Source organism: Aedes albopictus, chromosome 1 (assembly GCF_035046485.1).
Source record: "Aedes albopictus strain Foshan chromosome 1, AalbF5, whole genome shotgun sequence".
NCBI lineage: Eukaryota > Metazoa > Arthropoda > Insecta > Diptera > Culicidae > Aedes > Aedes albopictus.
Genome location: NC_085136.1, coordinates 217,604,314 through 217,664,337, shown reverse-complemented (window position 1 = coordinate 217,664,337; position 60,024 = coordinate 217,604,314). Strand labels below are relative to the sequence as shown.

Here is a 60,024-nt window from a genome sequence, read left to right as displayed (position 1 = left end):
TTTTACAAGGAATCCGAATATGAACAAATATTTTGCGGTTTTCGCTCGTTTTCATGAGTTATAGAGGAAAATCTGACTACGAACGCGTCAAAACGTTGTAACGTCACGGTAGAATGTGTCAATACCACAAAATAAAAAGTCTGAAAACGTTAATCGGTAGTTTTTCACTTAAATTTGCTAGGAAAAATGTATAAAACATTGTTTATTTAAGTTTTTGCTAATAAATCACTTGCACCAACTATAGGTACACGGTTCCTATTATGGAGGTAAAATTTAACATTGGTTCCTATAGTGGCGCATCCCATTGGATTCTTATGGGATCCACCACTATAGGAACACTACCACCACTATACTGCCGTGTGCAGCATAGTTGTCCCATGTTCTATAGGAATCCCTATTAACATGGGACAACTATGCTGCACACGGCAGTATAGGTGCAAAGGAGCAAAAAATTTAAGGAAAATAATTGTTTAAAATAGGTTTTTCGGCAAATCCTGAACACAAAACTGAATAAATGTTATTAATTAGTTATGATGCATCTATTAAAAATGTCATTTGCAAGCTTTTTGTTCGAAATAGTGCTAAATTGGCATTACCACCACTATTGGTACTACCTCCACTAAGGGAGCTTTTACCCTATGAGTTGACTCATGATTTCACTCATTCCTTTATTTCTTGGTGTTCTCAATGTTTACATCGAAGTTTTTGGGATTGTATGATAGAACAGAAGCAAATCTAGCGTACAACAACATTGAATGCCGTTCAAATTGATTTGGATTCGTTTTACAAGCGAACGAGTATGAAATTTGCATGAAATTCTCGCGCGTGAGAAAACGATTCAGAATCGCGTGCGAGTTTGCTCACGCAGGAGCAGTTCATGAGTGTGCTTTGAGTGTGAGTTCACCTAGGAGCTTACCAACACTGCTGATTACACTCATTCGAAAAAAAAAAATGCATCGCCGTTGAAGATCTATCAAACAGTTTCAATGTTGGATTACCAATACAGGTCGGACTCGATTATCCGGAGTTGGGTTTTGAAGCTTCCCAAACATAATATCTAGAGAACGGAAAGCTGTAAAAATCTAAAATTTTGACTTTATCAAGCCAGCCTTGATTAGTAATCAGTTAACATTTCAGCTTTTTAGAGCGTTCCGTTCCTCACATATATTTTTTGGAAAGCTTCAAAACCTTACTCCGGATAATCGAGTGCGACCTGTAATTAATTAGGTATTCACGAGTTGAAAAGTACGCAACAAATTCAGCTTCCGTTATGTCTGCGACAAAAATGTTCGAGATCATGTCATTAGGGACCGTCCATATACCACGTGGACAGAAAATTCATGTTTTTTGACCCCCTTCCCCCTCCCCGTGGACAAGCGTGGACTTTTCATTGACCCCTACCCCCCTCCCTCAATGTCCACGTGGACATCCGAGTTTTTCTTATATATCTAAAATATGTGAAAAAAAATGATCATGTTACTTAATTCTTATGTCAATGTTGTCCACGTGGACATTTGAGGAACCCCCACCCCCCTCTCTGTGGACAATCGTGGACTTTTTGCGAACCCCCTCCCCCCTCCAAACTGTCCACGTGGTATATGGACGGCCCCTTATCTGTTACCAGTTGGGATCTGAAACGAGACCAGTCAATAGGTAGCTCGATATGGGGCCAAAACGGACCAGCTGCTGATTGGTTGATTTCATGCTATTAGAAAAAAGCAAAAACCATCCGACCGTTCCCGACCGCGTGTGGACAGTATTGTCAAAAGCGATTGAAAGTACGGTCCGCATACATTTTCATTATGGTAAAAGCACCGACGAACCGACGTGACAGCTAGAACAAATAAATTCAAATTTGTTGTCCCCGACGCCATGATGAAAAATAGCCGAACACTACCGCCTCCTCTATAACGGTTCGCGTTGTTTTGATAGCTTGACTCCAAACCCCCGTGTAGTTATATAGGAAAAGGTTTGCACCCGCGCTGATTTGACAGAAGCGTTCGCTCGCTACGCTGGCCGACCGTTAAATTTAAGGGGGACGGTTTTGAAACACCACTGTCACGTCGGTTCGTCGGTGGTAAAAGTGCAGTATAATAATGAAAGAGAATTATTTTTTTCATTCGTAATTATTAATTAAATGTATTGAAAAAAAAAATTTAACATTAAAAAACTGTTATTGTTTCAACTGCTCGGGGGTTGCTTTATCAATTCAATCCTACTCAAAATGAAAGATTGAGGTGCGGTTTGTTTTATTCACTATTTTTTTTTTGTATTTTTGTTAGAAATGAGCACTTATAATAACACCAAATGAAGGCAATGAATCGGTGCCTTCTCGCTTCTTTTTGATGATGAATTTGGGAGTGGTCCTATTTTGAACAATTTGACCTTGTTTGTTTTGTAGCTGATGCTACAAAAAAAAATTTAGCTTAAATCAAAACCGAAGACGTTTCTTCTCGTCAAAATGTAAGCCTAATCTTTCACCAGGAAGCAGAGTTACAGCATCTCAACGGTGGCTATTTTGTAGGAAAATCGTGATACGTGATCAATTTTGAAGAAAATCTAGCTTAGCGTTAAGGTTTTTCCAAAGAAATATGTTTACAAATATCATTTAATTTAATCCTTCATTAGTTTTGATTTACGAACACGCTATGGATAATCAATTATGGAAGTTTCATCCATTTGCCCGTCCCCCTAAACTCATGACAAAATTTATGGGCACTTCTCATTCATGTTACATCCGTAAAAAAACTTGAATCTTGAAGCAAAATAAAATGTTTGGCAACACTAGCCCAAACGACGATCGTTGCGAATCGTAAATAAACAACATACATTTTGGAAGGAAAGAAGATCAATAAGAAGCCAGTTGTCCGGTCTCGTCTCAGGTTGGGATAAAGAGTAATCGCCGCGCCTTCCTTGTTGCTTGTTTTGTGCCTCTTTTGTCTGAGAATTCGCTCTACTGATCAGAAACTTATTTCTGTGAATGTAAAAGGATAATGGGCCGCAAAACTCCTCAGATAGGCGGCCCGCATATTTTAGTATAATGTTTATTACAATGCTTGAAAATTGTCATTTTCTGTGGTTTTGTAGTATCTATTAATGTGTGAAGAATTAGCCTAGGTTAAAATTCATGAATAAAAACAAATTAAAAAAAAGTAGGGAAATGGAACCATCTCGGCAGGGGTCCTATTTTGGGCACTTATCTGATATAACTCAGTCAATTCTGAACCAACTGACGCAATTTTTGGAACGCGATGAGATACGTACAGTGTCGGACAAAATAATAAGACCACCACCCGTTTTTCATACAAAATGGCCAAGTTTGACGATGTGATACTCGGTTTCTAGTGAACCGATTTGGCTGAAATTTTGACAGTCGCCATGGAATTGCGTGAATTTTGATTTGTATTTAATTGATTGAGTTCTGTTCACTACATCAAAAGATATGGATATACGAAACGACAAAATAATAGGACCACTTTCAGATTGCTATTACCAAAGGATATATGTGAGTATCTGATACTTGATGATTGATATACAAGTACTAAAATTAAGGATGCCATTTAAACTTGGGGACATTTTTATTTAATTAACCACAAATAACCATCATAAAAATTTGGTGTTAGAATTTTGTCGCACCGTATATCTGTAACTTTGAAAGTAGTGAACAGAACTCAATCAATTTAATACAAATCAAAATTCCCGTAATTTCATGTCGGCTGTCAAAATTTCAGCCAAATCGGTTTACTAGAAACCGAGTACCATATCGTCAAACTTGGTCATTTTGTATGAAATAGGACCGGTGGTCTTATTATTTTGTCCGACACTGTATATTATCTAGCCGTGTACAAACTTTTAAGTCAATTGGTGTGGAATTGACTGATGTCGTTTTCGTTTTTGCGGTGCAGCTACACCGGTGCAGCACTTTTGCACCGAAAACGTTCGTTTTTGATTTTCGTGCTACACCGGTGTAGCACTTTTTCTGCACCGCTCATGATAGTGCAGCACTCACAAAATCGGGAGTGTAGCAGGTGTACACCGCATCCACCAATCAGCGTTTGCAAAGTTGTCAATATTTTGGTTTGTATACACGCACACCAATGCAACTACACCAAAAACGTTCGTTTTTTCAGCGAAAAGTGTAGCACGAAACGGTGTAGCACCGTCGCAAAAACGAAAACGACATGAGTTATAGCGAAGAGTGCACAAAATACCGGCCGCTGCCCAAGTGGTTCGCTACCTTATCTCTAAACATCAATAGGTAACAGTTTTGAGGCTGCTTTGATTAGTTTTGAATGGCTACATAGGCCTTACCACAGGTGGCCATCTTGCCCCGAATGATTACCATACTTATATTATTTTTTTGTATGACATCATTAATTGAAAACATAGAAATTTGATTGTCGAGGTTTAACAACAGTCACATATGGACACCATTAAAAAATTAAGACGATGTTATTTCATTACTAATCCTTAAAATTAGATGACCTAACACTATTTTAAAGAAGATTTTTCAAACTAAAAGCGCAGACTAATAGTAACTTTTCCGCACATTATAAACGTGTTGCATTGTTTATAACAACAACCTAAGCAGACAATATTTTTGTGTCTTGAATTAATGCTTATAACACAGGGTGGCCATCTTGCCCCACAACCCCCTATGGGGTTGCTCTCTTCAACCACTCAGTAGCCTCGATCTTTATCCTTGCACATTTTAAACATATACCTAATCGAACTTGTAGATAAGGTTGTTGAATAAGTTGTTGAACGGTTATACGAGCGTTCAGAGAAAGTGATTTGGTACTAGAGTAACAGGTAGTTTCCGGAGGTCCAAAATAACAAAGTAGATATAAAAATGACAGAGAAATGATAAACTGGACGGACCAGGGAATGAACCCAGCACCTTCTGTATATGAATGAGAACCAGTAGCCATTAATCCACAAAGCCCGTCTACTCATCTGGATTACGTTTCGGATAAATAACCTGACAAATGTTTCATAGACCTGTGTAGTTTTATATCTAAAAATTCTGGAGTTTCTTTATTGATTGGTAGATAACATAATGCCTGATTCTGCCCACAAATCTGATCTGTTTCGCAGCCCCTTCGTAAGCCCGTTGAAGATTATGTGGCGGTAAAGTTTCTTTCGCTATGTCTTTTTTCATCAATGGTATTTGGAAGTAGGTTAACTAAATGCCAACTATTCGTTACTGGGGAGACAGAACACAAAACATATTGCGTCCAATATACAAAACACTATAGAGTACCACGAGTTGAAAAACATAAAAATAAAAAAATGGACAATCAAACATACAAACAGTAAAAAGGCTCTGCAGTGGATTTGCGTTAGGGTTTACTTAGATTATGTTCCAATCAATCACGAGAATTTTCCGACAAAGTAAAACTCATCTGACCGTCCCGTTTACTGTCTGATGCTATGCACTTCTTGTGTTTTGTCTGTCTGTCTGTGTATGTGTGTGTGTGTGTGTTTTTTTAATGGTTGACGTAAGGTGTGAAACATTAGTTGTTCATGCTCAATTTGTTTCCACTATTTTCTTTTTTTTATTAAATATCACGCGTCCCTAAATACTTCTTAGACCCATTGCCCGGAAAACTTCCACGTTTATCCTAAATTCTGTTGCAACAAAGAAGATTGCGACAGTGTTTTCTCATGCGCCATATATAGTATGTATGTGTGTGTCTGTTGTGTAGTTTATCGCCAATCGTTGGTTGGTTGCTGTTACCGCTCTGCTGCTATTGTTCCTAGTTTGTCAATTGTTTTACATCTCTAGCGCGCGCCAAAACAGCTCTCTTCTATTAGTCGATGTACTGAGCGAGCCAGCGGAAACCCTCTCCGTAGCCCTGCCGTTTCAGCACTGAACACATGAACAGCTCCAGGGGACGTCCGGGAAGTTCGTTACGTGCTACTTTGCCCTAGGTTATCAATGAAAAATAAGAAACAGATGTATGTCCCATGATTGATAAAGTGATGCAAAAGTGTAATAATAGTATTGCGATAGTATGTTGTAATTTCTAAATAACGAAGAGTTCCCCAGTTGGGCAAGGTTTCTACTCTCTGGATCTACGCAGTTGCGTTGTTGGTATTGTTTTACGATAGATGAAGATGGTTTATATTCTAGGGGCAAGACACTGTGCAAACGAGAGCAACTCTGAAAAAATCTGAGTAACCCTTTTTATCGGTGATCTACAAAATTTGTTGAAAGACATCTATTACAAGTTCTATTTCGATTGCCAACATTCAGGCCATTTCGGGCCGTGATAAAGTACTAGAGATGTAAACCTTTCCCTGGCACAGACTTCAAGTTATAGAACTCTAGTGATAAAACCCAAATTGGGATGCCCCCTTAGGATTAGAAAATCCTAGACAAAACTCAAGCTATGAAAGCAATAGATGCTGCTAACGAAAGGCAACCTGTCAGACAAAATACGATTACAGGATTGACTGATGGACCAACAACATTTATGAAACCTCGTCATCCTGTTATCGGAAATTGTTATCCACTAGGGTAACAGGGCAAAATATCTGTTCTGTGTTGTTTGTTCAAGTGTGATGTCCAATTTTATTACGCATTTGCAATGTTCCACTATAATGTCATATTTTCATGTGCATTTGTAGTGCTTCAGTATTTTTCGTAATACATCCCCAAAACTGCAATTTTCATCCAGCACACGCAACACTTGGCAGTTCGACATTGGTGCCAGATCATACTTTGGTATATAGCGCATTTAGTTCACCACTGGACTATCGCACTAGTTTTCACGAGTGCGAAAACGCAAATAGAAGTGCGCGATTGCATCCAATCAACTTGGTGTCTTCAGGGCACTTATTCAGCATACATCGAAGAAATAGTGCGCCGAAGACATCAATTTGATTTGAGGAAATCGCGCAGTTTTATTTACGTTTTCGCACTTATGAAGACTCAGTGCGCAGTCCAGTGGTGAACTAAATGCGGTATACAGGCGTACCTCGATAGTACGTACCCTCTATAGTACGTACCCTCGATAATACGTACCCTCGATAGTACGTACACTTTTGCCTCGATAGTACGTACATCAAAAATTGGTTATATTTCAATCTTCAAAAAAGTATTCGGATTATTAGTAGACGCAAAGTAGAAACTTCTATACTATGAATAAGTGTTATACAGACTCTTATGACACTGTTTAATACAATTATTAATATTTAGATAAATTGAAGGCTTGTTCAAATATCTCACGTACATGAAAATATTAAATTATTTTTGTGTTCTCCTAACAAAGGCAGTTTTCACATAGGTCTGCCAGTAAAAAGTAATATTTATTAGCTATCATAACATCTTCTTGGCATTACATCCCAACTGGGATAGCCTGCTTCTCAGCTTAGTGTTTTAAAAGCACTTTCACTGTTCTCAACTAAACACTTCCTTCGCCAATAAATCTTTCTTCTAAAACGAAATAAGGATAATGGCTCTTTTTGTGTGGTAATAAAAATGAAGCTTCTCCGCGCAAAATGCTCTCTAGAACATGAACTAAAAGCAAAAAGTTGCTTATCCAAACCATTGATTTTGAATTTTAGATGCTATAAAAGTGATTCTCTACACTATTCGCTACTGGTGTAATCTGGTAGCACTCTGCAATGCCAATGTAAGCAGAAAATGTAATTTTAAACAGCATTTTATCTGTTACAGATACAATATGCAAGCGACCAAAATATAAAATCCTAAACAAAATAATCTTTGGCAGTTTTTTTTACCATTCTTTATTTGTAACATTCGAACGAAATGTTTTTACTCAAAACACAATTTGTTGCGCTAGTGACGACGCTTAGTATTCAGTGGCATAAACGGCATCCCACAAATTGTGTTCTTAAGTCACAGGGATATGGTAGCGAATTAAACGCCTCATAATAAATTAAAAAGTTTCCATAAATAATTAGAAAATTGCCCATAAATAAATAGGCGTGAAAGCAATAATAAATTATAATAGTTCCATAAACAAATCAAGAAGCGTATAAATCAAAATTTCCCATAAATAATTGAGTTTTGAGCAATAAAAATGTCAGAATTTCCACGAATAAATCAACAATTGCAATAAAAAACTATATTTTTTCCAACAAAACAAATCTGGTTATCGGCTAAAATTTTAACGACACATAAGAAAGTGGTAATTCTCTATAAATAATTCCAAAAGTCGCAGTGAAGAAACAGGGGTGTGAGCAGTAATAAATAACAAAAGTTCCGTAAACAAATAAAAAAATGCATAAATAAATCAAAAGTTTCCATAATTAATTGATTTTTGAGCAATTAAAAACGTCAAAAATGCAATGAATAAATCAACTGTTGCAATAAAAAAGCCATTTTTTCCACCAAAAAACTTCGAATTTTCCATAAATAAATCCGATTTTTCCATAATAAATTAGAAAATTCACAATGAAAAAATATCTAAAAAGCAATAAATAATTCGAAAAGTGCAATAAACGAAAATCTAAATTATCAATAAATGTCAAAAAACGAGCAATAAACGTAAATGCATTTTGAGCCAAAAAAATATGTAGGCCATGCGGCGAAGCCGCATGAGTTTCCGATATCCGATGTACCGCAACTGCATCGTTTCGGTTCTAGGCAAACCACAGATCCAAGAATTTGCCCGGTATAATGCAAACATAGATGTTACCCCTTTTTTAGGTCCGACGAGCGATAGCGAGTTCTGACAGCAAGCATTGCTCGGTAAATTGCAATCATAGTTGCGCAGGCTTTTCAGTCGTTACAGTCATATAAGTGTGATTCAGCATTTCACTACCTCATACTTTCCAGCATTTGTTTTTCATGGGTAATTTAGTAATTTTTTATTGCATTTTTTGAATTATCGAATTATCTTTATCGATATTTTTTTATTGTAAATTTTCTAATTTGTTATAGAAAAATCGGATTTATTTAAGGAAAATTCGAAGTTTTTGAAAAAATGGCTGTTTTATTGCAACAGTTGATTTATTCATTGCACTTTTGACGTTCTTAATTGCTCAAACATCAAATATTTATGGAAACTTTTGATTTATTTATGCATTTTTCTATTTATTTATGGAACTTTTGTTATTTATTACTGCTCACACCCCTGTTTCTTTACTGGAACTTTTGGAATTATTTATGGGAAATTTTGTATTTATTATGGAACGTTTAATTGTCTGCCGCTGGTTATCAAAGTTGTGTTTAATTGTTCACAATAAAAATTCCGCTGAAAATTAATGATTCAAACACAATAACACAGGAAATTATCACTTTTAGGCATTTCGGCACCCCCCGTGACCCCAGTACAATCCGGAATATCTCCAGAATGGTTCCCGATATTGCATGGCCACTTGGGTGTAATAAACTTGCACCAAATTATGATCGATTGAGGGCGACTTCAAAAAAATTGAATTGAAATTGATGAAATGCCAGCATTTTGAAAATTATATGCTGGGGATCAGGTACGTGAAGGTTAAGGTGAAGATATGACGAGGCCACACCTCAAATTTTCGAGATCGCAAATAAGAAGAACTGAATGTCGGTTTGCACTGAAAAGTTGATCGATTCGTCACCACCAGCGGGTAACCAATCGAGCAACCTTTCGGCGCAAGCCGACATCCGGTTCTTCAGATGTGTGCTCTTGATAATTTGAGGTGCGGCTTCGTCATATCTTCACCTTAAAAGTGATGGAAGCGAATTCCACTTCCCAGCTCCTCAGACGATAGATCATATGAAAATAAACTAAAAAAGCCAAGAGTTGCCCTAAAGCGTTCAAAATTAATACATTTTGAAACGTTTTAGAGTATGGCAATGCTCAGAAGTTGTATTTTAAATATCACGAAAATCATAAAGAAGATACAACTGATCTAGATCACTTCCAATATATCTAGACCAGATTGGATTGTGCTAAAAGATAACTCTAATAAAACCAATGTTACTTCTCAAAGACGAGATACCTCTACGAAGCATAACCAGGGCAGTAAGAGATTTTTCGAACAAAGGATGGAGCCTAAAGAAGTTAAATTACGTACTTTATAAATGAATCCTAGGGCCTTATGTTATTTTCCAGCAATCCTGGCATTTTAAACATAATATTGCTTGATTTAAAAATGATATTTGCAATAAAAAATATTGCCTCGATAGTACGTACGTTTCGATAGTACGTACACTAAACGAAGCGATGGTGTACGTACTATCGAGGTATGCCTGTAAATGGGGGAAAATCTGAGGAACTGTGAGGAATTCTGAGCAACACCTTGAACACAGATTTTCTCTCGTTAGATCTGTCTTGCCCCTAGTTTATATTCGAGTGCGTTTATCAAGTGTCACGAGTTCAAGAAATAACAGAACGTTGCATATGAAGCTTGTCAACCGAAAGGGCTGATGAACAGTACTATCAGTAGCTAGACGCGAGGATAGTATAGAGACAACGGATCCACCACTATCAATAGTTGATGCGAGTTTTCCCATGAAACTGTGCTAAGTAGCACAAGAGCTAATAGATACTGCTTAGAGACACAAACGTAATAACTGGTTTCGTAAGAAAAGAAGTGCCAATGAGTGACGAAAGAGAGGAGAGCAGCCAGGTGTAGAATGATGATGAGAGATATCCAACTTAACGGAGATGGCAAGAGCAAAAAAATAATCAAACTCAGATCAGCAAAGCTGAAATGCAGGAAAATATGGATCGAAACGATATGCTGAGATTTTCCACTACTATTAAGGTGAATATATAACGAAGCCACAACTCGAATTTTCAAGTGCACAAATCTGAAGAACCGAATGTCGGTTTGTGCTGAAAAGTTGATCGATTGGTCACCACCAGCGGGTAACCAATCGATCAACTTTTCAACTCAAACCGACATTCGGTTCTTCATATTTGTGCTCTCGAAAATTCGAGGTGTGGCTTCGTTATATATTCACCTTAATTGTGCGCATCACAATACTGCACCAGTGTCCACTATGTGCAACGATCGGTAATGCATTTTTTTTACTAACAGACAAGATAATGGTGATAGCACAGATAACAGACGTTTATGCTTATATTGGCAATGTGTGTAAAAATGCTCAACTGCCATTTTATATGTAACGAGCAGCTGAAACTCATGTGGCAATCATTTAGAGATGGCGCAGTGATCGATAGTCAGTGATCGCTTTCAAGATTGCATGCACTACGCAATTTTACATTCAAGATTGTATTCGATCTTGAATGAAACTGGAACTTTGACCTATTCTTGCATTCAAGTTAGATGTAATGTCACAATAAGTTGAGTAGATGGCGGTAGTGAGCCAACGTATATCGTTTTGAACATTTACACAAGATTCTGCGAAAAATTTGTACTAGCATAAACATCTGTTATCTGTGGTGATAGCCAGTTGAAAATACCACACCAAAGATATGTTAACTGATAACCCTGCATCTTAATAGTTTTAACAAAAATTTCAGTATTCCTTCCTCTTCTTGGCGTAACGTCCTCACTGGGACAAAGCCTGCTTCTCAGCTTAGTGTTCTATGAGCACTTCCACAGTTTTTAACTGAGAGCTTCCTCTGCCAATGACCATTTTGCATGTGTATATCGTGTGGCAGGCACGAAGATACTCTATGCCCAAGGAACTCAAGGAAATTTCCTTTACGAAAAGATCCTGGACCGACCGGGAATCGAACCCGTCACCCTCAGCATGGCCATGCTGAATACCCGTGCGTTTACCGCCTCGGCTATATGGGCCCAAAAAATTTCAGTGTTCTGCCCCCATAAATATTTCACGATAATTATACGTCAGCGGTTAACGCACTAGAAGACAACTGATACACAGAGTATGCTCCAGTAGGTATTGTGAATTTAGCACCAAATTGGTGTCGGAAGTAACTTCATTGACTATCGCTGCCTTTGCTATTCGTTAAACATAACGTCGGAAGTGTTGCGATTTATAGTAAATCTGATGCTCTATTCAGTGCAGTACTTCTGACGTTATGTTTAACGCAAAGGAAAGGCAGCGGAAGTTAATAAAGTTACTGCCGACACCAGTTTAGTGCTAAATCCACAATACTATAGATGCGATACCGAGTACGATAGACTCGCCGAGGTGAACACAAGTGTAGCCAAACGAGCATGAAATCACGATTTCAATAGCGACAATGGATTGCGTCATATTAGCTCGGTGCACTCCAAATGCACGGTAAAACACACTACAATCATATTTTTCAACCATGTCGGCGCAAATCTATGGTATCTATAGTGTTCATAGTGGACGGACACGGCAACACGAAGAGCGTAATTGCTGAAGCACAGGAAAGCATGGACAGGAACGATGTGCGGAGATTTTATGCAACTAACAATGGCGTGCGGGATAAAATTGTGCCTGTGCTCGCCATGTGCACTGACCGGGAAGGAAATTTTACGACTGATCAGCAGTTAGGTGGAAGGAGCACTTTAAAAATTTGTTGACTGGTGGAAATGAAGGAGCACCCAAGAACAAGGTTAACATGGCTGATGACCATGGACTGGATGAGGTTGAGAGGGCCCTTGATGAGTTGAAAAATAGAAAATGTGCTGGAAAGGAAATGTGATCCATTTTGAAATTTTTAAGCACGGAAACGACCAGCTACATCCATCAATCCATCAGATTTTTATACAGATATGGGAGGATGAAGAATTGCTCACCAGCTGGTTAGATGACCTCATATGCCCAATCTACAAGAAAGGGCCCTGGCTACAGTGTACTAATTACAGAGGGATTCCTCTCCTCTCTCCTCTTCTTGGCGTAACGTCCTCCTGTGACAAAGCCTGCTTCTCAGCTTAGTGTTCTATGAGCACTTCCACAGTTATTAACTGAGAGCTTCCTCTGCCAATGACCATTTTGCATGTGTATATCGTGTGGCAAGCACGAAGATACTCTATGCCCAAGGAAGTCAAGGAAATTTCCTTTACGAAAAGATCCTGGACCGACCGGGAATCGAACCCGTCACCCTCAGCATGGTCATGCTGAATACCCGTGCGTTTACCGCCTCGGCTATAAGGGCCCTCTTACAGAGGGATTACCCTTTCGAATTCGGCGTACAATATACTGTCGCAAGACCTCTTGAGGACCTCTTGACACTGGGAGGCGACCGAGCACCGGGACATTTGAACTGCTCAAGCGGAGTAAGCCTAGGCGTGGCGGGGGGCAAGCAGTGGGCTCTGCTGGTCCTCTTCAGAAATTCCACACATCCGAAAGCAACCTCTGTACAAGCGACATGACGCCGCTTCCAAAGTGTCACAGCCCAGCAAGGAGTGCCTCGGGTACACCAGGAACGACGCCAGTAAGTTCCTGATTATCGTATATTGGTCATGCTTAGTACTTGGTAGCTGAGATGGTATACGCACAAGTGAGCTGATGGCGACGCCATTCTGACTTGAAACGGCGGATAGGCTAATGTCGATGCTGTCTTTCGCCCCATAAAACCGTGGCATGGCCTTAAAGTACGTTCCTGATCTGTGCCCAGCTTAGGCAACTAACTGGGTGGAAGTAGGTTCAGATGAACACTCCTGATTAGCGCTGATCACTGATCATCAACCCTCGGGTGGCCTCCCTGGTGTCATACCGTCCCTACACAGTTATGGATCACACACAGTTACGGATCACTTTGATGTTTAAAGTCGAATATCTTTCTCAAAACGTATATTTTGGCACGAAATTTATTTTTGTAGCATGATCCTATTTGTTTTCTGAGATAAAAAATCATTTACAAGAGTTCAATCTAAAAATAAAATGTATTTTAATGCAACGATAGTGTTGTCCTCTTACATCTGCCAGTAAACAGCCGAATTCCATAAGAAACTACTCCTGCAGCGGTAAGCTCTAAAAGTGTCGAAATCCATCAATTTTGATATAAAAATCGCTCGTACACGTTGGATAAGATATGTATGTATCTATTAGAAGAAGTTTTGTTTTATTCTGGGATTCAAATACTAAAATAATGCGACTTTTAACAGTGATCTATAATGTGACCCAAAAACTGATCGTTTGACGCTATTATGGATCACTTTAAACAAATATAGATTTTTGCTCCACTCAACGCTCTTGATACAATATTCTTACCTTAAAGTATCAAAAGTGTCATTAAAAAAAATGTAACCTTGAAAACCAGGTGTCTTGAAACACAGAGTTGTAAAAATAACACTTAAAATGGAGAGCATCACTGAAACCTAGTGGCGCACCTCCATCGAAGTAAATGGATTTGAGACTTTTTAATATTTTCTCTTTATTCCTGTTGTAAAATCGGGTACTCCATAAGTAAAATAATCAATGCACTGCGTAGTTTAGCCTTACAAATGCAAATTTATTATTAGAGTTGGAATTTTGAGTAATTTTGCACTGATCTATAATATGGCAAAAATTGATCCATAATGTGTGGGACTCAGTGGAGCTGATCCATAATAAGGCATTTTGTAAACAGTGAAATATTCCTTTTTTACGCGGAAATGACTTCCGATTATACTTCAAATGGATCGGGAATGAAAAACATAGCCAACGGTGCTTTCAAAGTCGTAGTATTTGTTTTCTTTTATTTATAATTGAATTTTGAAGGTCAAAAATACCACTAAGTGATCCACGGTAGATAACCACCAGGATCCTTAACCTTTCAGGACGCGCGCCATCAAGCAGCTCAAACAGCACCGCGCTTGCGCTGTATACGTCGAGCGAGGTTTTTTGGTAGTGTTGTACTTTTTACAACGGCGCGCGCGCTGCAGGGTTGGCAAGATAGCTACTACGAGGGACTGGTGCACCCGCCAGTGAGCAAACTGGAGATAGTTCAACAAGTGGAACAAGCGGAGCACGAAGCGGCGCAACGCCAGCCGAGGAAGCACAGATGACCGGTGCGGACCTGTGGAGCGGCTCGATAGTAACCACAGGTTGATGTGGCTTAGGGTCGTCAGCGCATACCGTACGGTGTCAAAGGACGCGGTATGTGTGCTAGCGAAGCGGGTATGATACCCATAGTACTTGTGGTAGTGGAAGGTGAGGAGTGCCTCGAGCGACGCGGTAAAAGAGGCGCGAGACGGATTGCCAGAACATTGTCGATGTTGAAATGGCAGAGAGATTGGGATTGCTCCAGCAAGGGTAGATGGACACACAGGATCATCCGGAGTGTGCAGACTGCAACGAGACCGCGGAGCATGTGCTCTTCGAATGCCCACGCTTCGTGGAGCAAAGGTCGAGTATGCAAGAGGTACAGCCACGATTTCTCGAATCGTACTTGAACTACAGAGAAAATGGCGAGCCGAACAACAGCTAGCTGAGTTGGCTCCCCTTCCTCATCCAGGAGCTTGAGTCCAACGGGTAGTCTAAGTATAATCCAGGACCCGAGCCTCCGGGGGAGAGTAAACAACATAAGGCGAAAGCAGGTGGAACGCTTACCATTAGAGTGTACTCATGTTCGAAGTCACCCCCCTTCTCGAAGCCATTCCTAACGGGCGTGTCGCGAAGATAAGAATGAGAGAGAAAAAGGTTTTAGTGTCGACCTCACATAACCCGAGAAACCACCTCTTGGGTATCTGTAAAAGCAGATTTCCTCTTTCTATGAAAAAAAGCTTTGGTAAATGTCAGAACATGGTTTTCCGGCGAAATTATTTAGGCATATACGTACAACGACGGGCCCATATAGCCGAGGCGGTAAACGCACGGGTATTCAGCATGGATTCTATAACATTCCCCAGAAAACCATTCCCCAGAATACCAATCCCCAGAATTCCATTCCCCAGAAAACCATTTCCCAGAATGTACCATTCCCCAGAATGTACCATTTCCCAGAAATCCGTTCCCCAGAAATCCATTCCCCAGAATGCACCATTCCCCAGAATGTATCATTCCCCAGAAAAGCTTAATATACTCTGCTAAAAAGTTTAATTCGATACACAAACAGTAAAATGTTGATCATAATGATATGTTATACCCCGGACAGACATGTGATACGAGTATTATTCCTGTACAACGGTACGCAGTGTCAAGAAAATTCCAACTCATTTCAAGCGCAATTGTACAGTGATTCTTGTATCACATGTGTGTCATAAGTATTAAAGGCAAGGATTTTAACATTATAGTGTTATTACGAGCAAATATCTATTTCTTGTACGGTATATGAAACAAATTAAGGTAAAAATGTATACATACATACATATCCATAAAAATATTCTACAATAGTAAACGTTTGAATTACCATTGTATGGTAAGTGGGGGCAGGATGGGTCACCTAAGAAATGGATCCCTATAACTTTCTGAATATAAATCGCATTTCTCTGTATTCTACCACGACTCTCAGATACACTAGTCAGCTATGATATAAGAGTATAAAAAGGTTATAAAGCTTAAAACCTGCGTCTTGACAAACAATTTTCAAAACCTGACCCATCTTGCCCCACCTCATTTTAACGGGGGCAAGATGGGTCAGCTATAAGAAAACTCGATTTTCCTCCAACAAAAAATACTATATCTTCTAATTTTTCTCTATACATCTAAGCTTCATAGACGTACAGATTACATGAAGAAAGTGTTGAAACATATCGGTAGATTATTCTCAGAACTAGAAGATTTTTGTTCGGGTAGCCATAAACGGACTTTGAAAATCTATATTTTTTGAAGGAAAATTTAAAAAATATGTTCTCAAATTTTCAGTGCTCTCATCGCTTCGATAATGTAGGTCACAGAATAGCCTTTCCATGAAAAATAAAACATTTTCAAGAACTATGCAAACATACCGAAAAATTAGGGTGACCCATCTTGCCCCGTCTACACAATACACGTAGTCATATGGAATGTATAGCATAAGGAGTTTAACGAAAAAATATTTTATTTTTTTCTGTGCGAGGAACGTATAGAATTTTCAAAACAATATACCACTTTTTTGTGTATCCCCGTCGTTCATCTGGTAAAATTATTGAAAGATTCAAAACTTATATTGTGCGATTGAAAACGGCACTGACCCATCTTGCCCCCTGACCCATCTTGCCCCCACATACCATACACAGTTGCATGTTGATCTTTAAACCTATCTTGAAAGTTCACAAACTGTTAGTTGCGTTGCTATAAAATGTTTTATTTTTGACAGATTTGTGAAAATTGTGCAGCACTTGTTTTACGATGAATAACGTTTTAAAAGTGATGTGCAAAATTTACAAAGAAAACGCATATTCTTCTGATGTTGTTCAGTGTACAAGATACTTAAGACTCAACTGACCACGTTTTTCTTTGCAAACGGTTGGAGGGATCCATCCCAATGGCTGTTCCTAATTATTCGCTTCAAAGGCTCTTCATTCATGCGGTATGAGAAGGGCTTTCATCATTATTCCAATACTATGGAATGGAATAGAAAAAGTGAACATATAAGCAGTTTGAATGCCAACAGAAGGGAAAAAGTATCATTGTTTTCCTTTTGGCATTCAAAAACCCAACAATGTTCCTTCTTTTTAAACAATATTCTTCTTAAAATTAAGGCAATTAGTAAAAAATTTTAAATTATAACTGCTTACATTTTCAACATAGATTCTCCCTTCTTTTCTACATAGGCTGTTCTTTCGAATTGCACTTTTCAGGAAATTATGGGCATTATTACAACCACCGGTGTTAAATTGCTGTTATATTTATTATTAATTTTTTTTTCAAATTTCTGAACACCTGTGCTTGTGGTGCCGTGCCGATTGTAACTAGCCTAAACATTGTAACTCGAAAGAACAGCCTATGTAGAAAAGAAGGGAAAATCTATGTTGAAAAAGTAAGCAGTTGTGATGCCGATAATTTCCTGAAAAGTGCAATTCGAAAGAACAGCCTATGCAGCAAAGAAGGAAAAGTCGATGTTGAAAATGAAAGCAGTTATAATTCCAATAATTGTACCAATTGCCTAAATTCTAAAAAAAAGCTTGTTTAAAAAAAGGAACAGTGTTGGGTTTTTGAATGCCGCAAGGAAAACAATGTCACCACAGACAAACAGACGTAACACTTCGAACATTTTTCGATTTAAATTTTAGTCTCGGAAATAGGTTCGCTTAATTCTAAAAGGACTGAATTTGGCCAATCATCAACTAGATGGCAGTAGTGAGCAAACGTCAAACTCAAACAAAAACTATGCGAGCGCCGCGAATTGGCAGTTGGTCAACTCTCAAATTTTCAAATAAACCGTTAAATCGATGTACGATGGAAATTATCAGAGTGTTACGTTTCCTTCTTCGTTAAAAAAAAATGTTTGAGTCGTTATAAGAATTGTTGGCATTACAACTGCTTATATGTTTATCAAAAATTTTCCCTTCTTTTGCATAGGCTGTTCTTTCCAGTTGCACTTTTCAAGAAATTATCGGCATTGCAACTGCTTACTTTTTTAACATTGATTCTCCCTTCTTTTTTGCATAGGCTGTTCTTTCGAATTGCACTTTTCGGGAAATTATGGGCATTACAGCCTCCACCGGTGTTAAAATTGCTGTTATATTTATTTCATATTTTTTCTAAATTTCTAAACACCTGTGCTTGTGGTGCCGATAATGACCTGAATAGTGTAACTTGAAAGAATAGCCTATGCAGAAAAGAAGGAAAAAACTACGTAGAAAATGTAAAAAGTTCTGATGGCGATAATTTACTGAAAAGTACAATTCGAAAAAACAGCCTATGCAGAAAAGAAGGAAAAATGTATGTTGAAAAAGTAAGCAGTTGCGATGCCAATAATTATACCAATAGCCTAAATTGTAAAGGCAAATCATGCTTATTTCCGAAGTCTTTCTTGTCAAATAAGAATTTTTGGCAGGATGTTTCTTCCGGTGATTTTTTACGAATAAATATTTGATTTTTAGCTATTAATATAAACCATTCAGAATTAAAGCAATAGTTTTATTTTTTTCTGGGGAATGGTACATTCTGGGGAATGGAATTCTGGGGAATGGTACATTCTGGGGAATGGATTTCTGGGAAATGGTACATTCTGGGGAATGGGTTTCTGGGAAATGGTTTTCTGGGGAATGGTACATTCTGGGGAATGGAATTCTGGGGATTGGTTTTCTGGGGAATGGTTTTCTGGGGAATGTTATAGAATCTTCAGCATGACCATGCTGAGGGTGACGGGTTCGATTCCCGGTCGGTCCAGGATCTTTTCGTAAAGGAAACTTCCTTGACTTCCTTGGGCATAGAGTATCTTCGTGCCTGCCACACGATATACACATGCAAAATGGTCATTGGCAGAGGAAGCTCTCAGTTAAAAACTGTGGAAGTGCTCATTGAACACTAAGCTGAGAAGCAGGCTTTGTCCCAGTGAGGACGCTACGCCAAGAAGAGGAGAGGAGGACGTACAACGCAAGATGGATTGAAATCAAATATTTGGATCGCAGCCCTTAGACAGCTTGAAGCAGGGGGATGCTCTTTAAAAATTTACTGTTCAACAGTGTTCAACATTGCACTCGACGGAGCAAGTAGGAGGTCTGGCTTGCAGAGGATGCGTAGCGTATGCTGCTGAAGAGAGGAACTGTGACAATAGGCTTGACCAAGACGAAGTAGATGATTGCGGGTAGAAACAGAGGCAGGTCTTGTGGTGTTAGAGCTGAGATAAATATTGATGGGGATGTGTTAGCGAGTTGTTTATCTTGAAACAATTGTGACAAGTGCCTATGACGTTTCCCGCGAAATGATCAGGCGTATTTCAGCTTTGAATACATTTTACGGATTGCGTAACCAGCACCAAAGTTAGGTCCCGTAACTTGCAAATGCAAATGAAACTCGCTCTGTATAAGATGCTGATTCTAACGGTAGCCCACGAGGCGTGGATGTTAAAGGAGGTAGGTCGAAAGGCTTTTGGCTTTTTTGAGCCCAAAGTGTTGCGAACAATGCTCGGTGGGTAACAACAAATTGGTATGTAGCGCAGTGTGTCCCGGATATTTCAAGAATTACCAGGTTGTAGACACTCTGCCAGGTGGAACACCGCGATCGCAGTTAGTGGTAATTCAAAAAGAAATCCTACCTTTCCGGTGGTCAACTGGTACAGGGCAAAGTGATTTCTAAGTTCGTCCTCGCTAGCTGCGCCCGGTTTGTCGATTTTGTTGCCCAAGATAAGCACGGGACAGTTGGACAGGGCCTCATCGGTCAGCAGTGAATCTAGTTCGTTTTTGCTCTCGGTGAAACGGCTCCGGTCCCAGGCATCGATCAGGAACACGATCGCATCCACCGCCGGGAAATAGTCCTTCCAAACTCGACGGGCTGTAAAGACAGAGGGTGGGATGAATGATAGCCCTATTTTCGGTTGAACACGCGGTAATTAAAAAGTGGGAGCAATACAACGACAGACACCCCACCCATTTTCAGTCATTAAGGTTCTAATGATATCTCAGTACATACCTTGCGTGTGTCCACCCAGATCGAATGTGGTGAAACGCATGTTGCCGATGGACAGCTCCTCGGACGCTAGAAATGGCAAACAGAAGACAAAGTTCAGTCATTAAACTAACAAAACACCAAGCACGAGACTCACTGGGATGTAACGTTGGCACGTGCTGTGCCAGTCTGTCGTCCTTGAGCATGTGCAGCAATGTCGTTTTACCGGCATTGTCCAGACCTAAGAATAGCAGTTTGCCGGATTTCTTCCACAGGCCTTGTGAAATAGAAAAGAAAAGGAAAATCAGCATCAGTTGAGGCAAATTTGAACTAGGTATTTGGGGATTTGAAAACTTACCCAAGTATCCCAGGACACCGGTGAACCAATCCCAAATGAACATATTTGCGCCGCTGATAAGATTCTAAAATCCACAGAAGATGGGGCTCAACTCGAGCGTAGGAGATATACTAGACGCGTGTAACTGTAACAAAAATGATATTTTTTATAAATGCGTATATCCATCTTAATGTATGCACTTTCAAAACGTTCAAATGTTCATTACATTCGTGGATATTCATTACAATACATATTATAATATGTATATCAAATAGTATTGCTGATTGTACCCCAAATTGGGCTGACACATTATATAAGCAGGGAATGAGAACTAATTAAAAACAGATTGAGTTATTTAGTTATCACGAATTTTGATAACAAAATGAGTTTTCATTTTGTATGACTTAAGTGTTAACATAACAAAAAATGATAACAAAATAGACTGGAACATCTTATTGAAAACAGAATGAGTTCTCATTGATATCAAATTGATTTCTCATTTTGTTATCCACATTTTATGACTTGATGTTAAACGCTGTTCTCAGGGACTTGTTATTTAACATACGGTAATTACTAAAAATAATATCAAATTTAGCATAATTGTGATATTTTATATCCATTAATTTAGATAAGATGGCGTAATATTATCGATTGATTTACATACAGAATGGCGTAATATTATCGATTGTAACATCAATATTTCATAGTTACACAGAGCAGCCATCGCTAACTCCAAAATGCTACTCAATTTAACCCGTAATGCAATAGAAGTATCATACTGTATCATGCTTTAATTGTAAAAAACATTCGTGGAATGTAGTCTATAGACTAGAGTATATATACTGCAGATTGAGCCTCAGTGCACAACTATAACAGTTTTGGTACATTCATGGGATATTTAAGGTTTTCCAAACTATTCTAGAATTAGGACTTTCAAGGTCTACACTCCACAGCCTCTACTCTTGTTTTTCTTCGCATAATGCTTTCACGATTGTATCTGTTGTACCTCATAATATTACGAGTATCCTTTTGTGTTGCTATTTGGGTGTCCAATAGCATACAAATCAAATGGACCCAATGTATTTTGAAGTTTGGGTCGCAATATCTGTAAATCTTAGGAGGAAATTTTCATTGTAGCGAATGCTCTCGGAATCTAACCTACACTACTTGTAGAACCTCAGAGAGCAATTCTGATAACATAGCAATATTCACAGATTATCCAAACTGTTCTGGAATTATAACCTTCAAGTTCTACAAGCTATACTCGTGTATCTCTTTACTTTGTCGATGTAATTTTTCCACGATTATTTCTGTTGTAGGTATCTCATAATATTTTGAGAATTTCTTTGTGTTATTTGTGCATCCACTAACACACAAATCTGGCGGTCGATTTGAATAGATCCTATCAGCATAGGAATCACAGCAAACATACGACCTATTGAAATTGAATGCCAGAAATTAACTTCATTGTATTTTGAAGTGTCGGAAATTACCCAAGAATTCATCCAGGTGTTCCTCGGGAATTCAACGCGATGTTCTCTGCGAATACCTTTACAAGTTCCTAGAAAATGCCTCCAGGACTTCCCGTGAAAACCTTTTCGGGTTTCCCGGCAGTTTTTCGGAAATTTCTTTGGGAGCTTTGCTGGAATTCTTCCAGGAGTTCCTCAGAAATTCCATCAAGAACTGTTAGAAAAATCTTGCAAAACTTCCTCGGGAATTCCTGCGGAAGTTCTCCGAGAATTCTACGGGAGTTCCCCGAGGATTCATCGGGAGTTACCCAAAGATTTGAGTTCCCTGAAAACTCCTCCAGGTAAATTTCCCAAGAGTTTCTCCAGAAATTTCGCCACAGACTGTTCTCCGATTTCTCCAGAAAGTTTTCCATGAATTCCTCGAGAAATTCCTCCAGGGATTCCTTCAGGAATAACCCAAGTAATTACTTCACAAATTCTTCCATGGACATGTCCAGACATTCATTCAGGTATTCCTCCACGAATCCCTCCTGAGCTTCTTCAGGAATACATCCAGGATTTCCTTCAACAAACAACTAATCCAAGGATTCCTCCAGAAATTTCTCTAGGAATTCCTCCAGGAAATACTCTAGAAATTCCTCCAGGAATTCCTCCAAGATTCATTCAAGAAAATCCTTCAGGAGTTACTCCAGAATTTTTTCGAGAAATAATATAGAAATTTCTCGCGTGATTTTCTCCAGGAAGTATTTAAGGAATTACTACATGAATTCGTCCAGAAAATACTCCAGGAATTCCTCCAGTATTTTTTTTTTTTGCAAGAAATACTTAAAGAAATGTCTGAAAGTATTCTTATAGAAATTACAAAGAACTCGTAGTGAAATTTCCAAAAAGGGTTTCCTAAAAAAATGCCAGAAGAAACTAGAAGGAATTTGTTGGAAACACCGATTCAAATTTGAATTCGATCCAAGCAATCACATGTTAGGGTAGGCTAGTCGGTTGCTAGGCAACCAGAAGGAGTTTGAATTCCGATGAAGAAAAAACCGTCATTCTGTAACGCGAAGTAGTAGAGAAAACACGTGTTGAATACAAGCTGTGAATTCGTTTTGTAAATCTGGTTTTTCGCCGAATTTTCATTTCGAGTCAATTCCGAGTGTCCCCCCCGAAGTAATTTCCACAACAATTTGCACCTTTTGAGCAAAGGCAACAGTCCGTTCTCCCTCAGCAGCAGCAGCAGCAGCAGCCGCAGCAGGTGAGCCCCGGTGTGCGCCCTTGAACCGCAAGTCGTCGTAACATTGGTCCTTCTCTCCCCCGGCAGGTGAGCCCCGGTGTGCGCCCTTGAACCGCAAGTCGTCGTAACATTGGTCCTTCTCTCCCCCGGCAGGTGAGCCCCGGTGTGCGCCCTTGAACCGCAAGTCGTCGTAACATTGGTCCTTCTCTCCCCCGGCAGGTGAGCCCCGGTGTGCGCCCTTGAACCGCAAGTCGTCGTAACATTGGTCCTTCTCTCCCCCGGCAGGTGAGCCCCGGTGTGCGCCCTTGAACCGCAAGTCGTCGTAACATTGGTCCTTCTCTCCCCCGGCAGGTGAGCCCCGGTGTGCGCCCTTGAACCGCAAGTCGTCGTAACATTGGTCCTTCTCTCCCCCGGCAGGTGAGCCCCGGTGTGCGCCCTTGAACCGCAAGTCGTCGTAACATTGGTCCTTCTCTCCCCCGGCAGGTGAGCCCCGGTGTGCGCCCTTGAACCGCAAGTCGTCGTAACATTGGTCCTTCTCTCCCCCGGCAGGTGAGCCCCGGTGTGCGCCCTTGAACCGCAAGTCGTCGTAACATTGGTCCTTCTCTCCCCCGGCAGGTGAGCCCCGGTGTGCGCCCTTGAACCGCAAGTCGTCGTAACATTGGTCCTTCTCTCCCCCGGCAGGTGAGCCCCGGTGTGCGCCCTTGAACCGCAAGTCGTCGTAACATTGGTCCTTCTCTCCCCCGGCAGGTGAGCCCCGGTGTGCGCCCTTGAACCGCAAGTCGTCGTAACATTGGTCCTTCTCTCCCCCGGCAGGTGAGCCCCGGTGTGCGCCCTTGAACCGCAAGTCGTCGTAACATTGGTCCTTCTCTCCCCCGGCAGGTGAGCCCCGGTGTGCGCCCTTGAACCGCAAGTCGTCGTAACATTGGTCCTTCTCTCCCCCGGCAGGTGAGCCCCGGTGTGCGCCCTTGAACCGCAAGTCGTCGTAACATTGGTCCTTCTCTCCCCCGGCAGGTGAGCCCCGGTGTGCGCCCTTGAACCGCAAGTCGTCGTAACATTGGTCCTTCTCTCCCCCGGCAGGTGAGCCCCGGTGTGCGCCCTTGAACCGCAAGTCGTCGTAACATTGGTCCTTCTCTCCCCCGGCAGGTGAGCCCCGGTGTGCGCCCTTGAACCGCAAGTCGTCGTAACATTGGTCCTTCTCTCCCCCGGCAGGTGAGCCCCGGTGTGCGCCCTTGAACCGCAAGTCGTCGTAACATTGGTCCTTCTCTCCCCCGGCAGGTGAGCCCCGGTGTGCGCCCTTGAACCGCAAGTCGTCGTAACAGAATTCCTGGTGGAATGCTAGCAAAACTTCTGAAGGAATCATAGAAAAAAAAACTTCCGGATGAATATCAGAAAGAATTTCTGGATGGATTTCAGAAAATAATCTTGGAAGAAGAAATCCCGCTGGATTTTTTTTTTAAGAATGAATAATGAATGAGGGCTTCTGTAGGAATTGTGAAGGGAAATTTTGATGAATCTCAAAAGCAACTCTTGGATACCTGTCTGTACATAGATGCCCATGGGCACTGCAGTTATAAATGGGATGGATGGTCAGTCTACTAGTAATCAATCAAGGTAGCCCATACACATAAAATCAAAGAAATTTTTATATCAGGGTTGTATAATTTTCCGTTGAAAATACACTTCTCTATACAGAAAAAAATCTTAAATAATGAAAATAAAGGAACATGTCTTTCCAATGATTGATAAATACAATTAGTTAGATTAGATTAATAAATCCTTAGGCTGAAAAGCCACGCTAATGAAGAATTAATAATAATAATTAGCCAGAAGCGCAATACGCATTCAACATACTTAGGATACTTAAGCATTGTTGAGGTCACGATTAACACAGTCTATCAATAGGCTGGTGGATCCTTAGTGACGTACTTACAAGTTCATGTCGTTTTTACGCTTTACGCAGTGGTTTTCACCAAAATGCAACTCATCATTACCACCCTTGGTAATTACACTGTATACGTAAGGTACTTAGTGTGAGTTGTCTGATAAGCAAGCACCACAAAGGGGTATGTAGAATACCTGCGCATCATTCTACGCGGCTTCTCAGGACTTTGTTCCGTACTGCCACTCGGAGATGCCTTTGTGTACGAAGAAGCGACATCCAAGAGTGTTGCTTTTCTTGATTATTTAAATCGCCACAACGCATCTCAAAGCAATCCGTTGCGACATCACCCATCCATCCAGTATTCCACTTTTCCAAGGCAGCCAGAGCTCGTTTTCAGCTCGCAGCAACCACTGACAAGACTCAAAGGCCAAGTAGGCCGAGCGGATCGCAATCACAATTTCGCCCGCTTTCATCGACGATTTACCGTTCGTAGCGCGGAGTAATCCGGTACCTACCTAGCGTAAAATGAAGCACGCAGCGGTCGGATGTGGTTCACGATGGAATTTCCGGCAGGGAACGCGGATTAATCCAAGATTTTCACCTCGAAGCTCCTGGAGACGATGATGATGATGGGAGAGCACTCTTCTTCACACACTTTTTTTCGCTTCGCGTTTTGATTGGCCGTCGTCTCGTCGTTGTCGTCGTCGTCAGTCCGATTCTCTCGCGTTTGAAGGAAATTTGACGTTTCGTACGCGCGTTCTCTCTTCGATGAGAGAGTTTGACGTGGAAGCTTCGCACACCGGCGGAACCTGGCGGCAGTTGAGAGAAACACACTGATCGTACCGCCATACACTGAAAGAAAAGAGATGACAGGGTCTGGCTAAAAACCCTTAAAATAATTTCTAGATTGAGTTTAAATAAGGGCGAAAGTAACATGAGCGAGTTCTCTTCATCGACTCTCTCTTCTTCAAACTAAAGTGACAAGATGCAATTTTCATTAAACTTTTTTACGCTTAAACGAAGGATTGCGATGCAATCTAGCGTCTAAGTGTAAAAAAGTTTGATTGAATTTGCATCTTGTCACTTTAATTTGCAGAAGAGAGAGTCGATGAAGAGAACTCTCTCATGTTACTTTCGCCCTTATTTAAACTCAATCTAGATTTCGACTTTAGTCAGGGGGTGAGAAACTCGGCACAATGTGCCGGGCACACTTTCGGCACACTTGCTGGCACAGGCTGGCATTTTTCTTAAATTGACTGTCATAAAACTGGCATTACTTCTCCATGTTTTCTTTTTCATCAAAAAACAAAAAAATACAAAACAACACTTTGATATTGTGGATTTACCCAAGGATTTACCGGCTACTTGTATTCTACCGGTTACTCTTGAGTAGCCGTTACAAAGTAGCCGTTTTCATATAAAAATCAACTTGATTGTCAAAAAATGTATGTCGCTGAATAGCTAGTGGTAACGAGGAATAGCGCATACAATAAAAATGTTAAAAAACATTTTTATGTTACTCTTTTTATAAAACGGCTTGTTCGGATTTTTAGAACTGCAACCTCCTTTTAGCGGTCCGGTTTAGACAGCTTAAAGCTGAAATAGTTTTATTATTAGTTTTTGAGTAGATCATAAGTTCATACATTTTTACTGCAACTTACAATAGGTTTTTCTTCACCCTCGCGTGCAAGCTAGTAGGAGGTTCTACCGGGAGTAATCTTCTGCGGTTATCGGTAGGTGCTTGAGTCACCGCTACATTTAGGTTTCAATTAGCAAATTGTAGGGCAAATAGATCTCACAATATATTACTTACTTAGTATTAAACCTTTATGGTCAACAATAGGTTATCAAATTCAGTAGTATGTCGACGTAGGTTATCAAATTTAGCATCTAGGTAGAAACAAATATAATAATATAGTAATTCAAGGTATTTTTTATAAGCATTACATACGGGTAATCTTGGCAGTTCTCTCACTGTGAATACTGCACTTTAGGTTTAACAAACTACGAATTTTTAGGTAGAATAATCAGAAAATTTAAATTAATTTTAGGATTTTAGTTTAGAACGTGTTTCTTCGATAATCGTGTTCTAGATGTTCTTCTTATTTTCACACATACTCACGGTTCTGACGTCTGTCACATCTGACAGCGACTGCAGCAGGTTCATTCCATCTCTTCCGCAGGGCTGCCGTTCTGCTCGGCGATACAGGAATCTCCCGATCTTCCGAACACATCCCCGGCTCGTAATCCTGTTCCGGAATCGTCATCCGGAGCAGCGTTACCTTCAGTAATCTCAAGAACCGCTAAGTTAGCGGCAGCCCGCCTGAGCACCCCGTTGTTGGTCCTCACAAGGGCTTGGCGAATTCTTCCATCACTCGATACGATTGGTTGTTCAACAATTCCCCTGATCCATGCCTTACGCCGGTTTCCATCTACGACGTAAACTAGGTCTCCCTTCTTCAAAGGCGTTGATTCGTCGAACCATTTGGTGCGACGATTGATGTTAGGAACGTATTCCTTTATCCAGCGTTCCCACGAATTGTTTGCAAGCTCCACTGAACGCTGGTAAGCATCACGAAGTGCTAGCGCAGGATTCGTAGGTGGCAGGACTTCCTGTGGTTCGTTAGCAGCTATTCCTCGAATAAAGTGGTTTGGGGTGATTGACTCCTGGAGCGATCCTGATGAGGCGTAGACTAATGGACGACTGTTGATCATGTCCGCAGTTTCCGCTATGCTTGTTAGGAGGATCTCGTCCGTTAATTTGCGTCCGTCGTTAAGCACTTCCATGACACTTTTCACAGTTCTTACCATACGCTCCCATATTCCCCCCATATGGGGCGTAGCTGGTGGGTTAAAATGCCACTTGGACCGAGCACTAGAAAATTGATCGGCGCATTCGTATCCTATCTCCTGTACTTGCTGAGTAAACTCCTTGCTTGCAGCTTTGAGGTTGGTGCCGTTGTCTGAAAAATATTCAGCGGCTGGTCCCCATCGTGTGTTGAATCGTCGGATCGCCATAGCGCATGATTGAGCGGTAAGATTATGGGCCACCTCCAGGTGGACGGCTCGTACGACCAGACAGGTGAATAAGACGATCCACCTTTTTTCTATTCGCCGTCCAACGGACACTTGCACTGGCCCAAGGTAGTCGATACCGACAAACGTAAACGGTCGCTGATAGGGTGTCAACCGTTGAACTGGAAGCGAAGCCATTCTAGGACACTTGGGACGGTTCTTATGCACCTTGCACCAGATACAGTTTTGTTCAACCTTCGCTATTACCGAACTCAGGCTGAAGACGAAGAACCGTTGCTTTATCTCGTTCTTCACCGTTTCTCTGAATGCATGTCCGTACGCTTCATGGTAATGTCGTACTATAAGTTGGGTCACACTACAGTTTTTTGGTAGGATTATTGGGAAACGCATATCGAACGGTAGAAGTTCGGCCCTATCGCAACGTCCTTCCATTCGCAACACCTGTTCGTCATCCAAGAGTGGAGTCAGCTTATAGAGCGGGCTGGTCTTCTCAATGGCAAACCATCGTGATGGTTCCAACTCCTGATTTTTCTTCAGAATCTTGATTTCGTCTCCAAAGGCGTCGCACTGAGCTGTCCTGAAGAGAATGTTTTCGGCACGTCGGTATTCTTCTTGTTTCAAAGGCGTCATGACCGATGGAATTGCTGTTTCCTTCAAATGATTCGGCATTCTCTTTAGAATTTCGATGGGCTCACCACGGGCCTTTCGTTGGCAATTAGAAATGAAACGAAAGACGCACGCTACTGATCTTACCAGGACGTTCCACTTGGAAAATCGGCTCTCGTCGATTAGCTTCTCTAAAGGTGTTGCACCGTGAAACAAATGCACAGCTCGTAGTTCGCACTTGGTATTAGCCGGAGGGAGTTGTTGTAGTTCGATGTTCATGTTCTCGTAGAGGGATCGTGGTCCATTGAACCACTCAGCACACAATCCGGAGTCACTTCTCCATTTCGTCAGGCGGTCTGCAACATTCAACTTTGAAGGTATCCATCTCCATTCCGACAACTTCGTCAGGCTTAATATCTCTCCGATCCTGAAACTAACGTACTGCTTGTAGCGCTTCTGATCCGATGAAATCCAAGATAGGACAGTTCGGGAATCCGTCCAGTAGAAGGTTTGTTGTATATTCAGCGAGTGATTCATCTTGATAGTATGTGCCATTCGCGCTCCCAGTACTGCCGCTTGAAGTTCAAGGCGAGGAATAGTGAGTTGCTTAAGAGGCGCCACTTTAGAGCGAGCCATCACGAGCGAGCATTTAACTTCTCCGTCGACTACAATCCGCAAATATCCAGCGCATCCGAAGGCGTTTTCTCCAGCGTCGGTAAACACATGCAGTTCCACTGGTCCATAGTACTGAGATTGCACGTTCCCAAAGTAACTGCGCGGGATCTTTAGCTCGTAAATTTCGGGTAACGCGTTAATCCACGATGTCCATTTTTTGTTCGACTCGTCGTTGATTTCGGTGTCCCAGTCGCAACCAGAACGCCAGAGGTCCTGTACCAGCATTTTACCGAGTGTAGTGAACGGAGCCAATAAACCCAGCGGGTCGAACAGTGTCATCACCATACTAAGAACTTCTCTTTTAGTTGGTTTCCAGGACGAATGCAGGGAACTTTCTGCTTTTGACATGGTAGCGAACGATAGGACATCTTGATGGGGATTCCAGATAACGCCCAACACTCGTTCGTTTTCGGTGTTTTTATCTAGGTGAAAGTGCACCGATTCGGAAGATGATTCTTCCCCTAGACCTTGCAGCACCCACTGCGAATTTGAAGACCAGTTTCTTACTTCGAACCCTGCTTCACCGTTGACAAAGCGCACCTCCTTGGCTCTACGTAGTGCCTCCTCCTCGGTATCCAAACTGTCGAAGTAGTCGTCTACGTATGTTCGATTGATGATAGCTTCAGCCGTGTCAGGGAACTGTTCAGCGTACTCCATAGCATTGCGGTTTTTGACGAATTGCGCTGAGCAAGGTGAACATGTGGCTCCAAAGGTGGCCACATCCATCACATAAGTCTCCGGAGGGCCTGCTGAGTTGAAGCGAAATAAGAACCGTTGCGTTTGTTTGTCAGCTGCCCTTATGAGCAATTGGTGGTACATTTCGCGTATATCGCCACCAATTGCTACTGGTCGTTCCCGAAACTTGCAAAAAACTCCTTGTAGCGACGTTAGGAGGTCGGGACCCTTAAGAAGGCACGAGTTTAGCGAGATCCCTTGTACGGATGCCGCCGCATCCCATACCAAGCGCACCTTGTTCGGTTTCCTGGGATTCAAAGCCACGCTCAGCGGAAGGTACCACACTCTCAAAAGGTCGGAATTGCGCAACTCTTCATCCGTTGCCTTGTGGGCATATCCCTTTCGTAGATATGCTTCGATCTGCTCATGGATGGCCGTCTGTAGTTTCGGGTCCTTCGAAAGTCTACGTTCGAGTGCTGCCATCCGCTTCAGGGCCATCGGGTAGCTGTCCGGTAAGGTGATTTCGTCGTTATTCCAGAGCAGCCCTGTTTCGAAGCGGTTTCCTACGCGCCTAGTCGTCTGTTCGAGGATATTTCTAGCGCGCAAGATGGCCTCCGTTTCAGGAAGTATTTCGGTTTGCGTACAACCTTCTTCTATTGTGTACTGCGTTCTTAGCAAATCGTGCAGCTGTTGGTTGCTAACCGGGTGCATGGAGTGAAAGTGTACGTACGCCTTCGATGATGTTCTCTGTTGTTCTGGACCATACACGGACCATCCCAGGAGAGAGCGCACAGCTATAGGTTCTCCGAACTTTCCCACTTTAGACTCGAGCGGGGCGAACAAATGAAGATTGTCGAGACCAATCAGGATTCTGGGAATTTCTGAAACACTATCGAGAATCGAAAGACCCTTGAGATGATCATATTTGTTGACAATTTCCTTTAAGTTAATGTCTTGTGTCGGCAAGACTAGTTCATCAACTGTACGTGCTTCTTTCAGCTGGTATCGCTCAGTCGCTCCTCTGGCAGAGATCTGTAGATCGAATTTCCGTGACGCCTCTTCAAGCCGCTTCATATTCGCCGTCCAGTATACCACCAATGGTTCTGGAACTCCACAGACACCAAGTAGATCAGCGATTGAGTGTTCCACTAGTGTAGAAGATGCGCCTTCGTCGAGAAAGGCTGATGTTTCTACGGCTGTCTCGCCGAAATAGAGGGTAACCGGAACGATGCGGAATATCACGGTTCGTAGCGTCTGAAAGTGTGCATTGTTCTTGACCATGGACAGCTGAATACTTCCTTCTACCCGGTGCAACAGGGTATGATGTCCTTTAGAGCAATTTGGTACATTGCAGCGCGCTCTAAACGTACACGGTGCTTTGCCATGGTCGTTAAGGCACAATTGGCAAAGTTTCCATTTTTCAACGATTTCCAAACGTTCGCGGATGTTCAGTTTGCCAAAGTCGTCACAGAATCGAAGTTTATGATCACTACGTTTGCAGACAACGCACGGCTTCTTCACTTTCGATGGTATTTCCGCTTGGGACCCTCCCGAACGGTGACTTTGAGTGTTGTGGGTGTTCATAAACTCCTTTTTCCTCGGTTTAGGTTTCCCGGGGAGCAGTGTCACTCCTTGTTCCACTCCTGTGAAGTCCGCTACCTCCGAGACTTCCGATACTATTTCGCTGATGAAGTTTGTAAAATTTCTCAGTGGAGTTTCCCTTTTGCCGCGTTTGAATCGCACCCAGTCAAGTTTATACTCGGGTGGCAATTTGCTCACGAGCTCTTGCACGAGCATGGGATTGTTAAGGTGCTCACGCATTCCCGCAGCCTCGAGGTGATCACATAGCTGCTTTACCGTGATCCCAAAGTACAGGAATGTCTCCAGCTTATCCATACGCGGGGCCTGTGCTCTACGAACCTTTGCCACTAGACTTTTTAAGAGCTTTTCCGGGTTTCCGAAAAGCTTGCGTAAATCCTCGATGACCTCGGGTACCGAGTCTGGCATCAAGAGCCGGCTTTGTACAGCTTCTTTTGCCAAGCCTTGCAGGCTATCTTGGAGCCTTTTAAGGTTGTCTGTATTCGTGAAACCACATGCTGCCGTGGTGTACTCGAAGGAACTTATAAAGAGCGGCCAAACCTCTGGTTCTCCTCGAAAGACCGGAAGGTGCTTGGACACGGCCTGCCTAGCTGCTAGCTGTTCCTGAGTTGGTCCTCGGCCCATGTCCATTCGCGAGTCTTGGCGGATTTGCCCTCGTCTTGCGAGTACGTTTCTGATTGCACCTTCTTCCTCTTCCGTCAGATCCATACGATGCAGTAAGTCCTCAATTCTTACTTCTCTCTCGCCGGAAGCAGCTAGCGGATTCTGCTGAAAACGTGTATTGCTGCCCCATGGATCCCGAACGCACCCCGGCTCGTTTAGCTTCGTAGGTTTCGAAAGTTCTGGATTTACATTCCGTAATTCAGCTTCGATCTGCTGGTTCCGGGCGGACGGCTGTCCCTGGAATTTCGGGAAGGCTCCACGGGGATCCTTTCTTCCAAAATCATCACAAACACGCGGCTTTTGCATGCCAGCCTCATCGTCTTCATCTTCTTCTTCGTCGGAGTCTTGTTGCTCTCGATAGTGCTGTGATAGATCCGACTTGAGCTTCTGGAATTCATCGTGGAGCTGCTGACGCCGTTGATGGAATTCCCGTTCGTCCTTGAGTCGGTTCTGTAGGATTTCTCTTTCCTGTGCTAGTTGCTTTTCGAGCATCTCCTTCTGTTGCAAACGTTTCTTCTCCATTATCTCCCTTTCGGCCTCCAATCGCTTCTCATGGATGATCCTTTCCTCTTCAAGGGCTCTCTCCTTTGCCCTTTTATCCAGCTGAACCTGTTGAAGTGATTCCTCCAGGGTCACACTTTTGACACTTTCCTTGTCGGATCCAGCATCGCTTTTGGTGCTACTCTTTCTGGATGAAGTCTTCTTCGAGGCAGGCTTTTTGGCTTCTTTCGGTACTTGCAGTATATTTTTGCACTTCGCGCACGTCCACGGAACCGACTTCACAGCTTCTGAGACACCAGCGCAACTGTAGTGTGCCCAGAAGTCGCAGACGTCACATTGGACCATATCATCCGCACTATCATGGTCCTCGCAAAGCATGCAATTGTGGTTACTACTGTGATCATTACTCACCGATTGGGCAAACCCCTCAGCCATTTCGAGGTTATTCCGATTGCTATTCTTTAAGAATGTTCGGATTTTTAGAACTGCAACCTCCTTTTAGCGGTCCGGTTTAGACAGCTTAAAGCTGAAATAGTTTTATTATTAGTTTTTGAGTAGATCATAAGTTCATACATTTTTACTGCAACTTACAATAGGTTTTTCTTCACCCTCGCGTGCAAGCTAGTAGGAGGTTCTACCGGGAGTAATCTTCTGCGGTTATCGGTAGGTGCTTGAGTCACCGCTACATTTAGGTTTCAATTAGCAAATTGTAGGGCAAATAGATCTCACAATATATTACTTACTTAGTATTAAACCTTTATGGTCAACAATAGGTTATCAAATTCAGTAGTATGTCGACGTAGGTTATCAAATTTAGCATCTAGGTAGAAACAAATATAATAATATAGTAATTCAAGGTATTTTTTATAAGCATTACATACGGGTAATCTTGGCAGTTCTCTCACTGTGAATACTGCACTTTAGGTTTAACAAACTACGAATTTTTAGGTAGAATAATCAGAAAATTTAAATTAATTTTAGGATTTTAGTTTAGAACGTGTTTCTTCGATAATCGTGTTCTAGATGTTCTTCTTATTTTCACACATACTCACGGTTCTGACGTCTGTCACATCTGACAGCGACTGCAGCAGGTTCATTCCATCTCTTCCGCAGGGCTGCCGTTCTGCTCGGCGATACAGGAATCTCCCGATCTTCCGAACACGGCTACTTTGGAGGCCATACTGAAGCGACCGGTAGAATACAAGTAGCCGGTAAATCCACAATACACAAAACACGACCGTATCCGGTCGGAATTTGCTCTAGCATTTTCATGTAATTATAAACTAATGTCGTTTTCGTTTTTGCGGCGGTGCTACACCGTTTCGTGCTACACTTTCCACTGAAAAAAACGAACATTTTCGGTGCAGTTGCGTTGGTGTGCGTGAATAAAAACCAGAATATTGACTGTTAGAAACTAAGTAATCGTTGAATTGTATGTTAGTTCAAATATGTATCGTAGTAGGTCATGGGATTTTTAAATAAAGACTGTCATTAGTTGCCCGAACCTCGCCTGAGTAAGACGTATTTTATCAGGTTATGGGCCCAGTATAGTTTCCATAGTAACGGCGTTTGTTAGGAGGAAGAAATTTTTTTTTCTCCACGTGGAACTATATTTTTCAAGAAGTTCTAGAAGAATGATGTCCAATCAAGCTGCTGGTGGAGTAGGTGCTCAAGACGTTGGAGATGGTCGCCGTGCCGGTGCGCAAGCTGGCGGAACGAGACTGCCCGGAGGCATGGTTTCGTTGCAGGCGAGAGAAGTGCTGCGTGGATCGGAAAATTACAATTCCTGGGCGTTTTCCACCAAGATGGTCCTCATCAAGGAACGGACCTGGTGTGCCGTGAAGGAGCGTAATGCAGGAGATCCGGAACCAAGCGAAGAATTGTCGGAACAAGCTCTGGCAACCATCTGCCTGAACATCGACCGGAGCATTTACGGGCTGGTGCAAAATGCGAAAACCGCAAAAGAAGCGTGGGACACCCTGCGGAACACGTTCGAGGACAGCGGTTCCACCCGTAGGATTGGACTTCTGCGTAAGTTGACGGGCATCCGGCTGGTAGGCGCTGAGAGGGACGACGACGTCATTTGCCAGTCCCCCCAGGAGTATGTCAACGAAATCATGCTGACGTGCAACCAGCTGGCGGAAGTCGGTTTCAAGGTGGACGACACGTGGATGTGCAGTTTGCTACTCAAGGGGCTTCCGAAGAGGTACGACCCAATGATTTTGGGTCTGGAGTCGTCCGGCGTGGCTCTGACAGCGGATATGGTGAAAGCTAAAATCATGCAGGAGGTCAAGGTCACAAGCGGCTCGAAATCGTCCGAAAACGATGGTGCGTTTTTCAGCAAGCAAAACACATCAAAGAGGCAAGTCGACAAGTCAGCTGTAAAGTGTTTCCGATGTAAGAAGCTCGGACACTTTGCGTCGGAGTGCCAGAAGGAAGCAAGCGAGAAGAAGAAAGAGAAGCGCGGAACCCAGAAAGGACATGCTGCTTTCTTCGCTGCCCACGCTGTGCAGTCAACGGAGCGGACCGATAGCGACTGGTTCTTCGATTCTGGTGCTACCACCCACTTGTGCCGGAACAAGAAGATGCTGGAAAATCCGCTGGACATGTCGACGAGGATCAAGGTAGCCAACAATGCGGAGGTAGCCGTTGTAGCGAAAGGATCGGTGAAGCTGGAGGCGGATTGCGGCGAAGCGACTTGGGACCTCACGATGAGCGACGTGCTTTGCGTCCCGGATCTGGCGATTAATTTACTTTCCGTAAGCAAGGTATGCCAGAAAGGATTCAAGGTGGTGTTCACGAAGGAGGAGTGCAAAGTTGTCAACCCCGACAACGAGGTAGTTGCGCTGGGTCGTGAAGCAAACGGTCTCTACAAGCTGTCTGAAACGAAGCACCCCGTTGCGAATTTGGTTCAGGACGATAAGTACGAGCTGTGGCATCGGCGTATGGGACACCTCTCTACCGGTGGAATGAAGAGTTTGAAGCAGATGGTAACCGGACTGGAATTCGAGGTGCAGGACCCGATGAAATGCATACCCTGCTTTGAAGGTAAGCATTGTCGTCAACCATTCCATGCAAAAGGGCACCGAGAGGATCGCTTACTAGAACTGATTCACTCGGACTTATGCGGCCCAATGGAAACCGAGTCGATTGGAGGCAGTCGATATTTTCTGACCTTCATTGACGATGCTAGTCGGAAAACCGTGGTGTACTTCCTGAAATCGAAGACAGAGGTGCTCGAAGCGTTCCAGAATTACAAGGCTTTTGCGGAAAATCAGACAGGAGAGCGGATCAAGCGAATACGGACGGACAACGGCAAGGAGTACGTAAACCAAAATCTTCGAAACTATTTGCGGAAGGAAGGAATCCAGCATGAAACATCTGCTCCCTACAACCCGGAGCAAAACGGATTGGCCGAAAGGATGAACAGGACACTGGTCGAAAGAGCGAGAAGTATGCTGTCGGATGCGGATCTGGACAACAGATTTTGGGCAGAAGCGGTAGCGGTTTCGTCGCATGTGGTCAATCGTTCGCCGACAAAGGGACTGTCGGTGACCCCCGAAGAAAAGTTTTCTGGCAAGCGGCCGGATGTATCCCATCTTCGCATATTCGGCGCCAGGGTGATGGTGCATGTGCCAAAAGAGAAGCGGAAGAAATGGGACAAGAAGTCGGAAGCGTGCATCTTCGTTGGCTACAGTGAAGGCTCCAAGGCGTACAGGGTGTACAACGAGAGAACCAAGAAAGTCTACGTCAGCCGAGATGTGATTTTCCTAGACGAAGGTCAAGCACAGCACAAGACGACGAGAGGTGAGCGAGAACCGAATGCGGAAGGAAGCGAGCTGGTGATTCAGACCGAGCCAGCCGAAGACGACGATGAAGTCGAGGGCGCCGTTGGCGGCGAGAATCCCCTTGACGAGTCGGTCTACAGCGATGCAGATTCGATCATCGATGAAGAACCCCAACCTTCCGTGCTCCCTCCACAATCAGAGGACCCACAATTGTTGGTAAGGCGCAGTGCGAGGGAGCACACTATCCCAGGCAAGTATCGCGATTATATTATGAGCTGTAGCACTTTTCCTGAGATAGTTTCCCAACCCGAACAGATTTCCGATGGAGCGGCGGATGAACCCGACACGTTCCGAGAAGCGGTCACCCGGCATGACAGCGACAAGTGGAAGGAAGCGATGGTATCGGAGTACGAGGCTCTGGTGGACAACCAAACGTGGGATCTGGTGGAACTGCCGGACGGAAGGAAGCCTCTACGTTGCAAATGGGTCTACAAAGTGAAGACGAACCTGGACGGAACCGTGGAGCGCTACAAAGCCCGCCTGGTCATCAAGGGTTTTTCCCAAGTCAAAGGCATCGACTATAACGAAACGTTTTCGCCCGTAGTGCGGTACGCTACAGTACGGTACCTGATGTCGATGGCAGCCAAGATGAATCTCAAGATCCATCAGCTGGACGCGGTCACGGCGTTCCTACAAGGCGATCTAGGTGCGGAGGACATCTATATGGTTCAGCCGGAAGGATTCGTCGATCCGGAATCACCCAGGAAAGTTTGTCGGTTGCGGAAAGCACTCTATGGCCTCAAGCAAGCCAGCAGGGTGTGGAACCAGAAGCTGGACGCCGAGCTGCGACGCATTGGTCTGAAGCGGTCGGCCTACGACACGTGCGTCTACTTCAAGATTGAAGGCGGAATGGTCCTGATTGTGGCTGTATATGTGGACGACATGTTGGTGTTTTCAAACAACCAGCGTTGGGTGGACAGGCTCAAGAAGGAACTGATGACCAAGTTCCAAATGAAGGACCTCGGTTTGGCCAGCAAAATCCTTGGGATGCGAGTGACCAGAGACGGCAGCCGAGTGATGCTCGATCAAGAGAGCTACATCAACGATCTGTTGCAACGATTCAATGTGTCTGATTGTAATGTGGTTGCGACGCCTGCTGATCCGAACCAGAAGCTGACCAAGGAGATGTGTCCGAACACCAACGAGGAACGGAAGCAGATGGAAAGCGTGCCGTACCGTGATCTGGTGGGCAGCTTGCAGTATCTAGCGCAATCGACAAGACCGGACATTAGCTTCGCGGTCAACATGGTCAGTCAGTTTTGTCAGAATCCAGGCAAGGCACATTGGACGGCGGCCAAACGGATACTGCGGTACCTGAAAGGTACCAAGTCGAGGAAACTGACCTATTCGAAGACATCGGAGGAGGGATTCGTCGGCTACAGTGACGCGGATTGGGGGAATGATCCCGATACTCGTCGATCGATCACCGGATACGTCTTCAAAGAAGCAGGTGGTGCGATTTCCTGGAGTTGTCGGAAGCAGGCCACAGTCGCTCTATCCACCATGGAAGCGGAGTATATGGCTGTGTCGGCGGCGACCCAAGAAGCCATGTGGTGGCGTGGACTACGAGGCGAGCTGCATGGAGTATCTGATGCTGTGCAAATCCGTTGTGACAATTTGAGTGCTGTGCATCTGGCGAAGAAAGAAGTCGGATATTCACCTCGCAGCAAACATATTGACATCCGACATCACTTCGTGCGAGAGAAGTTGGCGCAGAACATCATTGGTCTTGAACACGTCAGGACGGACGAGCAAACAGCGGATGCTCTCACCAAGGCGGTTCCAGTGGTGAAATTAGATGAAGCGATGAAGACCCTTGGAATTCTGTAATTCAAGATTAAGGGGGAATGTTAGAAACTAAGTAATCGTTGAATTGTATGTTAGTTCAAATATGTATCGTAGTAGGTCATGGGATTTTTAAATAAAGACTGTCATTAGTTGCCCGAACCTCGCCTGAGTAAGACGTATTTTATCATTGACAACTTCGCAAACACTGATTGGTGGACACGGTGCGCACCTGCTACACTCTCGAATTTTTGAGTGCTGCACTATCTTGAGCGGTGCAGAAAAAGTGCTACACCGGTGTAGCACGAAAATCAAAAACGAACACTTTCGGAGCAAAAGTGCTGCACCGGTGTAGCACCACTGCAAAAACGAAAACGACATAAGCCAAAGGCCTTTTCTAGGGCTTTCAGCCATACTTTCAGAGATGTTTAAGAGCCGATGCACACGAGCGTTAATTGACGCTGCGTGAATTCACGCTGCGTCGCCGCAGCGTTCCTGTGGGGCATGCGTTGACATTGCGTGCCGCACACGGTGCGGCGCGGTTGCGGTGCGGTAGCGTTGCGTTCTCGTGTGCATCCTCCCATTTGATTGTGTGTAACTCAGGACGCACTTGCGTGCACGCTGCGTGGACGCGCCGCCCGTGTGCATCGGCTCTAAAAGTAGGTTTGGAAGCGCCCGAAAGATAGCATCGAATGTATTTTTCGATTTTTGTGAAGATTGAAATTTTATACCGTTAAGAGAACAATCGTTAGAACAATTTGGATTTTATTGAGATGTTCATCGGTAGGTCTATCGTCCATCTAGGGGCAGGACAGATCTAGGGGCAAGACACTGTGCAAACGGGAGCAACTCTGAGAATTGGGTTTTTAAATTAAGAATAATATATTGATTTTTTGATTTTATTCGAAAGAGCACCTTTTATTAAGCCAGTATGATTTTTTTCAGATTTTTAAAACTTTATTTTGATACCTAAATTCAATTACAAAAAGATTTTTTGAAATCACCTTTTGACAGCTGGGCAACTGCTTGACAGCTCCGCCCAGTACGAAATGCGACGAGGGGTGATTCGACAAATCGCTCCCATACAAACTTTAAATCGATTTTTAAATAGGTTCCCGGGCACCAAAGTTCATGAAAATTTGGATTTCGGCTCAGTTTGGCATGTAGATTGTGAATATGGAATTATCTCAACACCACTAAAGAAGCCAATTTCTGAGTAACTCTTTTTGTCGATGATCGACGAAATTTGTCGAAAGACATCCCCGAAACTGCAATTTTCATTCAGCACACGCAACACTTTGCAGTTTGACATTGGTGCCAGATCAAACTTTGGTATAAATGGGAGAAATTCTGAGGAACTGTGAGGAATTCTGAACAACACTTCGAACACAGATTTGCTCTCGTTAGATCTGTCCTCAGAGTTGCTCTCGTTTGCACAGTGTCTTGCCCCTAGGGGGCAGACTAGGTGTGCGTGAATAAAAATCAAAATATTGACAACTTTGGAAACGCTGATTGGTAGACACGGTGCGCTCGTGCTACACTCCCGAATTTTTGAGTGCTGCACTATCTTGAGCAGTGCAGAAAAAGTGCTACACCGGTATATAGCATGAAAATCAAAAACGAACATTTTCGGTGCAAAAGTGCTGCACCGGTGTTGCACCGCCACAAAAATGAAAACGACAATAAATAAATTACGTTGGGTATTGCAGACTACATCTCAAATTGGACTATCACACTTTTTTGGTACGCCTAAAAAGTGTGATAAAAGCTAGGATCTAGGGGCAAGACACTGTGCAAACGAGAGCAACTCTGAGAGATTCTGGAGTAACTCTTTTTATCGATGATCGACGAAATTGGTTGAAAGACATCCCTAAAACTAAAATTTTCATTCAGCTCACGCAACACTTTGCAGTTTGACATTGGTGCCAGATCACACTTTGGCATGAACGGGAGAAATTCTGATGAACTGTGAGGAATTCTGAACAACACCTCGAACACAGATTTGCTCTCGTTAGATCTGTCTTGCCCCTAGGCTAGGATAAAAGTGCACACTTGAGTGCACATTTGCCTCGGATCGTCTCGACGTCTTCGGTGCACTTATTCCTGCATTTATAAGGAATAAGTGCACCGAAGACCTCAATTCGATCCGACGTATCCCTGCGCTGTAATCACATTTTGAAGGTGTGTGCACACTATTGTGTCAGTCCAATTTGGGGTGCAGTCAGCCAGGCTTGATAATCCTCCTCGAAATCAAAAGAGTTTTGCAACAAGCTCTAGAGCGGTGTTTTGCTTCTGCCTCGTCGCGAGGGAGCGAACGAACCCCAAACAGAGAGGCAATAAAAACTGAGCGAGGAAGAGGGGAACGAAAAAAGAGCCGATGATTATTTCGGGTTTTTGAGTGCGATTTTCGCCTCGAGAGTCTTTCTTTATATAAGAGTGGAACTCGCGAGAGCTTTTTGAGTGTGAGTGGACGTGAGAAACACAACAAACAATTATGAGTGTTGGGCGAACTCCTCGCTGCGCGGCAAGCTCGCGCTCGGTGCTGTTGAGGATTTGCGTTGTGATTTTTGAGTTTTATTTTACCTCCTCAGAAAATCGCCGAAATCGCTTCCTCATTTTCTCGCGAGGGAGTTTCTGTCAAGCCTGCAGTCAGCAATAGTCCTGTTCAACGCCCGCTCGGAAATTCCAACTAGAAATCTAGTAGGTATCTACTAGACAAAACAAAATATCTAGTAGACATTTAAGCAGATATCTACTACCAGTCGCATAGAAATCTTCCTCCAGTGCAACATTTTTGTCTACCTCAAATCGGGCGAAAACAATTTCGCCCGCTTTCTAGTCGATATCTCATAGAAATCTACTAGACAAGGGTACTAGAAATCGAGTAGCTGTCTAGTAGATCTCTACTAGGCTGAATTTTGTTTATTTTTCTTTTTATTTATGTTTTCTAACAAAAATAAAACAAATACTATGTTTGTCCGTGAAAGTTTATTAATTAATTCAAACATATATAATAACAATAACAAATATAAATAACCTTAACACTATAAAAACTAAATGCGGGAAAACATGACAACTGATTTTGAGATTTTTTCAAAATGCATTTCCGGCAGTTCCTAGGAGTTCCTTTCGAACTCCTGTTGGAACTCCTCAAGATATTTCACCAGGAGCTCCTTGATGGATTCCTTCAGGATTTCCGTCAGAATTTCATCGAGGTGTTTCTTCAGTAAGTATCAATCTGTTGAGTATGTTTAAACTTTCTTCTGGAGCATCTGCATGAATTCCTTCAGAAGTTACATCAGAGATTTATCGAGATGTTCCTTGAAGGATTCCCTCAAGAAATTCTCCAGGAGTTCCTACAGGGATTCCTCGAGTAGCTTCTGCAGGGGTTCCTCCGCGAGATCTTTTAGGGATTCCTTCAGAAGGTTATCTAGGCAAGCCCCCAGCAATTCCTTCTGGGATTCCTCGAGCAGCTCCTGTAGGGATTCCTCCACGAGTTTTGTCAAGGGATCCTCCAGGAGTTTATCTAGGAATGCCGCCAGGAGTTCCTTTAGGGATTCCTCCTGGAATTTGCATATATTCTTCCTTAAGTTACTTTAGAAATTAATCCAGGATTTATATCAGGGATTTCTCCACGATTCGTTTCTGGAATATCTCCAGATGTTTCTTCAAAGGTTTCAGGAAGCATTCCACTAGGAGTTCTAGAAGAGTTCAAGAATTTATCCAGGAGTTCTTTCCAAAATTACTTCAAGCATTCCTTCCAGGATTTCTCAGGTGTTCCTGTAGGGGTTACTCAGGATATACTTCTGGGATTTCTCCAAAAGTACTTCCAGAGATTCCTTTGCAGAATCCTCCAGAAGTTCAAGGATTCCTCCAGGGAATTCTGGAGAAGTTCCATCAGGGATTCCTCAAGGAGTTCTATCAGGTATTCCTCCAGGAGTTTCTTCAGAAATTCCTCCAGGAATTCCATCAGAAATTCCTCCAGGAGTTCCTTCAGGGATCCCTCCAAGAGTTCCTTCAGGGATCTCTCCAAGAGTTTCTTCAGGGATTTCTCCAGGAGATTTTTCAGGGATTCCTCCAGGAGTTCTTTAAAGGATTCCTCCAGGAGTTCTTTAACCTTCCGTAACTCGCGTGGTTGGCCACCACCGCCAACACCACGCTAATGCTGAGTACAAAAAGCGAGATTTTTTCAACGTGTTGTACAAAATTCAACAGCGCGATCGCACGAGGGTTAAAGGATTCCTCCAGGAGTTCCTTGAGAGATTGCTCCAGGAGTTCCTTCAAGGATTCCACCATGAGTTCTGTCAGAAATTTCTCCAGGAGTTCCTTCAAGGATTCTTCCAGGAGTTCCTTCAGCGATTCCTCCAGAAGTTCCTTCAGGGATTCTTTCAGGGATTCCTCCAGGAGTTCAATCAGAGATTCCTCAAGGAGTTCCATTAGGAATTTCTCCAGGAGTTCCTTCAGGGATTCCTCCAGGAGTTCCTTCAGGTATTCCTCCAGGAGTTCCTTCAGGGATTCCTCCAGGAGTTCCTTCAGGGATTCCTCCAAGAGTTCCTTCAGAGATTGCTCCAGGAGTTCCTTCAGAGATTGCTCCAGGAGTTCCTTCAGGGATTCCACCAGGAGTTCTTTCAGGAATTTCTCCAGGAGTTCCTTCAAGGATTCCTCCAGGAGTTCCTTCAGGGATTCCTCCAGAAGTTCTTTCAGGGATTCCTCCAGGAGTTCCTTCAGAGATTCCTCAAGGAGTTCCATCAGGAATTTCTCCAGGAGTTCCTTCAGGGATTCCTCCAGGAGTTCCTTCAGGAGTTCCTTCAGGGATTCCTCCAGGAGTTCCTTCAGGGATTCCTCCAGGAGTTCCTTCAGGAATTCCTCCAGGAGTTCCTTCAGGAATTCCTCCAGGAGTTCCTTCAGGAATTCCTCCAGGAGTTCCTTCAGGAATTCCTCCAGGAGTTCCTTCAGGAATTCCTCCAGGAGTTCCTTCAGGAATTCCTCCAGGAGTTCCTTCAGGAATTCCTCCAGGAGTTCCTTCAGGAATTCCTCCAGGAGTTCCTTCAGGGATTCCTCCATGAGTTCCTTCAGGGATTCCTCCAGGAGTTCCATCAGGGATTCCTCCAGAAGTTCCTTCAGGGATTCCTCCAGGAGTTCCTTCAGGGATTCCTCCAGGAGTTCCTTCAGGGATTCCTCCAGGAGTTCCTTCAGGGATTCCTCCAGGAGTTCCTTCAGGAATTCCTCCAGGAGTTCCTTCAGGGATTCCTCCAGGAGTTCCTTCAGGGATTCCTCCAGGAGTTCCTTCAGGAATTCCTCCAGGAGTTCCTTCAGGGATTCCTCCAGGAGTTCCTTCAGGGATTCCTCCAGGAGTTCCTTCAGGGATTCCTCCAGGAGTTCCTTCAGGGATTCCTCCAGGAGTTCCTTCAGGGATTCCTCCAGGAGTTCCTTCAGGGATTCCTCCAGGAGTTCCTTCAGGGATTCCTCCAGGAGTTCCTTCAGGGATTCCTCCAGGAGTTCCTTCAGGGATTCCTCCAGGAGTTCCTTCAGGGATTCCTCCAGGAGTTCCTTCAGGGATTCCTCCAGGAGTTCCTTCAGGGATTCCTCCAGGAGTTCCTTCAGGGATTCCTCCAGGAGTTCCTTCAGGGATTCCTCCAGGAGTTCCTTCAGGGATTCCTCCAGGAGTTCCTTCAGGGATTCCTCCAGGAGTTCCTTCAGGGATTCCTCCAGGAGTTCCTTCAGGGATTCCTCCAGGAGTTCCTTCAGGGATTCCTCCAGGAGTTCCTTCAGGGATTCCTCCAGGAGTTCCTTCAGGGATTCCTCCAGGAGTTCCTTCAGGGATTCCTCCAGGAGTTCCTTCAGGGATTCCTCCAGGAGTTCCTTCAGGGATTCCTCCAGGAGTTCCTTCAGGGATTCCTCCAGGAGTTCCTTCAGGGATTCCTCCAGGAGTTCCTTCAGGGATTCCTCCAGGAGTTCCTTCAGGGATTCCTCCAGGAGTTCCTTCAGGGATTCCTCCAGGAGTTCCTTCAGGGATTCCTCCAGGAGTTCCTTCAGGGATTCCTCCAGGAGTTCCTTCAGGGATTCCTCCAGGAGTTCCTTCAGGGATTCCTCCAGGAGTTCCTTCAGGGATTCCTCCAGGAGTTCCTTCAGGGATTCCTCCAGGAGTTCCTTCAGGGATTCCTCCAGGAGTTCCTTCAGGGATTCCTCCAGGAGTTCCTTCAGGGATTCCTCCAGGAGTTCCTTCAGGGATTCCTGCAGGAGTTCCTTCAGGGATTCCTGCAGGAGTTCCTTCAGGGATTCCTGCAGGAGTTCCTTCAGGGATTCCTGCAGGAGTTCCTTCAGGGATTCCTCTAGGAGTTCCTTCAGAGATTCCTCCAGGAGTTCCTTCAGGGATTCCTCCAGGAGTTCCTTCAGGGATTCCTCCAGGAGTTCCTTCAGAGATTCCTCCAGGAGTTCCTTCAGGGATTCCTCCAGGAGTTCCTTCAGGGATTCCTCCAGAAGTTCCTTCAGGGATTCCTCCAGGAGTTCCTTCAGGGATTCCTCCAGGAGTTCACAGAAATTCCCAGTCATCTGGGATGTATCTACGATTTATAGAAAGTATTCTCAATCATTCATAGAAGTCAGTAGTTTCGCGGAATAGGTTTTAAAAAATCCTGAAAATCCTTTGAGATTCTCAGATATACCAGTCATCTGGGAATTATTCTGACAAGTATAGAAAATATTCTCGACGATTTGTAGAAGCGAATAGTCATCTGGGATTTATTCCAACAAGTATAGAAAATATTTTAAACGTTTTATAGAAGCAAATAGCTTCACGAAAAAATATTTTAATAATTCCTGAAAATCCCTAAAGATTCTCAGAAATTCCCAGTCATCTGGGATGTATTTACGATTTACAGAAAATATTCTCAATCATTCATAGAAGTCAGTAGTTTCGCGGAATAGGTTTAAAAAATTCCTGAAAATCCTTTGAGATTCTCAGAAATTCCCAGGCATCTGGGATGTATTTACGATTTATAGAAAATATTCTCAATCATTCATAGAAGCCAGTAGTTTCGCGGAATAGGTTTAAAAAATTCCTGAAAATCCTTTGAGATTCTCAGAAATGCCCAGTCATCTGGGATGTATTTACGATTTATAGAAAATATTCTCAATCATTCATAGAAGTCAGTAGCATCGAGGAATAGGTTTTAAAAATTTCTGAAAATCTCTAGAGATTCTCAGAAATTCCCAGTCATCTGGGATGTTTCTCTGATTTATAGAAAATACTCTCGATCATTCATAGAAGTCAGTAGCATCGAGGAATATGTTTAAAAAAAATCCTGAAAATCCCTAGAGATTCTCAGAAATTCCCAGTCATCTGGGATGTATCTACGATTTATAGAAAGTATTCTCAATCATTGATAGAAGTCAGTAGTTTCGCGGAATAGGTTTTAAAAAATCCTGAAAATCCTTTGAGATGATCAGATATACCAGTCATCTGGGATTTATTCTGACAAGTATAGAAAATATTCTCGACGATTTGTAAAAGCGAATAGTTTCACGAAAAAATATTTTAACAATTCCTGAAAATCTCTAAAGATTCTCAGAAATTCCCAGTCATCTGGGATTTATTCCAACAAGTATAGAAAATATTTTAAACGATTTATAGAAGCAAATAGCTTCACGAAAAAATATTTTAATAATTTCTGAAAATCCCTAAAGATTCTCAGAAATTCCCAGTCATCTGGGATTTATTCCAACAAGTATGGAAAAAATTCTCAACGATTTATAGAAGCGAATAGCTTCACGGAAAAAATATTTTAATAATTCCTGAAAATCTCTAAAGATTCTCAGAAATTCCCAGTCATCTGTGATTTATTCTGACAAGTATAGAAAATATTCTCAACGATTTATAGAAGCGGATAGCTTCACGAAAAAATATTTAAATAATTCCTGAAGATTTGGAGATTCTCAGAAATTCCCAGTCATCTGGGATTTATTCTGACAAGTATAGAAAATATTCTCAACGATTTGTAGAAGCGAATAGCTTCACGGAAAAATATTTTAATAATTCCTGAAAATCCCTAAAGATCCTCAGTAATTCTCAGTCATCTGGGATTTATTCTGACAAGTATAGAAAATATTCTCGACGATTTGTAGAAGCGAATAGCTTCACGAAAAAATATTTTAATAATTCCTGAAAATCTCTAAAGATTCTCAGAAATTCTCAGTCATCTGGGATTAATTCTCAGTCATCTAGGATTTACTTTAACAAGTATAGAAAATATTCTCAACGATTTGTAGAAGCGAATAGCTTCACGGAAAAATATTTTAATAATTCTTGAAAATCTCTAAAGATTCTCAGTAATTCCCAGTCACCTGAAGATTCTCAGAAATCTCAGTCATCTGGGATTTATTCTGACAAGTATGTAAAATATTCTCAATCATTTATAAAAGTTAATAGCTTCACGGAAAAATATTTTAATAATTCCTGAAAATCCCTGAAGATTCTCAGAAATTCCCAGTCATATGGGATTTATTCCAACAAGTATAGAAAATATTTTAAACGATTTATAGAAGCAAATAGCTTCACGAAAAAATATTTTAATAATTCCTGAAAATCCCTAAAGATTCTCAGAAATTCCCAGTCATCTGGGATTTATGCTAACAAGTATAGAAAATATTCTCAACGGTTTATAGAAGCGAATAGCTTCACGAAAAAATATTTTAATAATTCCTGAGAATCCCTGAAGATTCTCAGTAATTCCCAGTCATCTGGGATTTATTCCAACAAGTATAGAAAATATTCTCAACGATTTATAGAAGGGAATAGCTTCACAAAAAAATATTTTAATAATTCCTGAAAATCTCTAAAGATTCTCAGAAATTCCCAGTCATCTGGGATTTATTCTGACAAGTATAGAAAATATTCTCAACGATTTATAGAAGCGAATAGCTTCACGAAAAAATATTTTAATAATTCCTGAGAATCCCTGAAGATTCTCAGTAATTCCCAGTCATCTGGGATTTATTCCAACAAGTATAGAAAATATTCTTAACGATTTATAGAAGCGAATGGCTTCACGGAAAAATATTTTAATAATTCCTGAAAATCTCTAAAGATTCTCAGAAATTCCCAGTCATCTGTGATTTATTCTGACAAGTATAGAAAATATTCTCAACGATTTATAGAAGCGAATAGCTTCACGAAAAAATATTTTAATAATTCCTGAAGATTTGGAGATTCTCAGAAATTCCCAGTAATCTGGGATTTATTCTGACAAGTATAGAAAATATTCTCGACGATTTGTAGAAGCGAATAGCTTCACGAAAAAATATTTTAATAATTCCTGAAAATCTCTAAAGATTCTCAGTAATTCCCAGTCACCTGAAGATTCTCAGAAATCTCAGTCATCTGGGATTTATTCTGACAAGTATGTAAAATATTCTCAATCATTTATAAAAGTTAATAGCTTCACGGAAAAATATTTTAATAATTCCTGAAAATCCCTGAAGATTCTCAGAAATTCCCAGTCATATGGGATTTATTCCAACAAGTATAGAAAATATTTTAAACGATTTATAGAAGCAAATAGCTTCACGAAAAAATATTTTAATAATTCCTGAAAATCCCTAAAGATTCTCAGAAATTCCCAGTCATCTGGGATTTATGCTAACAAGTATAGAAAATATTCTCAACGGTTTATAGAAGCGAATAGCTTCACGAAAAAATATTTTAATAATTCCTGAGAATCCCTGAAGATTCTCAGTAATTCCCAGTCATCTGGGATTTATTCCAACAAGTATAGAAAATATTCTCAACGATTTATAGAAGGGAATAGCTTCACAAAAAAATATTTTAATAATTCCTGAAAATCTCTAAAGATTCTCAGAAATTCCCAGTCATCTGGGATTTATTCTGACAAGTATAGAAAATATTCTCAACGATTTATAGAAGCGAATAGCTTCACGAAAAAATATTTTAATAATTCCTGAGAATCCCTGAAGATTCTCAGTAATTCCCAGTCATCTGGGATTTATTCCAACAAGTATAGAAAATATTCTTAACGATTTATAGAAGCGAATAGCTTCACGGAAAAATATTTTAATAATTCCTGAAAATCTCTAAAGATTCTCAGAAATTCCCAGTCATCTGTGATTTATTCTGACAAGTATAGAAAATATTCTCAACGATTTATAGAAGCGAATAGCTTCACGAAAAAATATTTTAATAATTCCTGAAGATTTGGAGATTCTCAGAAATTCCCAGTAATCTGGGATTTATTCTGACAAGTATAGAAAATATTCTCGACGATTTGTAGAAGCGAATAGCTTCACGAAAAAATATTTTAATAATTCCTGAAAATCTCTAAAGATTCTCAGAAATTCCCAGTCATCTGTGATTTATTCTGACAAGTATAGAAAATATTCTCAACGATTTATAGAAGCGAATAGCTTCACGAAAAAATATTTTAATAATTCCTGAAGATTTGGAGATTCTCAGAAATTCCCAGTAATCTGGGATTTATTCTGACAAGTATAGAAAATATTCTCGACGATTTGTAGAAGCGAATAGCTTCACGAAAAAATATTTTAATAATTCCTGAAAATCTCTAAAGATTCTCAGAAATTCCCAGTCATCTGGGATTTATTCCAACAAGTATAGAAAATATTCTCAACGATTTATAGCAGCGAATAGCTTCACAGAAAAATATTTAAATAATTCCTGAAGATTTGGAGATTCTCGGAAATTCCCAGTCATCTGGGATTTATTCCAACAAGTATAGAAAATATTTTCAACGATTTGTAGAAGCGAATAGCTTCACGGAAAAATATTTTAATAATTCCTGAAAATCTCTAAAGATTCTCAGAAATTCCCAGTCATCTGTGATTTATTCTGACAAGTATAGAAAGTATTCTCAACGATTTGTAGAAGCGAATAGCTTCACGAAAAAATATTTTAATAATTCCTGAAAATCTCTAAAGATTCTCAGATATTCCCAGTTATCTGGGATTTATTCCAACAAGTATAGAAAATATTCTCAACGATTTATAGAAGCGAATAGCTTCACGAAAAAATATTTTAATAATTCCTGAAGATTAGGAGATTCTCAGAAATTCCCAGTCATCTGGGATTTATTCTGACAAGTATAGAAAATATTCTCGACGATTTGTAGAAGCGAATAGCTTCACGAAAAAATATTTTAATAATTCCTGAAAATCTCTAAAGATTCTCAGAAATTCCCAGTCATCTGGGATTTATTCTCAGTCATCTAGGATTTACTTTAACAAGTATAGAAAATATTCTCAACGATTTGTAGAAGCGAATAGCTTCACGGAAAAATATTTTAATAATTCTTGAAAATCTCTAAAGATTCTCAGTAATTCCCAGTCACCTGAAGATTCTCAGAAATCTCAGTCATCTGGGATTTATTCTGACAAGTATGTAAAATATTCTCAATCATTTATAAAAGTTAATAGCTTCACGGAAAAATATTTTAATAATTCCTGAAAATCCCTGAAGATTCTCAGAAATTCCCAGTCATATGGGATTTATTCCAACAAGTATAGAAAATATTTTAAACGATTTATAGAAGCAAATAGCTTCACGAAAAAATATTTTAATAATTCCTGAAAATCCCTAAAGATTCTCAGAAATTCCCAGTCATCTGGGATTTATGCTAACAAGTATAGAAAATATTCTCAACGGTTTATAGAAGCGAATAGCTTCACGAAAAAATATTTTAATAATTCCTGAGAATCCCTGAAGATTCTCAGTAATTCCCAGTCATCTGGGATTTATTCCAACAAGTATAGAAAATATTCTCAACGATTTATAGAAGGGAATAGCTTCACAAAAAAATATTTTAATAATTCCTGAAAATCTCTAAAGATTCTCAGAAATTCCCAGTCATCTGGGATTTATTCTGACAAGTATAGAAAATATTCTCAACGATTTATAGAAGCGAATAGCTTCACGAAAAAATATTTTAATAATTCCTGAGAATCCCTGAAGATTCTCAGTAATTCCCAGTCATCTGGGATTTATTCCAACAAGTATAGAAAATATTCTTAACGATTTATAGAAGCGAATAGCTTCACGGAAAAATATTTTAATAATTCCTGAAAATCTCTAAAGATTCTCAGAAATTCCCAGTCATCTGTGATTTATTCTGACAAGTATAGAAAATATTCTCAACGATTTATAGAAGCGAATAGCTTCACGAAAAAATATTTTAATAATTCCTGAAGATTTGGAGATTCTCAGAAATTCCCAGTAATCTGGGATTTATTCTGACAAGTATAGAAAATATTCTCGACGATTTGTAGAAGCGAATAGCTTCACGAAAAAATATTTTAATAATTCCTGAAAATCTCTAAAGATTCTCAGTAATTCCCAGTCACCTGAAGATTCTCAGAAATCTCAGTCATCTGGGATTTATTCTGACAAGTATGTAAAATATTCTCAATCATTTATAAAAGTTAATAGCTTCACGGAAAAATATTTTAATAATTCCTGAAAATCCCTGAAGATTCTCACAAATTCCCAGTCATATGGGATTTATTCCAACAAGTATAGAAAATATTTTAAACGATTTATAGAAGCAAATAGCTTCACGAAAAAATATTTTAATAATTCCTGAAAATCCCTAAAGATTCTCAGAAATTCCCAGTCATCTGGGATTTATGCTAACAAGTATAGAAAATATTCTCAACGGTTTATAGAAGCGAATAGCTTCACGAAAAAATATTTTAATAATTCCTGAGAATCCCTGAAGATTCTCAGTAATTCCCAGTCATCTGGGATTTATTCCAACAAGTATAGAAAATATTCTCAACGATTTATAGAAGGGAATAGCTTCACAAAAAAATATTTTAATAATTCCTGAAAATCTCTAAAGATTCTCAGAAATTCCCAGTCATCTGGGATTTATTCTGACAAGTATAGAAAATATTCTCAACGATTTATAGAAGCGAATAGCTTCACGAAAAAATATTTTAATAATTCCTGAGAATCCCTGAAGATTCTCAGTAATTCCCAGTCATCTGGGATTTATTCCAACAAGTATAGAAAATATTCTTAACGATTTATAGAAGCGAATAGCTTCACGGAAAAATATTTTAATAATTCCTGAAAATCTCTAAAGATTCTGAGAAATTCCCAGTCATCTGTGATTTATTCTGACAAGTATAGAAAATATTCTCAACGATTTATAGAAGCGAATAGCTTCACGAAAAAATATTTTAATAATTCCTGAAGATTTGGAGATTCTCAGAAATTCCCAGTAATCTGGGATTTATTCTGACAAGTATAGAAAATATTCTCGACGATTTGTAGAAGCGAATAGCTTCACGAAAAAATATTTTAATAATTCCTGAAAATCTCTAAAGATTCTTAGAAATTCCCAGTCATCTGTGATTTATTCTGACAAGTATAGAAAATATTCTCAACGATTAATAGAAGCGAATAGCTTCACGAAAAAATATTTTAATAATTCCTGAAGATTTGGAGATTCTCAGAAATTCCCAGTAATCTGGGATTTATTCTGACAAGTATAGAAAATATTCTCGACGATTTGTAGAAGCGAATAGCTTCACGAAAAAATATTTTAATAATTCCTGAAAATCTCTAAAGATTCTCAGAAATTCCCAGTCATCTGGGATTTATTCCAACAAGTATAGAAAATATTTTCAACGATTTGTAGAAGCGAATAGCTTCACGGAAAAATCTTTTAATAATTCCTGAAAATCTCTAAAGATTCTCAGAAATTCCCAGTCATCTGTGATTTATTCTGACAAGTATAGAAAGTATTCTCAACGATTTGTAGAAGCGAATAGCTTCACGAAAAAATATTTTAATAATTCCTGAAAATCTCTAAAGATTCTCAGATATTCCCAGTTATCTGGGATTTATTCCAACAAGTATAGAAAATATTCTCAACGATTTATAGAAGCGAATAGCTTCACGAAAAAATATTTTAATAATTCCTGAAGATTTGGAGATTCTCAGAAATTCCCAGTCATCTGGGATTTATTCTGACAAGTATAGAAAATATTCTCGACGATTTGTAGAAGCGAATAGCTTCACGAAAAAATATTTTAATAATTCCTGAAAATCTCTAAAGATTCTCAGAAATTCCCAGTCATCTGGGATTTATTCCAACAAGTATAGAAATTCCCAGTCATCTGGAATTTATGCTGACAAGTATAGAAAATATTTTCAACGATTTGTAGAAGCGAATAGCTTCACAAAAAAATATTTTAATAATTCCTGAAAATCTCTAAAGATTCTCAGAAATTCACAGTCATCTGGGATTAATTCTAACAAGTATAGAAAATATTCTCAACGATTTATAGAAGCGAATAGCTTCACGAAAAAATATTTTAATAATTCCTGAAAATCTCTAAAGAATCTCAGTAATTCTCAGTCATCTGGGATTAATTCTCAGTCATCTAGGATTTACTCTAATAAGTATAGAAAATATTCTCAACGATTTGTAGAAGCGAATAGCTTCACGGAAAAATATTTCAATAATTCTTGAAAATCTCTAAAGATTCTCAGAAATTCCCAGTCACCTGAAGATTCTCAGAAATCTCAGTCATCTGGGATTTATTCTGACAAGTATGCAAAATATTCTCAATCATTTATAGAAGTTAATAGCTTCACGGAAAAATATTTTAATAATTCCTGAAAATCCCTGAAGATTCTCAGAAATTCCCAGTCATATGGGATTTATTCTGTTAAGTATACTGCCTCCACTCGCAAAACAGTCCCATATGAATAGGAAACCCAGCAAAGATGGGACTGTTATGCGAGTGGCGGCAGTATAGAAAATATTCTCATTCATTGAAGCGAAAAGTTTCACGGAAAAAAATATTTGAATTTGCAATTTACGGCAAACCCAGCATCCATAAGGTGGCCTATGTCAGAAGGATACGGTGGGCAGGGCATGTTGCAAGAATGCCGGATAAACAGCCATGCTAAGTGAGACGGGTTTGATTCCGGGGATCCAGGAACTTTTGGTAAAGGAAATTTAATTGACTTCCTTGGGCATAGAGTATCTATCTTCATGCCTGTCGCACGATACTTCTTTTTTTTATTGAATGAGAAAATCTGCTGATCAGAGGTGGGTCTTCGGGTGATATGGGGATCGACCCACTAAAAACTCATTCTCTCTCTTCCTTACCTTCTTGGTACGCCCTTTAGGGATGACTTCGAGAATGGAGGGGGGGGGCGTACATGAGTACACTCTAAGACCGTTCCCAATGCTGTTTTATTTTGTATGGCGAGTTTTAAAATTTTTAAAACTCGCCATACAAAATAAAACAGCATTGCGAACGGCCTAATAGTAAGCGTTCCACCAGCTACCGCCTTAAATTGTTCACTCTCCCCTGGAGACTCGGGTCCTGGCTAGTACTTAGACTACCCGTTGAACTCATGCTCCTGGATGGGGAAGGGGGCCACCTCAACAGTTACTTCTGTTACTAGAGTTACTAGCTGTTGTTCGGCTAGCCATTTTCTCTGTAGTTCAAGTACGATTCGAGAAACCGTGGAAGTAACGGAGTCCCACTTGACCACCCCCGTTCACATCCTTTCAACACGATACATATAGGCATGCAAAATAGTCATTAGCAGAGGAAGCTTTTAGTTAATAACTATGGAAATGCTCAAGGAACGCTAAATAATAGCCTTTGTCCCAATTGTGATGTTACGCCAAGAAGCAGAAGAAGACGGGTTCTATTTCTGCTTGATCGAGTAAATGTTATGATGCAAATGGCTTAGTGTATTTACTACCATGTGCTATATACCAATGCAACATTGGCTTTGGCTTGGACAGCTTTATGTGCTCATAGAACACCCAGAAAGTAAGCAGGCTTCGTCACAACCGGGACGTAACGCCAATCAGAAAAAATATGTTTGCCGCAGTCAATAATTATCTCCCGATTACAACTTACATACCCGTAAATACCGGCACCTTCCGCATATCGCCTCCGGCCAGTATCATAAGCGCCTTCTTCCCATCCTCTGGCACCTTTATCCCTTCGGCTTCGTTCACGTGCTCCAACCGCGGCAGAATCTGATCCGGCGCCAGGGGCGCAAATCGGAACCGAGTGCAACCCGACTGCAGCGCCGGAATGCTCTTGCTCGGGTGTTACAGATAATACATAACCGCACATCTTCCGTGTACTTCTCGGTGGTTCGCCTCAGAGCGTTCTGCACGTCGTTGGTCATGACATCCGCTTCGTCCGGATAATCAGCTTGTACCCACCGCTGAAAATCGTCCTCGTCGTGGCAAAGTTCACACACTATTTTTATTTCGCTGGAAACCAGCAAAATTTTGCTGGTTTTTGACATGCTGTAAAATCAGCATTCCATCCAGCAAAATATGTTTTGCTGGATTTTCAGTATCGTTTATTGACAGCTAGTTTTGCTGGTTGACCAGCAATTTTATCCGCGCTCGACTCCAGCTGAATTTTTTTGTTTTTTTTTTCTGAAAATGTTTACAAATTTTCCAGTTTCATAAATAATTGGTATCTTTGGTACTTTACGGCTAGCAAACAATGCTCAAAGGCTTGGAATATCCATAACAGATGCGGTGCTCACATTCTGTGCAGCAAGAGGTTTTTTTGTTGGGATACCTATGAATGCTTGGTGATTTAGTAAATGTTAAGAAGATGAGTGCGCAACATAATTCCCGGGGAAACTTTAAGTGTTTGGCACATGGATTGCTGGTAATCAGCAATTGAAATCATTGCTGATTCATCAGTTACCATTACTGATGTTTCAGTAAACTAAAATTTGCTGGTTGCATCTCAGTAATTCATATTGCTGGATGAGAAATCGAAAATTTGGTGTGCAGGATCTGATTGCGGACGATGTTGATAACACGATCGTCCGATGCGTTCAGCTCCGGCCCCATCTGATTGAAGGATTGCGGTTTGTACAGCTGCTGGGCTCACGCCAGAATCGTACTGGTTTTACCCGTTCCGGGCAAGCCGTAGAACAGCAGATGTGGAAGCCGCTCCTGCTGGATAACTTGTTGACTGTTGGAGCAAACAAAAAACACGAAATTAGGGATCGATGCGACAATTTGAGGGCGAAGCACTTACTTTTGGAGACGATTATTGATCACAGCTATCAAAAATAAACTATGTATTAAACTATTAAACTGATTCCAACGAATCTAAAAACAAACCGTACTGCGGCGAACAACAAAAACTTTTTTTTCTTTTTTCATGGCGGTTGGTTGCTAATTCGATGAGAGTGTAAACAGGCGAAACCAAACGTCAAAAATATAGCCCGGTTGGAAACCATGAAAAAAAAGTGCGTGTCTTAGCTAGATTAACCATGGAGGTGTCTAAGCTAAGTAGACACGAAGAAGACAGGTAGATATGGCGCAGAGCGTGAGGTTGAACCTAGGGTTGAACATGCTCGAGCCTAGGGGCAGGACAGATCTAACGAGAGCAAATCTGTGTTCGAGGTGTTGTTCAGAATTCCTCACAGTTCCTCAGAATTTCTCCCATTTATGCCAAAGTGTGATCTGGCACCAATGTCAAACTGCAAAGTGTTGCATGTGCTGAATGAAAATTGCAGTTTCGGGGATGTCTTTCGACAAATTTCGTCGATCATCGACAAAAATAGTTACTCAGAAATTCTCAGAGTTGCTCTCGTTTGCACACTTGGGGCAAGACACTGTGCTGGAGAGTACATTTTCCTTCACAGAGTTGCTCAGCATTTCTCCGGATTGCTTTCGCAAAAACAAAACAATATTACCCGATCTCCCGCTTTTCTTGCAGTTTTAGGTGTGTTTTTTAACAAATTTCGTCGATCATTGGTAAAAAGAGTTACTCAGAATTTGTCAGAGTTATTGACCTCGCAGCACCAAATCGGAGTTCGCCAGTTGCACTAGCGAAGCGAAGTTTTCAGCGAACTTTCTGTCATTCCTCATCCGACCCGACATGCATCCCTGATGTTTTCGTTTTCAGTCCGACGCCGTGTCGACAATCACGACTTTATCCTACCTGGGCGTCTGTCAGTGCGAGCGCGCCAAATTTTTCGTGAGTGAGCATGTCGAGGAGCATGTGGTGTTGGTGGTTAAGGTGAAACGGTATGCTAGCCGCTATTAATTAGAAAAACCCGATTTAATCCACCTATGGTGAACAGAACCCTTCTTACACTTATTAAAATAATTGTTGTATTATTTGTATTAAACATATTTGTTTTGTGGAATTGACCAAAAGTTCTACAAAATATTGTGGATTTGGCATCTAGTGGATTGGTTTCCAAAATAGCATCATGGACCATGGACTAAACTACCAGAAATTCCAGACACTTTCTAGAGTCTTGTATGGAATGTTTAAAAAATAGCTTACATATTCTGGAATTTTGTATCTTTTATTAACTGCTAAAAGATCTTGAATCGATTAACAAATGAGTAAGAAAGTCAGCGAGATACACTTTGTCTAAATCAGTCAATTAAATTAGCTCCGAAGTACTTGGTATTCATGGTTATGGTGTAAAAACGACAAAAATGATATATCTACTAAGTTAGTCAGTTTTGGCATTAGCTAGTTATTTTGGCTGTCTGGTTCTTCAAAGCTTTCATTTAACATATTATTAGTTTCCATAAAATTCCTGTGTATTTGTAATTTGTTATTTATAATTTTGTTGAAAACAATAACCTGCTAGTATACACTTTGTATGAGGTCAGCATCATTTATTGAAAAATAATTTCCCATAGACTGGTCAAAAACAAATGCAAGATAACAAGTGAATATAATAAAAAAAAAGAATTTATTGAAATACTCTTCGTAAGATATCTCAGTAATCAAATGTCGAATCGAAATAAAATTTCAGGGCCGTATACAAGCATATTGTAGCTTTCATTTGGTGCTTAGAGAACCCAAATCGGTTGACAGACGGCTGAGATATTTATTATGGTACCCTTGGTCAAAAATCTCTCAAAAAGTTAACCTGTATTACTCCCAAGTACTCTTTGAAAGATATCTCGGTAACCAAATGTCCAATCCTAATGAAATTGTATAGGGTTCTACTAGAATGTTGTAGCTTTTATTTGGTGCCAGGATAACCGAAATCGGTTGACAGACGGCTAAGATATTTATTATGATACTTTTGGTCAAAAATCTCAAAAGGTTTAGTTGTATAAATCCGAAGTACTCTTCGAAAGATATCTCTGTAACTAAATGTCCAATCGAAATAAAATTTCTGGGCGATCTACTAGGATGCTGTAGCTTTCATTTGGTGCTAAGAGAAAATCCCAAATCGATTGACAAACGGTTGAAATATTTATTATGATACACTTGTGTAACCTGCGTGTTACAATTAACCCAGTTTGTCTAGTTTCGTCACTGCGTGTACTCTGAGTAGTTTGTATATAGTCCGTTGTTGATACTCAGAGTAATGTTTTTGTTTTGAATTGGCAACATACACCACCACTGACGTGATGAGCAATTTATTTTAATTTGTTTATTTCATGTTTGATTTTATTTGGTGTTAGGTTTTTCCATTTTAATATGTTAGGTAGTAAATTATAGTTTAGATTTAGATAGGTTTTTAAACGAAGTTAGGTCCCATTCTCCTCCCGTTGCAAAGAAAGCGGCGCAACATAACAGCATAACAAGTCGAGCACGGTGGTAGGAGATGGCGGCAAGGTGGTGTGCGATACTCTGGACGGAGGATGACATTTTGAAAAAGGGAGGGAGTTTTGTACCGCGAAAGGGTTCGGATGCAAGTTTCGAGATCGCCAAGCAGCGCGCGCCGTTTTTTGAAGGATCGCTGTAAGTTCCACCTGGAAGGTTGTTCCCAGGTCGCCGGGAGTGACAAGTACGAGAAAGTGTCCCCAGAAAGTGTCGAACCACGAATCGCGACGGACGCAACATTTTGAACTCCGCGAAAGACGTGCCGGAACGATTAATTAGTGCCGTTTTCGTGTTGTCCGTATAGGCTGGATGGTTGTTCCCAGTCTCGTCGGGAGTGAATTGTGAACGGTATTCCCCCGAACATTTGTGCCGGCCCGTGGTTCGGGCACAGAAAAGTGCAGTGTTAAGTGCTGTGCAAGGGTGAGGACCACCGCCATTTGCGGTTCGCAAAGTGTCCAAAATCCCACCGTCTTCGCTACACGGGCTCAGCCAATAGAGCTTTGTCTCGCCCGTGTAGCTAATAGTCAAGGAAGACGAAGGCAGGTGAGGGGCAAAGGGGCGCACCGCCTGCGGTAGTAAAACTGCGGTTTCTACCGGGACTTGCTACGGCGAGTAGCCTGTCCGGTGATTTATCACCACCGTCGCTAGGGGGGGTCCGATAAAGGAGTCAATCTCCTCCCCCTAGCTAATAGTCAATGACGGCTGCTTTGCAGCCTAAAAGTGCCCAAAGAAGAAAGTGAAGAGAAGAAGAAAGAAGAAGAGGGAAGGAGCTCCGCATAGTCCGTGCGGGAGCGAAGCCGACGACCACCACCACCGTTTGCAGCAAGGGCCCCAACGAGTGACGTCGACAAGTGCAAAGAGGAAAACGGGGTAAAACGCACTTCAGGTTAGAGTAGATTAAAAGTATTTAAAATTGCAAAATTATTTATTTTACGAATTAATTTCATCCGAAATCCAGAATTTAGTGGAGGTACCCTGCTTAAGGCCGCCCCGCCGGGTAACAGCGGGTAAGGGCTGAAACCGTCGCCTTACACTTGGTCAAAAATCTTAAAAAGTTTAGAAGTATGACTCATAAGCACTCTTCGAGAGATATCTCGGTAACCAAACGTCCAATCGAAAAAAAAATCAATAGCGTTCTAATAGGATGTAGTAGCTTTCATTTGCTTCCAAGAGAACTCAAATCGGTTGACAGACGGCTGAGAAACGTGCGTGACTTTTTTTGTAACGCACATACACACACACACACATACACACATACACACATACACACACACACATACAGACATTTGCTCAGTTCGTCGAGCTGAGTTCATTGGTATATGAGACTCGGCCCTCCGGGTCTCGGATCGAAAGTCGGTTTTTCGAGCGATATTTATACCCTTCTTATGGGTGTAAGAAGGGTAAAAAGGCTTTTCCTACATACATTCCGTGATATTTTTGCTACTGTTTATTAAGCTCAAATATTACAAAGAGATAGTAGCTTTTATGTATTTGATGCAATTGCATTTTCATGTATAACTAACTTGTGTAACCAAATATGATCATAAAAAATCTGTTGACAAACGGCTGAGAAATGTATTACGATACATTTTATCAAAAATCTCTCAAAAGCGTAAATTTCATTACTCCTTAGTACTCGTGGAAAGATATCTCAGAAACAAAATGTCCAAACGGCATGAAATTTAACAGCATACTACTTGGATACTGTAGCTTTCATTTGATGCTGAGAGAACTCAAATCGATTGACACACGGCTGATTCATTTATTATGA

General features: G+C 41.4%; 2 protein-coding genes and 1 pseudogene across 3 annotated transcripts; all 3 read right to left on the bottom strand.

Annotated features, from left to right (window-relative positions):
• Positions 1-5,006: 5,006 nt before the first annotated feature.
• LOC109621585 (GTP-binding protein SAR1) lies at positions 5,007-25,956 on the bottom strand. The gene is made up of 6 exons (XM_020075650.3): positions 25,755-25,956; positions 20,682-20,805; positions 20,481-20,600; positions 20,348-20,413; positions 19,974-20,209; positions 5,007-5,930 (listed from the first exon to the last, which is right to left on the bottom strand). The coding sequence occupies exons 2-6, from the start codon at positions 20,722-20,724 to the stop codon at positions 5,814-5,816; spliced, it is 582 nt and encodes a 193-aa protein (XP_019931209.1). The 5' UTR covers positions 20,725-20,805; positions 25,755-25,956; the 3' UTR covers positions 5,007-5,813.
• Positions 25,957-26,502: 546 nt separating this feature from the next.
• LOC109622978 (uncharacterized) lies at positions 26,503-34,191 on the bottom strand. Of its 2 annotated transcripts, none has more exons than XR_009996399.1 (2): positions 26,901-34,191; positions 26,503-26,835 (listed from the first exon to the last, which is right to left on the bottom strand). XR_009996399.1 is itself a non-coding variant. In XM_062846243.1 (2 exons), the coding sequence occupies exon 2, from the start codon at positions 33,427-33,429 to the stop codon at positions 27,403-27,405; it is 6,027 nt and encodes a 2,008-aa protein (XP_062702227.1). In that variant the 5' UTR covers positions 33,430-33,520; positions 33,586-34,191; the 3' UTR covers positions 26,503-27,402. The 2 variants fall into 2 exon arrangements, 1 of the variants encoding a protein (XP_062702227.1); XM_062846243.1 differs by having other exon boundaries at positions 26,503-33,520; positions 33,586-34,191.
• Positions 34,192-53,941: 19,750 nt separating this feature from the next.
• Positions 53,942-60,024, bottom strand: part of LOC115254302 (replication factor C subunit 5-like) — a 14,616-nt pseudogene continuing 8,533 nt past the window's right edge.

Coding starts and splice junctions, on each gene's coding strand:
- LOC109621585 (XM_020075650.3), bottom strand. CDS start 20,724: ATGTTCATTTGGGATTGGTTCACCGGTGTCCTGGGATACTTGG. Junction 20,601..20,681: donor CGGTGTCCTGGGATACTTGG/GTAAGTTTTCAA, acceptor CTATTTCACAAG/GCCTGTGGAAGAAATCCGGC. Junction 20,210..20,347: donor TCTGGGTGGACACACGCAAG/GTATGTACTGAG, acceptor CTGTCTTTACAG/CCCGTCGAGTTTGGAAGGAC.
- LOC109622978 (XM_062846243.1), bottom strand. CDS start 33,429: ATGGCTGAGGGGTTTGCCCAATCGGTGAGTAATGATCACAGTAGTAAC.